This window comes from Delphinapterus leucas, chromosome 7, assembly GCF_059928025.1.
Source record: "Delphinapterus leucas isolate spDelLeu-1000000601 "Yukka" chromosome 7, BTC_Dleu_Yukka2, whole genome shotgun sequence".
NCBI classification, from domain to species: domain Eukaryota; kingdom Metazoa; phylum Chordata; class Mammalia; order Artiodactyla; family Monodontidae; genus Delphinapterus; species Delphinapterus leucas.
In genome coordinates, this window is record NC_143135.1 from 84,781,636 (window position 1) to 84,849,498 (window position 67,863).

A 67,863-nucleotide genomic window follows, 5' to 3' on the forward strand; every position below is an offset into this window, starting at 1 on the left:
GTAAGCACAAGCTGTTGTTTACTTCCTGAAAAGTCCTGCCTGTACTGGGTAGCTTAGTTTTCCATTAACCTTTATCACTGGCTTGGCACATAAGAGGCAACCCAGAGGATACCTTAGATTCCAGAAAAACTCTTTTTTTTTTTTTTTTTGTCTCCTTGTACAGCAGCAACGCGATTTCTCCTTGATGATTGAGATCAATCATTCCAGTAATGTAGTGACGCTTTATTTGCCAATAGTGAACAACTGGATACTGGATTGCTGTTGAAGATAAACCCAGTCTTCACTGCTCATGCCTAACAGCAGAAGAAACAGACATATGGCCTCTACCTCACCTCTACCTCTCAAATCTTGACCACACACATCTTGCAAGAACCAAGCTGTTTTTGATGTTTTGTTAAATGTACTTATCAGTTAGCAATGACTTCTGAAATGTTTACAGGTACAAATATGTGATATCTTAGTTTTTTTTAAAATTTCAACAACAAAAAAAAGTGGAAGGGAATAGGTGAAACAAGACTGGCAAAATGCTGGTAATTGTTGAAGCTGAATGATGGATAGGTATGCATGGTTCACTCTACTAGTCTTTTGTAAATGTTTTAAAATGTCCATACGAAAAGTTTTATTTTAAACACATAGCCACAAAAAAAGCCTGAGAAATCTAATGTTTACCTTTCCAGCCTTTGCAAACCAGGAAGATACACTGGGAGGAAATCAAGTGTTAGGAAGGATGGAGATCAAGTGCTAAGCCATGCATGATGTTACCACATAAGTGAAACAAAAAAGAGTTGATACATAAATTAGAAAGCCCTTGTCCCACAATAGATTCCATCTGTCCAGTAACTGGAGGAATTATATCTGTGAAATAAATACAATGTCTCTCTACCTTGGATAGTGCTTAAGGTTATAACTTTTCCAGCACTAGCACAGTGTTTATTAGTAATAAACACAGGTGGTATCCATTGCAGGAGTTAAATTAAGCATTGATTCTTCTTGGTTTTGCTTTCAAAACCAATAAACTTTGGGAATGCCTTACTGTAGCCCTCTTTATATTAACCTCACTCTCATTGAGGAATAATAAGGAGTCTGTATTGAAAATGTCAAAAGGAAAAAATTAAGGGGAAAATTGCATAAGGAAGCTAGGTTTATTACCTACAGTTGTTCCATGTAAAATCTACATTGTAGATTATTGCATTACTGTTCAAATACTGAAGTGCTTTTGAAAATTCTCCAAGCAGAAGTAAAAACAGAAGAGGTTGAACATTTAGGATGTAATGGACATCATTTAAAAGTGCTGTTGCTAAAAAGTAAGTAGATAAGTTCTTGAGAAATTTGGGCATATAGCATTGAGTGAATATAAAGATGATATTCTAAGCTCAAGAATGAATTAAAAGTCTCACTGAACTGCTGACAGTTTTGAAAAATATTGAAAAACTGTAGTAGCACAAAGACTTAAAAAGACAATTGATACAGTATCATCCTGTATCACACTGCATAAGCACTGTACCCTAATGTTTCTTACAACTATCCTCAGAGGCTCAACCCACTCGTCAGCAAAAATTAAATGGCAGAGTTATGGTGATATTATTACTGCTGCCTAGTTTTACAAAACACTCTTCAAGACATTTACTAATGCACTACCATGTGCTTTTATAAATAATTAAAAATCAAATAAATTCAGAACAGCTAAATAATTTAAACACTTGTCAAAATAAATCAGCTAAGAATATTCTGAGGTTTAATATATTTGATTTTCATACTTTGATTTATTTGTGTTCTCACTAAATCAGATAAAATAAAATAAAAAACAGTTAAACTTTCCATTCATATGTGCCAAATAACATTGCCTTTACTGTCCTGCAAAATGTATTTTTTGGAAAACCAATTTAAATGCATCAACAAAAAGGACTTTTAAAATTTGAAATTTGGGTGTATTTTCCATAAGTCCTGAGTGCCCCAAATTCAAATAGCAGCCCTATCTCTCCATTAGTACTGTCACATTTTCACAGACCGTATGTCCTAATTTTGTCCTTGGAATCAAGATGTTAATATATGTATTAATACATATATGTATCCTTGGCATCAAGAAATTTGCAATTTATTGGAAAAACAAAGCATGCACATTAAAAGTTAAGCTCCAGGCTCAATCAGAAAAGACTTCCTGAAAAAAAAAAACCTCTTTTTCTGAGCTTTAAATTATGGTTAGGACTTTGGATAGGTGATGAGTAAGAGAGCATTTGGAATCAAGGTAAAAAATGGAGTATTATGTATAATCATGGAAGAATAAGCAGAAGGCCTTGCTGAAAGAGGGGATTTCATGATAAGGAACAGGATAAGAAAAGGAAAAAAAAGGTATGTTGGGACCAAACTGTGAAGGGCCTTGAATTTAAGTGAAGTAGTTTCAGTTTCATTCTATAGACAGTTATTAAGAGGCTTTTTGAGCAGTAGGTTACCAAGAAGACTGCTCATGTAAGAATCCATTAGAAAGAAAGAAAGGATTCTGAATGTAGCAGAGCCATTAGAAGGTAATTATTGTAGCACCACATTCAGTAACAAGCTCCACTTGAGTAGTGGTGGAAAGAATACAAAAGAAGGAACCAAAACAAGGCTCATGTCTAAAGAATCTATAGAACTTGGTGATTGCTTAGCAAGGAAGAGGAAGAGATAAAAGATGACCAGAAGGTTCTGAGAATGACTGAGAGAATGATGGTACTATTGACAGAGAAAGAGAAATCTGGACAAGTCAGTTTGTGAAGTAGACAATGAGTTTGATTTTCAAGCATGTTGTACTTCAAGGAACAGCTAAGCTTCCAGGGAGTCATATCTAGGCTGTTTAAGATACACAGAAAAGACAATACTAGAGAAATATTCTTATGCCTAGAAGTGGTAGCTGAAACAATTAAGCTAAATGAAATTCCCTGAAGATGACAATGTATATAGAGAAAAACAGAACTAACCTAGCAAATGTCCTCACTTAGGGGATGGAAAGAGGGAGAGAGGTCATTTGTGGAGACCATTTGTGACATTTAATGGATGTCAGTGCAGGAAACCAAAATATGTAACATAAATGAGGATAATGATTAGTATTTTGGAAGTTCATCTCTCAGTATTATTCAAGCAAATATAAGATATTGAAAATGTACTAAAGAATAATGAAAAGGCAAGAATGACACCAAAGCTCATTTTCATAAACTTTGCCAATAGAAATTATATCGAGACAAATATTGCAATGTTTTCAAATTAAATGTATATTGCTTATTTAAGTGAGGTGAAGGCTAATAACGTATTTGTATACAAATATTGAATAAATAAAATAATGAATACAAAATTTCTAGAAAGGAAAAGATGAAATTACCCATAGTAATGACATATTGATGTTTAGGAAATAAATCACCTGTACTAGCTACTTGAGTCAATTAACTAATTGGGTTTTTTAAAAAATAAATTGACCAAGTTGATTGAATTCATATATTTGGCTAATTGTTTTAGAATCATGTGGTCCGGAGGTGGAGTCAAGGTGGCGGTGTAGGAAGACATGGATTTAACGTCTCCCCACAACTAGGGCACCTGCTGGGCACTGGTGGGGGACTCTGATGCCCAAGGGGACGGGAGGAACCCCAAAGTGAACCAGTAGGATGTAGGGGGACTGAGGGGGGCGGAGAAGTGGAAGCCAGACAGGATTGGCGCCCCTGAGGCCGGGGAGATCAGGAGCAACAGGCGGGAGGGACTCTCTGGGAAGAGCAGGCAAGGAGCCGAGAACAATCGCCTGGCCCAATTGGGCTGGGAAGACTGCTGAACTCCCAAGCCAGTTACTCCCCTCCAAAGCCCCATCCAGGCCACATGGGTCCTGGGGGCATAGGAGGGAGGTTGGAGAGATTGGGAGAGGCAGGCAGGAGGAGCCATGCAGGAGGAGCAGGAGAGGAGAGGAGGGATCCCAGGTGAGGCGCCCTGCTCAATGAGACCAGGGGTAGGGGGCACACCTGGGTCACTTCTGTTCCTTGAGCCTAAGTCCCACCCCCCACAACCCCCAGGACCCTTTCAAGAACTGTGGGTCCTGAGCATTGGCCCCACCCACCACCCAAACCTCACCCTCGCTTAAGCCCCGTCCTCCACAGCCAAGGCCTCCGCCCCCCTTTTTTTACTATTGCTATACTAATGTACATTCCGGTTGTGGGTTCGTCTATATTTTTATTTTTATATTCTTCCTAACATATCTGTTAGTTTCTTAGTCTAATTTTATTTTTTACTGTGTTATTGTTCTTTTTTTTTTTTTTTTTCTTTTTTTGCCACCATAGGCAGTTTGTGGGATCTTGGTTCATGAGCCAGGGGTCAGGCAGAAGCTCCTGCAGTGGGAGCTCACAGTCCGAACCACTGGACTAACAGAGAACCTCAGACCCCAGGGAATATTCATCAGAGTAGGATCTCACAGAGTTCCTCATCTCAGCACCAAGACCCAACTCTACCCAGTAGCCTACAAACTCCAGTGTTAGAAGCCTCAGACCAAACAACCAGTAAGACAGAAACACAATGCCACTCATAAAAATAAAAAGAGAAATGGGATACACCATATTAACAACCTGAAGGAGAAAAACCATATGATCATCTCAATAGATGCAGAGAAAGCTTTCGACAAAATTCAATACCCATTTACCATAAAAACCCTGCAGAAAGTAGGCATAGAGGAAACTTTCCACAACGTAATAAAGACCATATATGACAAACCCACAGCCAACATCGTCCTCAATGGTGAAAAACTAAAAGCATTTCCACTAAGATCAGGAACAAGACAAGGCTGCCCACTGTCACCACTCTTATTCAACATAGTTTTGGAAGTTTTAGCCACAGCAATCAGAGAAGGAAAGGAAATAAAAGGAATCCAAATCGGAAAAGAAGAAGTAAAGCTGTCACTGTTTGCAGATGACATGATACTATACATAGAGAATCCTAAAGATGCTACCAGAAAACTACTAGAGCTAATCAATGAATTTGGTAAAGTGGCAGGATACAAAATTAATGCACAGAAATCTCTGGCATTCCTATACACTAATGATGAAAAATCTGAAAGTGAAATCAAGAAAACACTCCCATTTACCACTGCAACAAAAAGAATAAAATATCTAGGAATAAACCTACCTAAGGAGACAAAAGACCTGTATGCAGAAAATTATAAGACACTGATGAAAGAAATTAAAGATGATACAAATAGATGGAGAGATATACCATGTTCTTGGATTGGAAGAATCAACATTGTGAAAATGACTCTACTACACAAAGCAATCTACAGATTCAATGCAATCCCTATCAAACTACCACTGGCATTTTTCATAGAACTAGAACAAAAAATTTCACAATTTGTATGGAAACACAAAAGACCCTGAATCGCCAAAGCAATCTTGAGAATGAAAAACGGAGCTGGAGGAATCAGGCTCCCTGACTTCAGACTATACTACAAAGCTACAGTAATCAAGACAGTATAGTACTGGCACAATAACAGAAAGATAGATCAATGGAACAGGATAGAAAGCCCAGAGATAAAACCACGCACATATGGTCACCTTATCTTTGATAAAGGTGGCAGGAATGTACAGTGGAGAAAGGACAGCCTCTTCAATAAGTGGTGCTGGGAAAACTGGACAGATACATGTAAAAGTATGAGATTAGATCACTCCCTAACACCAGACACAAAAATAGGCTCAAAGTGGATTAAAGACCTAAATGTAAGGCCAGAAACTATCAAACTCTTAGAGGAAAACATAGGCAGAACACTCTGTGACATAAATCACAGCAAGATCCTTTTTGACCCACCTCCTAGAGAAATGGAAATAAAACCAAAAATAAACAAATGGGACCTAATGAAACTTCAAAGCTTTTGCACAGCAAAGGAAACCATAAATAAGACCCAAAGACAACTCTCAGAATGGGAGAAAATATTTGCCAATGAAGCAACTGACAAAGGATTAATCTCCAAAATTTATAAGCAGCTCATGCAGCTCAATACCAAAAAATCAAACAACCCAATCCAAAAATGGGCAGAAGACCTAAATAGACATTTCTCCAAAGAAGATATACAGACTGCCAACAAACACATGAAAAATGCTCAACATCATTAATCATTAGAGAAATGCAAATCAAAACTACAATGAGATATCATCTCACACCAGTCAGAATGGCTATCATCAAAAAATCTAGAAACAATAAATGCTGGAGAGGGTGTGGAGACAACCCTCAGAATGGAAGAAAATATTTGCAAATGAAACAACAGACAAAGGATTATACTCCAAAATATACAAACAGCCCATGGAGCTCAATATCAAAAAAACAAGCAATCCAGTTAAAAAATGGGCATAAGGCCTAAATAGACATTTCACCAAGGAAGACATACAGATGGCCAAGAGGCACATGAAAAGATGCTCAACATCACTAATTATTAGAGAAATGCAAATCAAAACTAAAATGAAGTATCACCTCACAGTTGCAGAATGGCCGTTACCAAAAAATCTAGAAACAATAAATGCTGGAAAGGGTGTGGTGAAAAGTGAACCCCCTTGCACTCTTGGTGGGAATGTAAATTGTTACAAGCACTATGGAAAACAGTATGGAGGTTCCTTAAAAAACTAAAAATAGAACTAACCATATGACTCAGCAAACCCACTATTGGGCATATACCCTGAGAAAACCATAATTCAAGAAGAGACATGTACTACAGTGTTCATTGCAGCACTATTTAGAATAGCCAGGACATGGAACCAACCTAAATGTCCATCGACAGATGAATGGATAAAGAAGATGTGGCACATATATACAATGGAATATTACTCAGCCATAAAAAGAAACGAAATTGAGTTATTTGTAGTGAGTTGGATGGACCTAGAGTCTGTCATACAGAGTGAAGTAAGTCAGAAAGAGAAGAACAAATACTGTATGCTAATGGATATATATAGAATCTAAAAAACAAAGAAAAAAATGGTACTGATGAACCTAGTTGCAGGGCAGGAATAAAGAGGTAAACATAGAAAATGGACTTGAGGACATGGGGTGTGAGGGCAAAGCTAGGGCGAAGTGAGAATAGCATTGACATATATACACTACCAAATGTAAAATAATTGGCCGGTGGGAAGCAGCAGCATAGCACAGGGAGATCAGCTTGGTGCTTTGTGACCACTTAGAGGTGTGGGATAGACAGGATGGAAGGGAGGCTCAAGAAGGAGAGGTTATGGGCACATGTGTATGCATATGGCTGATTCACTTTGTTATGCAACAGAAACTAACCCAGTATTGTGAAGAAATTATACTCCAATAAAAATCTATTAAAAAAAAAAAAAGAATCATGAGGTCCTGTGGACAAAGTCAAATATATTCAAATAAATGCTTAAATCCTAATTATTCACTGACACTTTAGAGATAATCCTCAAACCTACTCAGCTGTGGGTCCCTGAATTCCAACTGGGTTGATCTTATTTATACTTTATGTCAAGCAATAAAGTAATGTTAAGAAATAATTACCTTGTAAAAGCATAAGACTATTGTTGATAAATTTTTATGGAAGCACCAAATTATTGGAAGAATTTAGAGAGGTTGATATTAAAACCAGGAAGCAGTTTGGCAAAATTGTATGAATTTAGGAGTCAGGCAAACTTAGATCCAGACAGAGTATTTGGAGGATTATGTGAATAGGTATACTTACATTAAAAGTGCTTAGTGTTGTTACTGAACTCAGGTCCAGCTGCTCACCACTCAAAAATCAATACTTGAGAGGCAAGTGTTCGTAGAAACAGAAAACATTGCTTTTAATCAGAAAGCCAACAATCTGGGGAGAAGGTAGACTTGTGCCCCAAACCAACTCCGAAGATTCTGCTCGGCTATGTAAGTTTTTAAAGGGGAAAGAGGAAGTAATCTCAGTTAATCACTGAGATAGTGAATCAGACTGGTCACTATCTCCCACTGTGTGCAGGCTTGCCAACTCTTTGTGATCTTTCTTAGATGCTGTCTTGTTCACACAGTTTGTTCACAAGATTATTGAAGGGGAAGCTGGGGAAGAGATCTAGTCAAATGCTAATTACTTATTCTTCATTTCTATTTCTTTGATCTAAGGAAAGAAACAACAGGTTAGGTAAGGTATTATGTGATCAAAAGATCTGAGAGGTATGCTTAGGCCGGAGATGAGTAGTGCGTGGCAGTGCCTGATTTAAGGTTACTTACAATACAGCTTTGTTAAAGTGACAAGACAAAAGGGGCATCCTGCAGAGAGCTCTTTCCTGCAAAGAGCTCTTTCCTACCAAAAGCTGCTTACATTATTGAATGATCAGTTAAGGAAATTCTGACTTCAGATGCTCATAGGCAACAGAAGATACCAGATATATAAATCACCAATTAAAATAAAGTAAAATAAGTGATTACCATGTGTCAGAAACTGAGACCTAGAGAGGTATATAAATTTCCCAGTATCACACAGTTAACAAGTGATACACTCAAACCCAGATTTGCTGACTCCAGAATTTGAGCTCTTAAGGATAGATGTATACAGTCTCAAGATAGACTTGAATGGTGTTATAGAAGTAGAAAGGAAAAGGTTCTCAATGTAGGAAGGCAAGAGACCACACTACGAGGGTGAAAAGGGTTTGGGAATGACATTATTACAAAGAAGCTTTTTAAAAAGTAAGAGTAGTCAAACAAGGAAATGGGGAGGACATTACAGGCAAAAAAAGAAGACAAACTGTGAACACACAAGGTGTGCCTAGCTCATAGAAGGCATGTGGAAACCCCAAGTCAAAAATGTCTAACACCTCTCATCAACCATCAACTTGGAGAAGGGTTTGTCTTCCCCAAAAGCACAATCCTAAATAAGGAGAAATCTAGGAAACAGGTCACCTACATTTTAATTAATTTATTTAATAGTTAAAGACTGAGTGCTTACTCTGTGCCAGGCACTTTCTAGTTATTGCATGTAAACAGCATGGAAGATGGAGTGGGGAAGTGAATAAATAAATAAATTAATTAATTAGTTAATTAATAATACATAGGAAGAATATCAGACAGTTATAAGTGCAAGAGGTAGGAGAGAAGAAATGGGAAAGCAGGAATTGGTAATAACCTTAAACCTGAAATCAGAACTAAGTGTTAGCTTGGCTTTGCCACAGACTTGTGTTTTGTTCTTGGCTATGCTACTCTCTCCTCCGGATATTAGCTCTCATCAAATGAAAGTCATTTTAAAAATAGTGTATTGAACATATATGTTTTTTCTTGTTCTTCTTCAAAACTTCAGTGAGTGATATAGTAAAGAGGTTAACCACAAAAACAATGAAAAAACTTAAACCCACAAAGACAAAGAAAACAGAAGAAAAGACAACAGTAGACAAGGCTGCCAACCAAATATTTCAAGAAAAAAGTATTTCAACAAGTGGTAACTGACTTAACAGAATTCAGGAAGCTGCAAACTCAGTGTGGAAAGTCAGAGACCAAAATAAGTCACCAGGGAAAATAAAATGAAGGCAAAGGAAACAGACTAAGCAGAGACCAAAAGAAAACTTTAAAAATAATAATGTCATCATAAAGATAATGAAATAATACATTCATAAAACAAGAACAGTATGCTGTAAAAAGGAAATAATCAGAAAGCAACAATAGCAAAAACCTCTTGGAAATTGAAGTATGAAAGCAAAATTTTTTAATTCAATAGAAAGACTGAAATATAAAGTTGAAGAAATCTACTAAGATGTAAAACCAAAATACACATCTCTGCAGCTGGCTGATCTCCCTGTTGTACACATTTTCCCTAGGTGCAGTTTCGGGTAATCTTTCCTGGTCATGTTCTCCCTTGTTCTGGGGGCTTCCCCTGAGGGAGTTTTCTCTGAGGATTGGCTTGACCAGCACTGGAGAGTGGGTTTGGTTCCTAAGGTGGTAGTCTCGCTGTGGAAGTCTTTGCTGATAGCTGGTCTAGGTACCATCTGATGTGTCTCAAGGGGGCCTGGTGTATTTCACAGGTATAATGCACAGCACTAGCAAGCAGTAGGGTCACCTGGCCTTCCTGTGGTTCGTGGGTTACTTGCCCTTTTGTGACATTCCTCTTCACCCTCACCACTTCCCCCCTAGATAGACAACCAAATACTTTTGCCTGGGTACTTGTAATAGCCTTCCAATAGCTATTCCTATTTCCATTTTGACTCCTGGTTTAGTCTCAACATAGTATAGCTCTAATAGACTTTAGTTTTTAGAGCACTATTAGATTTACAGAAAAATTAAGTAGAGGGAATTCCCAGTGGTTAGGAATCTGTGCTTCCCTTGCAGAGGCACGGGTTTGATCCCAGGTCAGGGAGCTAGGATCCCACAGGGTGCATGGTGTGGCCAAAAAACAAAAAAGCAAATCCACAAAATACAAAGAGATAGAAAATGGGAGATAAAAAATAAGAAATTCAGAAGATATATCCAAAAGATCTTACATCCAACCTATATGCATTTCAGGAAGAGAACAAAGAAATGGAGTAAAGGAAATTCTCAAAGAAAAAACAATTACAAAAAAAAATCCTACCATTGAAAAGTGAGTATTCATAATGAAAGAGCCCACAGTGAAAGAAAAAGTCACATCACTGTAAAGTTTTATGAAATCAGACATAAAGAAAGGATCTGAAAACCTTCAGACAGGAAAAAAGCAAGTAGTTTCAAGACAAACAGTTAGGAATGAAAAGGGCTTTAGACTTCTCAACTACAACTCTGGAATCTAGGAGACGATGCAAAAGTGTTTTCAAAATTCTGATGGAAAATTATTTCCAGCCATAAAGCACAATATCCAGGCAAACTATTAAGTAAATGTGAGGGTAAAATAAAAGCATTTTTAGACTTGAAAGTTCTCAAAAATTTTTCTGGCTTTGCATCCTTTTTTGGGAAGCTGTTGGAGATTGTGATCCACCAAATCAAAAAGTTTATCAAGAAAGAAATAGAGAGACTTCCCTGGTGGCCCAGTCGTTAAGACTCTCCACTCCCAATGCAAGCGGCCCGGGTTCAATCCCTGGCCAGGGAAATAAATCCCACATGCCACAACTAAGAGCCCCCCTGCCGCAGCCAAAAGAGCCCACACGCTGCAACGAAGATCCCGTCTGCCACAACTAAGACCTGGCACAGCCAAATAAATAAATAAATATAAAACAAACAAATAAGTAAACAATAGCATCACAGCCAATAAGAATTTAAAGAAAAATAGCAGCTCTCAGTTGCCTTAAAAAGAAAAAACAAAAGAGAAAGAAAGAGAGATATGGTATGGCTGACACAGTCGATTGGCTCACTAAATAACTTTTATAACCTCTTCCTAGTGTGCCTCTCTGGTTATATAGAAGTTGGAAAGCTAAAAATTACATTTACCCAATTCTCTTATAGCTAAGACTTCGGTTTTGTTCATCAGATGTATGCACAAAAGACTTGAATTTAGATCTGAGGGGAGAATAAGTATATAATATGTATGGCATCTGTTTTTGCTCGTGTGGATGTAGCAAGAGAGACAAGACTCTGAAGCCAACAGTTGTGGTGGCAGCAGCATCCTGATTCCTGGGTCGAAGCTAAGAATGTATGTTCCTGGGGACAACAGTTGTAGCCTGGCTTTCTGATTCCCCAGCATCTTGATTAGGACAGAATTGGCAGCACTCCAGTAGCCATCTTGTTCTGTGAGTCATCCCTTGGAAGCCCCACCTAGAGCTTGCTCCTCTAGCCCTCCGGGCAATTATTTTCACCCCTGAATTCCTGCATTAAATCATTTTCTGCTTAAAATAGCTGAGTGATTTCCATTACCTACCTGTACCCAAAAATACTGTAGGCAATAGACATTCAAGGATAGGAATCTGGGATCATATGACCTGAATTTATTTGAAAGGAGTTGGGGATGTGTTACAATTTGAAGATAGGATACTGAAAATCCAATCAGTGGCATGTTACTTAAATGATCACCTGTTGAACTGAAAGGAAGTATTTTTTGTAAGCACAGCTTTGGTGGAATGAGTCGCAAAAGCTATAACACAGTGTGATGTACATAATGAATACAAGAACTGAGAGGTTCAGGTTATTTTTGCTTCCCTGGGTCCCTTTAAATCCACTCTGTGGCACTAATTTTTGCCCCCGCAACTCTAGGTAAAACTCAGGCCAGTGCTTGGACTTTTCAGGCCATTCTTAGGTAATAAGAAGTCATTTTAGTCCCTTCAAGTCATACAACAACACTCAATTCAATAATAAAAATCTCCTGTCCCATGATTCAAAATTGTGACTTCTCCCCTACCCCCACCTCTGGCCTGTTGCCGTGAGAAGCCTGCAACTAGGGAAGAGAGAAAGGTAGTTTCTTCTCTCTACCTTACCTAGTGTTTCTCCTCTTCTCTCATCTTGCCAAGCCTGGTTTTGGGTCACTCTAGGGTCTGAGGAAGAGGAATGGGAAACAGAAAAATTCATACCATTCTGTCATGGTGATGTGTTGTCACACTCCTTGGTCTCAGAGAAGGTCTTAAACCAACTCTTTTCTTCCCGGCACTTTGGTAGATTTTGGGGGTTCTTCATAAATCCCATATCACTAGAAAACTCACTTACAAGCCTTGTCATGGCTGCATGCACCTGTATTCTGACTGGTTGTTTGCTATTCCTTCTGTAGTCCACAGGCATCCAGTGGTACACATCCAAGGAGTCCTCTTGGATGGAATCTAAGACACTTCCATGCTGACCCTCACATATGCATGATTTCCTTCTTCTGGTCCATAGATAATTCATCCTTTTCCCCAGTGAAGTAGAGAAATGCAGGTTAGTCCCAACATATGAGCAACCTCTCCTTCACTCCTTCATTGGAACAGATAGCCAGCAAGGCCTTCACTCTTTAGATTTCTCATGTGGAGTTAAACATCTCCCTAAACTGTCAGGGGCACATACTGAACTCTATGAGTGGTCCTGCTCAGGCTCTTTCACTTGAGATGAGAGGCAGGCCTCCTTGGGGAGGGAAGAAGGAACTCACAGAATACTACCAGCTGTCCCCAAAATTCTGCTCTCAACTCCAGCAACCTATGACTTTTTGTGTTCTCTCTATAAGCAGAGGTTTATGAGTTGAACAACCAGTTTTGGGGGGTCTCTCAATTGAAAGTTTTGTATTTTGGTCTGATGACTTACTTTGGAATATGTTCTCTGTTATACAGGGAACTCATTTGAAACTTCCATCGTATCTTGTAATACTTTGGCAAAAATAAAAATTTAAATGATGGGCTTTCACTAGACTAGATAATTCTTAAGGTCTCTTTTGGCTCTAAAAACTGTATTTGTGTGGGTGGTGGGAGGAATATTTGAAGAGAAGAAGGAAATGCTAATGGGGATGGCACTGAGAAGAGGGGGAAAAGTGTGGTGTGATGTGGTCAGAGATGGGTGTAGCAACAGTATTTCCTGTTGACTCTCTCTGGAAGCCTTGGAGGACGAGGCTGAAAGGATGACCACATAAGAACAGTAGTTCAAAGAACTACTGGCCAGACACCATCAACTGAAGGGACCTGAAGAAGATGGTTTAGAAAGAGAAAAACCTTTCTTCTCCATTTTGAGATCCGTACAATGTTACGGAAATACCGCTCAATATATTTTACTCTAGAGAGGATTATAATAGTGACTTTTTAATAATATACCAGATTTCTCTATCTTTAATAAAACTAAATGAGCACTCTTTTGCAGTAATTCCATGAGTGTATTATTGAAGAATGCAGGCTACATTCAGGTTGCCTATTCCTAATGAAATATTGCTTGATAGAAAATGTAGTAAAAGCTATATAATGTATTAAGGAATAATCAAAGCCCAAGCATTTAGCTCTGATGAGGTGAATAGATCCTGAACACTCTTTGGTAGACTTCCAATCAGAAATAACTGACATCTGAAAAGGCTTAGACTTGGAAGAGAGCCAATTATTTCTCCTTCTTCTCCCTCAATAATATCGAGTTCTGAGCATCGTAAAGCAAAATTTTCTAAATGCTTTAGGCTTGGGATTAGAAGAAAACATACGTCTATTTCCACAGTTCAGAAGTTCCAATCAAATTTCTTTCTTTAATGATCTTGAAATTCTTTGTGATGATTTATACCCTGATCTTTGGGTCATTTAATTTCCAGTGATGGGAAAAGTGAGGCAAGGTAAAACTAGAGTGATCAATCATCAAGTTAGTCACTCTCAGCAAAATTGTCAATTTGAAGTTAAAATTGCATATCATTAATTTATTTTTTTAAATTATTTATTTATTTATTTTTGGCTGCTTTGGGTCTCTGTTGCTGCGTGCGGGCCGTCTCTAGTTGCTGAGAGCGGGGGATAGTCTTTGTTGCAGTGCACGGGCTTCTCATTGCAGTAGCTTCTTTTGAGGTGGAGCACAGGCTCTAGGTGCATGGGCTTCGGTAGTTGTGGAACATGGGCTCAGTAGTTGTGGCACACAGGCTTAGTTGTTCTGCAGCGTGTGGGATCTTCCCAGATGAGGGCTCGAACCCGTGTCCCCTGCATTGGCAGGCGAATTCTTAACCACTGCACCACCAGGGAAGTCCGCATATCATTGATTTAATTTGCAACTCTTTGACTGCGAGTGAGGTTGGGTATTTTTTCAGTGCTTAACAGCCATTTATGTCTCTTCATTTTTGAATTACCCATTCATTGGTAGAACTGGTCTTTTGATAAATCAGATAACAATTTCCAGTAGACAGCTATGTTCCTGTCCCTCTCTTTTTTTAATTTGTACTTTAATGATATACTGCTCTTGGATGAATAGATTATAGGCCCCTAGCCGTAAAACAAAACAAAAAGCTAACCTTCATCTTAAATGTGAATCACTTTTAGCTGTTTCTGATGTAACTGTTCTCTCTATTTTCAGACAAGAAATTCTTCTAAAAAGTCAACTGTTGTAAAAATATATTCTTACCTTTAAAAGACAGATGCCAGTGTTTTACTTGCTTATCAATTATAAACTTATACAAGTTAACTCATTGGATTGCCTCCATGTATATTCACTTTGAAAGGCTGAGAGAGGCGTTTAGTTTCATTTGATTTAAAATTTTTTTCAGGTTAAGTTCCTAAAGTCATGCTCCATTATACTGAACTTTGGGGCCTTGAAGGCCCTGCCATCTATGTGCTAGAGTGAATTCCGAACTACTTCCTGAGGAGAATCTAGGCTCTATCCAAGAGTATTCCCCTGGTTTACCTCCATGCCTTCTAAGACTTTTCTGCTTTCAAAAGAGGTTGTCAATCCTATTTCCAGCCCAGTTGACTGTTAATATTTATGGCTCTAACTTTAACTACACTTTAGGTACCTGGTATTGAGAATAACACTGAATTCACAATACTTTTCCAAAGTGAGACAAATAATATTTATGGAAGATTGACTGAATTGTCTATTCCTCTAGCTTATGCTAAGATCTACCCCTAGGAAAGACCAAACTAGAAGAGAGCTGGATCTCAGCCTCTCATCATCTGTTCTTGCTGAATTAAGCTCAGACATGATGTCATTGGCCTACACCGAGAGTATTTATATAAAATAATCAAACTCACTGGCCTCTCAGTTCCTTGACCTCCTCATCTCCATTGACATTTTTCATCCACACCATCACCTGAGGTACCACTTTCCAAAGTCACATCCCAGATGTCATCACAAGAAACTGTACCACTTCCAAATTCACAAATTGAACATCTCAACCTCTTTGCTGTCCACCTAGCTCCTTTACTCAAGTAGCACACCACCACACTTCTCATCTCCTTAAGAGCACTTATCCATTGACACCACCACCACCACCACCATTTTCAATCTATCAAGGTTTTCTTGTCTTCACTTTCTTCCTTATGCACCTTAGGTACCATGGCCTAGGTTTATAATCACTCATGTAATTTAAAAACACAAGGGTACATCTTTCTTTAGCTATAGCTTGATGCTGGAGATCAAACAATGACAAAAGAACTGTGTCCTTTCTGGGTTTAAGAGTCTCTGCTTCCTCCAGGTTTGTTCTACTCTCAGGCAGGCTCTCTACTCATGATGGCAAGGAGGCTGTACTCATTAGCTTCAAAACTCCAAATTTAACTGAAAAAGAGATTCTCTTTATTAATAGCTTTCACTAAAGTCCTGGGATTCACTAAGATTCACTCAGAGGATGCACATTCCACCCCTCCCTCTTCTGGCTTGCTACAATTTGGATATGATGGCTGGTGCTTAAGCCATTTTGGAGGTTAAAGCCAAATGTAGAGCATGGCAGTATAGCAACATAGACAGAATCTGGGTCCTTACTTTTGTAAAGCTGCCCTAATAGTCCTGGACAGCCCAACTATATACTTCTTTTACACAAAAGAGAAATAAATTTCCACCATATTTAAGTCATTGTTATTTTGTTATTTTTCTTTTTTATGTCACTCACAGACTAATCTAATCCTCATCCATGCAAAGTGTATGGTGTTGAAATAGACCATGGCATTTTAGGAGCCACATATAGTATAATAATGTAAGAGCAAATACCAAGAAGTAGGAAGTGAAGGACAATCCAATGGTGATCAAAGTATGTATTTTATATCATTCAAATAAATTTTAAATTTATTCTTTAAACTGTGTGTGTGTGTGTGTGTGTACATACAGAGGGGATATGAAATAGTTTGAGCTAGGCATAATATGATTAGATTATTGTATATGTTAGAAAGATTCTTTAAGTGATATGATGGACATTTTGGACATGGGCAAGATCAGAGGAATAGAACTTGTAGCAACTCTAGTGAGAGATAAGGATCAAACTTGGGGTAACAACACTGAGGATGGCAAAGAGGAGACAGATTTGAAAAATATATACAAGGCAGAATTGACCAAATTTGGTCAACCTGAATGACTTCTGAAGCATTAAAGGCAAATAAGCACTATTATAAGACTACAACCAGCTGATATAAGAGGTTCAAAATGAGCATTCCAGAGACATGGCATGAAAAAAAGCAGCTCTTCATGTAGATTTTTCATTCGCCTCTCATGTATTTACTACTCACAAAAGTCCTGAGATTCACCTGCATGTTGTGTCTGAATGAATGTGCCTAGTTTATTGAAGTGCACACATATTTAAATCGCTATTACATGTCAGTTATTATTTGGATCAGTTCTTCCTCTTTTAGCAGACAAGATGCCTTCAGTCTACTGCCTCAGGCATGCAAATGAACGATAACTTTGTCTTTCTACAACTCAACTTAGTCTTTATCTTGAGCTCCCATTCCACCTAATAGCTTAATGTAGTTATTTAGGATTTTTTTCCCCAGCCATTACAGATTTAAACTCTTGTCAATTCAGGACTTTTTTCTCCCTCCCCATTTTAGTTGAGGTCATTTAAACTCCTGGAGGTTTATATGAGCTCTTTGTATTGTAGGTGGGGATTGGAATTGGTCATTGGTCTAACTGAGAGACAACAAAGGTCTTCGCTAATGCAATGACTGTAGTCTGATCTTTTAAGTATAAAGTAGTACATACAGGAAATTCTACCACTCGGATGCCCTTCACTGCAAATATAACAAAATTAAAATAATGCCAAAAGCTAGAAAATTATTATTTTCTAAAAGTTAGAAAATTATAATTACATTTTAAAAGTGTAAATTGACTTCTGATTCACTTTATTTATTATTTATTTATTTTTGGCTGCGTTGAGTCTTCGTTGCTGCGCGGTGGCTTTCTCTAGCTGCGGCCAGCGGAGGCTACTCTTCATTGCGGTGCCTGGGCTTCTCATTGCAGTGGCTTCTCTTGTTGCAGAGCACGGGTTCTAGGCATGGGGGCTTCAGTAGTTGTGGCTTGCGGGCTCTAGGGCGCGGGCTCAGTAGTTGTGGTGCACGGGCTTAGTTGTTCGGCAGCACATGGGATCTTCCCAGCCCAGGGCTCGAACCCGTGTCACCTGCATTGGCAGGCGGATTCTTAACCACTGCGCCACCAGGGAAGCCCCCTAATTCACTTTAGATGGGCTGTCTTATTCAGAAAATAATTGTAAAGACAAAATAATTTTTTTTAAGTGTTGAGAATGGCAGGAACATATTTTCCAAGGTGACTTCTAATTTTATGCAATTATTCCTATCCACTCTATTCATATTCTAGAAAAGCTCTATTTGACTCAAGCAGTCTCTTTAGATAGTTAAAGGAGAGTTAAATGAGACTAGTTAACCAGTTCAAATCAGAACTTTAGTTCCAGTTTAATCAGTCCCTGATTGTGAGGATCAGGATATTGAGGATACTGAAGATCTTAATCACTTCATATGTACTCCTCAGTAGTCTATCTCATGACTTCCTAGTGGAACCACTAGGAAAATATCAAGTTTTGACATCAAATTTAATCATTTATCAAATTAATCCTTGGTAGGAAAAGATTATGAAACATTCAATTCATAAATACAAAATTGTAACTGGTAACACTCTGTCTCTACTCTCCATACCTAGAACTTTTGTCTTTAATTCCCATCCAAAGCCTTCTATCTTCATGTCTGAAATCAAATATCATTGTCTATTTAAAGGTCCTTTTCAGTTATCCTGATTTTGTCATTTTGAAACCTTAAATTTATTAACAGGTATTTATCAACTGTCTACACTATATTCATGGTACTGTGCCAGGTACTGGGATACTGCTGTGAATAAAACAACCCCCACCCCCAAAATCCCCATACTCATGGAGCTTGCATTCTTTTGTGAGAGGCAGACAAGATAAATAATTCCATATTATGTTACAAGGTGATAAGTACTATGGAGAAAAATAAAGCAGACAGGTAGTTTTACATATTGGAGGGAAGGAAAGCTTCATGGAAATATTTTAGTGAAAATTGAATGAAGTAAAGGAGCAAGCCATTCAAGGCAAAGGCGAAGAGCTGTTCCAGAGGGAATAGCAAGTGCAAAGGCTCTGAGGTGGCAGCCTGCCTTGCATGTTTGAGAAATACCAAGGAAGCCAGTATGTTTGTTGTGGAGGTATTAAAAGGATGGTAGAAGATAAGGGCTAAGAGGTAAGGAAAGACCAGGACTTCGACGTTTGCTGTGAGTTAAGAAGCCATTTAGAGGTTCTTGAGCAAAGAAATTACATGATCTGACTTAAATTTTTACAAGATCATTCTAGCTGCTAGGTTGAAAATAGCCATGGCAAGGCCTAGTTAGACACTATTATAACAATCCAGACAAGATATAATGGTAGTTTGGATCATGGTGGCAGAAGTGGAGGTGGTGAGAGATGGTTAGAATCTGAATATATTTTGAATATACAGCCTATCGAATTTGCTAGTGGAATACCTATGGGGGAAATAAGAAAGAGTGGAATCAGACTGAGATTTTTGAACTGAGCAACTAAAAGAATGATGCTTCCATTTACTTAGGTGGTGAAGACTGAGGGAGGAACAAAATTTTTGTTGTTGTTTTCTCACCTGTAAATCATAGCACCCATATATAGGTTTAATGTAGCAAACACAAAGACTGCATAGAGAATTTCTGAGCATTTTAAGAGAACCTTGAAGCCAGAAGATGATTAAAGATCACCTAGCTTTTGAAATTTTTTACTTTGATCCAAAAGAAATAAATTTTACATCTTGACCCAGCACACACAAGTATGAACACACACACACACACACACACACACACACATCACTGAAAGTAAATTTCATGAAACAAACATCCTTAATATGTATGATGTACTCTGGTGTTTTGTTTTGTTTTGAATTCTGGTAGTTTCCCACCAAATTGATTTTACAACCCCTAGTTTGAAAAACACTGATGCAGCTCAACCCTTCTAGTGTCCAGATGAGGAAACAGAGACCCAGAGAGAGTAAGTGATTTATAAAAAGTCCCCCAAAATTAGTGGCAACACTGGGACCAGAACACAGGTCTCTTGACTCCTGGTTAATAAGCAACAGAGTGCCTCCTTTCCAGCACTTCCCATATTCTCTCTTTAAAAAAATATATATATAAGCAGAATGTCCTGAGTAGCAACTTAAGTAGCTTTCTTAAACTAAATGTGCCCTACCTACCTGCCTTATTTTCTAAGCTTAAACTTCTACAAATACAAACATAACAAAGTATTAAATTATTTGTATTCAGCTTACATAATTCAAATATACTTGAAATTAAAGTTATTCAGGGATTATTCAAAGGCAAATTTAGTAATGATAAAATTAATCAATTCTAGTTCATCATGAAGCTCATCAGATTGTGTGCACACTACATATGTATAGAAGTTCAAGTTCATGAGAATTATGGTTAACAATTAATTTTCACTCAATGAGCATTTATAGAGTACTACTATGTGCTAGTTGTGTGGGTGCTGGGGAAATAACAATGAATTAATAAGTCCCTCTTGTCTTAAGGAACTTACAATCTAGCAAGAAATAGTCAAACCAATAGCCATAATTCAATGAGATATTTTATAGAAGATATGAGATATCATACAAGTACAGAGTATGCTTTGTGTACCTGCTTTAGGAACACAGATGAGAAAGAAGCTGATTCTCTTGAAGGCATAAAAGGTTTAGAAAGACTACAAAGGTGCCTTGCTCTGGGCCTTGGAAGATAAATAGAAATTTGCTGACCATAATTTCATGTAGTGAAAAAAGATATAAGGAGAGGAGAGAATAGCATGAAAAAAAAACAACTAGTATAACATGAATAGCATGTCATGTAGAGATTATGATTGTTCATACATGACATGATTAGGTATTTAGACTTTATCCTAGGATGAATGAGTCATCGAAGGTGTTTAATACAGTAATTTTGGAAGCAATGTAGACACAAAATAGGAGACTGCTGTGGGTTGAATTGTATCCCCCCCCAAAAGATAAGTTGTGAAGTCCTAACTTCCAGTACTTTAGAAGTGCCTTATTTGAAAGCAGTCTTTGCAGATGATCAAATTAAGATGAGGCCATTCAGGTGTGCTCTAATTCAATATGACTAGTGTCCTCATAAAAAAGGAGAAATTTGGACACAGGCACAGACATGTACAGAGGGAAGACTATGTGAAGAGACACAGGAAAAATGCCATGTGAAGGTGGAGAACTGGAGTGATACATCTATAGTCCAAGTAACTCCAAGGATTGCCAGTAAACCACCAGAATCTAAGAAAGAAGCATGGAACACAGTCTTGCTCACAGACCTCAGAAGGAACCAACCCTACTGATACCTTGATTTTGGACTTCTAGCCTCCAGAATTATAAGCCAATAAATTTCTGTTATTTTAGGCCACTCCTTTTGTGGTACATTTTTACAGCAGGCCTAGGAAACTAATACAGAGGCTATTGAGTAGTATAGTCTAAAGTGATAAGAGAATGAACAAAGACAGTGATAGTGGGAAGTTCAGAAATGTCATAAATCTACAAGATATTGTTGAAGTAAAAGCCACAAGATTTAATGATTGGCAGAATACGCCAAAGGGGAAGGAAGAGTCCAAGCTGGATGAAGCTTTTATTGGGTCTTTTTTTAAAAATTTATTTATTTAATTTATTTATTTTTGGCTGCGTTGGGTCTTCGTTGCTGCGCACAGGCTTTCTCTAGTTGCAGCGAGCGGGGGCTACTGTTTGTTGTGGTGCGCAGGCTTCTCATTGCGGTGGCTTCTCTTGTTGCAGAGCATGGGCTCTAGGTGCACAGGCTTCAGTAGTTGTGGCTCACAGGCTCTAGAGCCCAGGCTCAGTAGTTGTGGCACACGGGCTTAGTTGCTCCGCGGCATGTGGGATCTTCCCGGACCAGGGTTCGAACCCATGTCCCCGGCATTGGCAGGCAGATTCTTAACCACTGCGCCACCAGGGAATCCCTTTTATTGGGTCTTAATCAACTGAATGTAGTGTCTAAACTTCCTTAGTGTCCTCATTAGATCTCTCCTGAGGTCAGGGACCTTATAAAAAGTCCCATGCCTTTTCCCTTGGCTAATGATATCTAACCAAGCCTTACTTCTGACCTCTCATTCACATCTTTCTTTGGGATGGATTCCGCAGTTTTCATTCTGTTACCTTATAGCTATATCTGCTCCTCTACTCATTTCTTTTAAGAGGCTTCAGTTGACCTTCCTAAGTTCTTTTCCATTTTAGTTTTGCTCTGGATACTATCTCTTAGATTATCATTAGTTCTCTATTCTGCCATCTTTAGACCAATTCCACCTCTCCCCTTTATACAACACAAACCCCCAGCCTCCAGATTCAGCACCACAAGCTTTCACATGTCTAAGGAACTGTGATAGATACTAATGCCATTAACCAAACTATAAAACACAGGGAAAGAAAATGGCAAGAAAGCCACTGAGTTCACCTCTACTCAGTACTCTGTAATGCCCTATATGGGAAAAGAATCCAAAAAAGAGTGGATATGTGTATATGTATAACTGACTCACTTTGCTATACACCTGAAACTAACAGCATTGTAAATCAACTATACTCCAATAAAAAATTTTTTTTAATTAAAAAAAAAAGCCACTGAGGGACTTCCCTGGCAGTCCAGTGGTTAAGACTTCACTTTCCAGTGCAGGGGTTGCAGGTTCAATCCCTGGCCAGGGAGCTAAGATCCCACATGCCTCATCGCCAAAAAACCAAAACATAAAACAGAAGCAATATTGTAACAAATTCAATAAAGACTTTAAAAATGGTCCACATCAAAAAAAAAAAAAGCCACTGAGTTCATTATTGGACATTATAAAGAATATATTTTTGACACAAAGGGAAGCCATTGACCCATCTTTTCTCCAGGACTGCTAATATCCCACATGCCCCATCCAAAACGATTGACCTGCTGCATGTTCCTGTTCCCCTGGCCATATGTCTTTGGTATGAACACCTTTTCTGAACTGGGTCAAATAAATTGTTGTCTACAGAAAAATGGAAATTGGTTTCCATATGTGTCTAGATATCTAACTTGGAAACTGAAGCAACTATAGTCTTCCATATGGACTAAGCAGCAGGGAAAGCTGGTTTGCAGAGAGAAAATGACTAAGCAGATGTCAGAAAGAAATAAATATGAGAGAGACAGAGACACATGCTGCCTGGGTTCCTTAGAGCTTTCCCTTTCCCGGTTCCAGCTGATACCAGCTGCATCCCAGCCTGTGGATTCTGTGAAAATACCTCTGTATCCTTATGATAAGTGCACTCATCTTTTACATCACCCTAACTAAAGCTTTTTTCAAAGAATCCTAACCAACACAGTTGTGTCGAGTCTGAAATGTGTATCTAACACCTAAGAGGAGAGGTAGTTGGAAATATGAGTTTGAATACAGAGCAAACTCAAATTTACCCAAATTTACCCAAATCATATGGATGGAGGACATATGATTTGGGTAAGGGAGTAACTGGAGTAGACAAGGTCATGAGAAACAGCTCAAAGTGAAGGAAAAGAAGGGGAGAGTTACGGATCTCTTAAGAACTTTAATTATAAGATATGGATCACAGGAAGAGAAGTCAGTGAAGAAAGTTAAAAAGAACAGGAAAATAGGAGAGAATGCTTTTGTAGAAACCAAGAAATAAAAGTATTTAGGTTATACTTATAGAAAATTCCATCACCAGTGACTTAAGCAGGTACTGATTTACTTGCCTCAAACAACAAGATGTCCAGAGCTGGTACCACAGATCAAGTCCATCAGGGACTCGGGTTGTTCCTCTCTCTCCTATCACCATCTTTAGCATCTAGTCTTCACCTCTATGGTCACAAGATGGCTGTTACACCATCCAGGTAGGAAGGAAAAAGAAAGGAGACAAGGTGACGGGCAATAAGAGAGCCGGTCACTCATCAGAAAAACAGAAGCTTTACTAGAAGCACTACTTCTAGTAATGCTTCTGACCAACTCTAGTAGAGTTGGTGAGAAGTCTGTCATTTGGCCGTTCCTAACTGGAGGAGGACTGGAAGAAAGAGGACTGTGGTTTTAAGAGTTGGGTCAGCTAATCAGCTTTCATCCAAAGAGTTTAATCAACAAAAGCTACTGAGAGGTCAAGAAGAATAACTAAAGATAGATGATGGGGTAGGGGAGGAGCAGATTTGGTAGTTAGAAAGTCCCTAGCAACATTATCAAAAGCAATGTCAGGGGTGTATTAGGCATGGAGAGGGCTGAAGACTAACTGGTGGGTTAGAAATGAGAATAGAGGGTTCTTTTTTAATGTTTGAAAAGGAAAATAATGGAAAAAGCAAAAATCTAAAGGAGAGGCATAATGGAGAGATGTTTTGCTTAGTTTCAGGATTGTGGATACTCGAGTATGTCCATTGGTTGAGCAGTACAAACTACTAGCAAGGAGGAGATTTGAGGTATGAATGGTATGAAATAAAGATCACTGTTAGAAAAAAGTTTTAAAAAGATGGGTGTCAGGGGATTAAACACATCCTTCAAAACAATACCTCTTCCTCCAAAACAAGAAAGGAAGTAAGGATGAATAACAAAAGTGTAAGTTTGCATGTGGGCATGAAAAAAAGTGGAATTGTTAAAATTCCACTTTGGCAAAAACACACTTTAGAACTGTTTAACTTTTTTTTTTTTTTTTTTTTTTTTGCGGTACGCGAGCCTCTCACTGTTGTGGCCTTTCCCGTTGTAGAGCACAGGCTCCGAACGCGCAAGCTCAGCGGCCATGGCTCACGGGCCCAGCCGCTCCGCGGCATGTAGGATCTTTCCGGACCGGGGCACGAACCCATGTCCCCTGCATTGGCAGGCGGACTCTCAACCACTGCGCCACCAGAGAAGCCCAAAACTGTTTAACTTTTAAAAGACAAATCTTGAACTCACTATTAACCAGTCAGAAGAGAGGCATGAGAAAGGAGTCGATCTCGCCAGAATTCAACTGTGCTTTATTCAGATCCCTGACCAGGCATAAACTAAGGAGAGACCACTTCAGGATTTTTCCGGCATGTATAACGGAGACGGAAGCTCCCATTCTTCCGAGAAGAAAGGGAGGTTTTATGAACATCTCAACATTTCATTTCCTTTCCTCTCCTTCCCCTCGCTGAAGGGCCCTAGAGACAATGGCGGCGATTGGCATTTTTCTCACTCTTCCGTAGTACTGAAAGCTGTGAGGAAGAAATGGTGGTGGCAGGAGCAATGGCCAAAGCCCTTGCTAGAAGCATCCAGAACTTTCTCTGCAAATTTATTTCGATTCTGCTCTCAACTCCTTCACATTAGAACGCCTTGGAGGTGGCAATCAACAAGGCTAGAGAGCAGAAAGCCGCCAACAGAAATCTGGTTAAATAACGGTGGTCACAGAACTGGTCAAATCGATAAAAGAGGAAACCACAATAGTGACCCAGGTTACGGCCCCCGCGTTTTCCAAAATTAGAGCCGGAATCGGACAAGCCCACCCTGACGCCCGTAAGAAAATGATTCTCACTTTTCATTGGCTGACCCTCCAAGAGTTGAGACCTTGCTTCACTTTCATTGGTTGCTGCTGCTGTCACGTCCTTTCACCACACCCACTTTCCCGTCGGCGCCCAGTGAGCTTTGGGGGAAAGTGATTTACAGAGGTCGGGGGCGGGAGTCCGCAAGCAACTAGACTATTTCCCCCCACCCCTCACCACGGCCCCTGCTCCGCCCACTGGCCCGAGGGCCCGCCCCTGGCCCTGCCGGGCCCCGCCTCTCCCTCCAGAGAGGGCGGGGTCCAGGCGGCGGCCGAAGCCGCAGGAATATGCTGGAAGCCGGCAGGCGAGCGCCCGGGAGGTGCTGAAGGGACAGTTCCCGCCGCCTTACTTGCCCCGCAGCGGGTGGGTGGGTGGGTGGGTGGGGCGGCCCTAGAGCCAGCTGGGCACGTGAGCGATGGAGACCATCTGGATCTACCAGTTCCGCCTCATCGTGATCGGGGACTCCACAGTGGGCAAGTCGTGCCTCCTGCACCGCTTCACTCAGGGCCGCTTTCCCGGGCTGCGCTCCCCAGCCTGCGACCCCACCGTCGGCGTGGACTTCTTCTCCCGCCTGCTGGAGATCGAGCCGGGCAAGAGGATCAAGCTGCAGCTCTGGGACACGGCGGGACAGGAGCGGTTCAGGTAGGGCCGCCGGCGCCGGGACCCCAGGGACCGCGCCGCCCCCTCCATCCGCCTGGGGCACCTTCCCCAAGCGTCGGCCGCACAGGCCAGTGTCGGGAGAAGCTCTGGCCCTTCCCTCTCGAAAGTGCAAACACTCGATTCTCGCTTCCCCTTTGCCCCTCCTCTTCCAGGGACGACTTCCTCCTCCGCAGTTTCTCACTTCTTTCTTTGGCTCCCATTTCCTGCGACCCCTTTCTGTCTTTCCTTTTCCCGCCTGAGCCCAGGTCACCCTCACCAGCCCCCTCTTCCGCAGCTCTCTACCCCTGCTAGTATTTTTATCCCCAACTCTTCGGCTCCCCTGCTGCCTTCTCCCCAAACTCAGTGTCCCTCGCTGTACACACCCTGACCTGACCACCCTCCTCCAAGCTCCCGTTTTCCTCCCCTGACGGAGCAGCTTCCCATCTACGCGGCCCAGGAGAACTGCATAGAAGCGTTCCCAGATTCGTGATTGATCCATTTAGCTTCACAGCAAGCAGTGCTCCAACCCCGATTACTGCATGAGCTCATTGGGCATCGTTCAGAGGGAGATGATGAATGCGGTAATGGTCTGAACACCTCACAGCACCGAATGTGGTCATCAGAAATACTGGGCCAGGACCCGTGGGAATGTGTCTTGTACAGCAACTAGATGTAACATCAGGGACACAGGCACAGCAGAGGAGTTTTTTGTTGTTTTTAAGGGTTGAGTTGTCTTTAGAAGTTTGTCATCATTGGTGCTTTGGTGAAGAAAAGAGAGATGTACATACTGAGATTTGTTAGGAACTTTTCCTTTATTTTATTTATAATAGGTACTTAACGTTCCAGAGTGATAATAGATCAGAAAATACTTTTCTGCATAGAGAAGGAGGGATCCAAAACTAAACGTAAATTGTATGCATTTCCTAGATATTTAAGATTTAACCAGATATGAAGCACATTTTAAATTTCTAGGATTCAAGGAATTTAGAGGAAAGTAGGGACCTGATATATTGTAGTGTTTGGGGCTTTTTTAAGGTTGCATTATCAACTGGAACTCATTAAAGCAAGCATTTTGTAGTCTTCAGCAAGTAGTCTGTTTGTGAAATAGAGTACTTATTGACCGGATTTCCCAAACATGGCTTCCCCTCACCCCAGCCAGCATCCATTCTGAATGAGATGAGTCTACTTCTGTGAGAATGTTCCAACACTTTAAAGTTTCGGCTTCCATTCCCAGCTATGACACTGATTCATAGAAATAAGTGAACTGCTTAGCTTGCTTATACCATAGTTTTACAATGTGTAAAGTGGAAAGATAGTAAGGCCAGCCCTTTAGAGAAGTGTTAAAGGTTATTGATTTGAATTGTACAATACCTAGAATTCCATGAAGATTTTTTTTCAAGAAGTCTCCTTTAAAATAATTTTTCAGGGCTTCCCTGGTGGCGCAGTGGTTGAGAGTCCTCCTGCCGATGCAGGGGACACGGGTTCGTGCCCCGGTCCGGGAGGATCCCACATGCCGCGGAGCGGCTGCGCCCGTGAGCCATGGCCGCTGACCCTGCACGTCAGGAGCCTGTGCTCCGCAACGGGAGAGGCCACAACAGTGAGAGGCCCACGTACCAAAAAAAAAAAAAAAAATTTTTTTTCAAACTCTGATTCCTCATCTGTAAAATGGAGTCATTATGATCTCTAAGATTCGTTGCAGTTTTACCATTATAAGGTAGACTGCAAATTCATTCACTTGTGATCTCAATCAGAGATGAACTTTAAGATATTTCATGGTCAGAAAAAAACATTTACTAATAGCTCTTGCTCTACCCTCTAAAGTGAAAATAATAAAAACGTGTTCTTTATACCTTAAACTTCTAGCAACTACTGATAATTGCAGCTACAAGAAACATAGGTAGTAAAATCTTCTTGTGTCTAAAATTCTTTCCTTAAAAACTTATTGACAAGAAAGTAAGGATGATTAATTTGTTAGATTTTAAAGACCTTTTCTGTTAAATACATCATTTTTTATTGCCTTTAAGAAGAATGTAAATTGATTTTATATACACTATTAAAACCAGACAGTAACTCTCTCAATAATACAAGGACATTTAGGGAATGTTTACTGACAATGAGTCATACTTTATTTTGCTTGGCTCTTTACCAAAGATGTATTCCTAAATACATACATATTTCAGTAGCTGCCTCCAAATACTTGCTTTTCTCTCATTTAGCAGAATGTTTCTCCATAAAATTGCATTTAAAACAATTAATGTTAAATCATTCTGTACCTTCCTCTAAGAAAATACAGATACTTATTTTGAGTAAGCACATTTGTTTCATAGAAAGGTACTATATAGTTCATGAATATATAGTTCTGTCATTAGTTATAATTATACCATTAGGAATTTGAGGAAAACATTCTATTTGGAGGTTTATTGGTGATTAGATATAAACTAACAAAAAGAAACCTACTTTAGACAGTTCAGGATATAGCTTAAAAGCATAAACAAATATGTTACAGAACAACAAAATAGTGAGCTGATGATTATGACCATAAGTAGCCTTAGTTATCTTTTTTTTATCCAGCTTTATTGAGGTATAATTAACAAAAAAAGCCTTAATTTTCAAAGTTCAGATAATACATGCTAGTAGTCAATAACTACTTACAAAAAATAAAAAGGAACAAAATCAAAGTGAAGAAGGTTTAGAAAAATGATGAATATGTGAGCATCTGTAAATTGTAACTTAACACTCAATTGTTAAGTTTTTATCATTAACACTATGTTTTAGTCAGGATAAATGTTAAATTGCTGTATTAAGGATACTTAAAATTACAGTGCCTTCATTAACAATAGTTTATTTCTCTCTTGTGTAACAGTCTCAAGGTAAGTAGTCCAAGTTGTTGGAGTGGCCTGCTCCAGGCCATCATTCAAGTACCTTCTCTCTTAGTTTTCTGCCATCCCTAGGACATTATCTTCTTCTGTGTGAACAAAGCTGGGTTGCAGGCACACTGTGTGCCACTTCCAGGGGAGGGGAAAGTAAAGATCTAAATCAAGTAATGTTTCTTCTAAGCAAGTGAGGCCAGTGTGGTGCAGATCACTTCAGCTCTCAATTCAGTGAAGAGAAATTAGTTACAAGGCCACACTTACACGGGGCTACCATGTGCCTAGGAAAAAGGGAAGATGGATTTAGCACTGGGCATTGGGGGGAAACTAGCAGTCACCACTTTTATTTTTTAATCATCATAGTGGAAGAAGTTTAGCAGGAAAGGAAACAAGAATATTGCTTAACAGCATTAATAAGATAAATAAGTGCAAATAAGGCTAGAAGTATAGAGAGCAAATGTAAGAATGTAAGAATATAAATTTTGAATTTTTTCCCATGAAAAGCACTTAAAGCAATATGAAGATAAAATGAGATAAAGAAAAAGCAACATTAGCTATAGGGATAGAAAACCTGAAGCTTCGAGCCAGATTTGGCCTTTTATTTCGTGTTGTCTGGCCTTGGGGATATTAGTTACAGCCACTGGTTGTGAAGTTCAGAGAATAATGTCCTCCTAGTGTAGTTCTTCTCAAAGCGTGTTCTGCAGAACACTCATACCTTCTGATTCTTTTTAAAGGATGGGTTCTGTAATCAAATAAGCTTGGAAATCCCTATATTCCATTTCTCTCTTAGAAATTCATATCAAAGACTCCAAGAAGTATTGAGCAAAGAAACCTGTTTAACTTTGATTAAACTAGCATTTCCACCATTTATTTGAGGGGCTATTCTTAAAACATGAAAATCTATGATAACTAGTGTTCTTAGTAGTATAATTTGGGGAAAGCTCCCTTGATGAGTTGCTTTAGTCACATTCTTTGAGCAGAACCAACTAAACTTTTGAAGTTTGGAGCAATGGAAAACGTGCAGACATTAGTTAACCAGCTAATGGGCTGGTTACAGCTAAAGGGCTGTAAGCAGTAATTGCTATAAAAGGGACAGTCTCCCCTGCCCCCCTAAAAATCTGAAGGTGACCTGTAACTAATAGCACTTAACATCCTGGGCCTCTCCCTAACTCTCTGCCTGCCTCTTCATCTCTTTTCCTCTAGCTCCTCTTCTACTGTGTATCTTTCTCTTCCTTATGTGTCTTACCCTTCCTTAAACTTCTTTATATTTTTCCTTTATCCCTTTCATCTATCAGTCCCTACTCATAGTTTCCTCCCACCTTCTGTCTTTTCCTCTACTTCCTTTTTTTTTTTTTTTTTTTTTTGCGGTACGCGGGCCTCTCACTGTTGTGGCCTCTCTCATTGCGCAGCACAGGCTCCGGACTCGCAGACTCAGCGGCCATGGCTCACGGGCCCAGCCGCTCCGCGGCATGTGGGATCCTCCCGGACCGGGGCACGAACCCGTGTCCCCTAGCATCGGAAGGTGGACTCTCAACGACTGCACCACCAGAGAAGCCCCTCTCCTTCCTTTTTATTTTAATGTGTCTTGTATGCTCTCATTTCTTTTTAACTTATTCTCCTTATTTACCCTCTGCCTCCCTTTTGTCTCTGTTTTCTTCTCTTCCCCTTCAAAACATTCATATGAAGTAAATGTTTAAAACTGGTTTAATTTATGTTCTCCGTTCATAATTTTAGAAGTAAGCAACATGAACATTTCATATTTCTCCTTAAGGTATCTTTTAAGATTCCTAAACTAAATAGGTTTTGTTTTTTGTTTTTTTTTTAAAGGACCCTTACTTGATCCCCACTCTCCTTACTGTGGTTCATGATCTTCAATAGAAAAAGATTTGCTGATAGTGGATTGGTGGGTTCATATTGCATAGGTAACAGAGCAGAGATTGTCCACAACTAAGTCCCATAATCATTGCAGTCTACTGTAGTTCCAAGTTATTAGAAACAATAGAAAGCTAGACTATATTTGTATTGAGTAATCTGATAATATACTGTCTTGGTTAAAATTATTTGTGTTTTAAGTAACAGAAATATAACCAAATTAGTCTGGATATAAGGCATAAATTATAAATGATACAGGTCTCATGAGAGACAAAAATCTCACTGAACATACAAGTGTCTGAAAATATGGAAGCTCTAATAACAAGAGTTTGTGGATTTTCTCTCTAGTCTATTTCCATTATCCAATGCTGTCAGCTCCCAACTGTCTCAGTCTCTGAGCCTCTTATTCAAATTCTTGAAAGAAAAAATCTCATTGGCTATTTGATTGGCCAGTGAATCAGCTCCCCCAGGGTCCAGTTATTAAGATAATATATACATAAAACACAAAGGGATTATAATGCAAATATCCCAGGTATGCATTATGGGTCATCCAATGCAAATGAATCCATAAGGGTCTACTTTTTGGGAAAGAGAAATTCACAGAAGAAGGAAGTGAGCAGTCACCCCAAAAAGTGTCTACTTTATGGAGTTTCAGAGTAAAACTATATGTAAGAAGGAGCCAGCATCATTTCTAACAAGTGTAGCAGAATGTGGAAAAATGACCTGTGTAGCCAAATGTATTTTTATATGATAAAAGTTATTTTCACTGTCTACTCAGAGCATTCAGACCATTTTGAGTGATTGTATAGTCAGTACAGTTAAGAAGCTAGCCAGTAATTTCAAAAACCTGTGACTATTTTTCTTAATTTCTTTTTTCTTCAATGAATCAATTGATTTCGCATGTATAACCACAGCCTCAATGACATATTGCTATATGAAGGTGATTATACATTCTGACTATTTAGTAACTAAATACTGTAAATATAGTAGACTAAATATTGTACTCCAATGTTTGAAGGCCCTAGGCCAGCAGCAGGCAAAATTGTAAAGTAGGTAAAACTCATTCTTGGGGACTTTGGGGCTTTCCTACTTTTCTTTCCTTCTGTTTTTGGATAGTAGGACCTTGACCTATCCTTCACTTCTATTTTCCCTCACATCTCAGTTGAAAAGCCATCCCTTACTACTCCACCTTAGCTTCAGAGAGAGAAGTAGCTAGATGACCAAGAGACACAAAATTATTAAAACTTAATAAGGGTTCTGACAGGAGTATTTCTATTCTAAAAGAGGATGACCACCTAGGAGGTAACACCTCATCTTGAAGTAACATTTCCCTGTTGGCAGAGTTATGGATCTATAGCTGATGGGTGTCGGAGTTTCCTCTCATCATGCTGCATTGATGACCACCTATTCTGACACATTGGCTCCACATTTAGCTTTCAAAGAAAGGGCTAGAAAAAAAAAATTAGAGATAATGTTGCTAGTACATGAATCACTCAGTAAAGTTTTCACATGAAGAAAAGTGCTTTGCTCAGTCTGAGAGAAAGAGAGAGAGAAGAAATTTCTAGCCATTGTCAGTCAGTTTGGTTAGCATACAAAGATTTCTTAACAACTTAGCCTCCATAGCCATGTTAAAGTTTAAAGAGCAACTTCTTGGAATGATCTGAGAATGTTTATCTTGGTGTTTTAAGAGCCAGTTATTCTTATCCTAGCTGAGTTAGAAGGGAATCTGCATTCTATCAGTCTGCTGTGTCAAGCAGTGAAAAAGAAAGGTGGGGCTTCCCTGGTGGCGCAGTGGTTGAGAGTCCGCCTGCCGATGCAGAACCCCGGTCCGGGAAGATCCCACATGCCGCGGAGCGGCTGGGCCCGTGAGCCATGGCCACTGAGCCTGCGCGTCCGGAGCCTGTGCTCCGCAATGGGAGAGGCCACAACAGTGAGAGGCCCGCGTTCCGCAAAAAAAAAAAGAAAGGTGAACCACTCAACTAATACTGAGGTATTTAAGATATTTTCATTCTTTCTAAAGTGAAATACCTACAAAGCCTGTACTTTATGATACTAATATATCTGCCTCCAAATGTCAGTAACTTTTAATCAATTCTGACAATATATAATTCAGGGAAATTCATTTAAAAATTATTACCCCACACAATCTACCTAGCTTATCAAGAAACAAATATTATTAAAACCCATTGTTTTCTGGAAAGAATCACTTTGTGTAATGAAGTACTGTTCTGACCTGTAGGAGTTCCAGAACAGAGGTCCAATATGTTTTAAATTGAAAAGTACATTTTTAGTTTAAGCTGTGAAAGAGTTTCAAAATACAGATAGTAGTTCTGTATACAAGCATGACTGAGTAAATGTCGATGGCTCGCTGGCATATTATTTTATTTTGGTTTAGAATCTTAGTGTTCTTTTAAACATTCTTAAAACGTACTGAAGTTTTTTTCTATTTCCTTCCTATGGTGATAATTCATTTTTCATTTAGGAACAATATGCTAAATAAAATTATTTTATTACTGGTAGTAAGTCCTTAAGACCATCCACTGATATCAATAGCTAGGATATAAAGAAACCATCAAAAATATCTCAAATGCCAAAAAAATGTTGAGGTAAGGGAACAGAGACTTCTCTCATAGGTTTATTTCTACTTCACTGGTATAGTTAGTGCATCAGAGTCACCTGAGAAAGGTCTTTATCAAGCCATGACCCAAAATTCATCAGTGACTTTTCTTGGCAAAATGTTATCCTTCTCTATGCCTATTCTTTCCTCTGCTTTTTGTATAATTGGTCAAAATCTCTGCTTAAATTATCTTCCTGTACTAGGAATGTTAAAAGTGGTTTTTCTTCTGATTCTTTAGGCTTTCCAAATGTATTTCCATCTCGTAGGACTTAGTGTGATATGGCTTCAAATGGATAAGGCTGAAGAACAGCCTTAATCACAGACTCCTGCCTCAGAAATACAAAAGAATAGTGTGTGGCCCAAACTGAACCCTCTTCTCTAAGAAGAGATCAAGAGAGAATACTGCAAATGGGAGTTAGATACTAAGAACTTCCTGGCTATAACAGAAGGCATTATAAAGAAAGATTATAGATTCTCAAATTCTAGGCATTGCCCATCATTTTTCTTCAAAGTAGCATTTTTCAAAGTAATAGGTGTAATTTGAGTAAAAGTTTCCTTGATCAAATAGTTTTGGAAGTGCTGGGTTGTTGCCAGATTTCTCAGAGCTTTTAATATACTAATATCCTAATATACTTTGTAAACACCCAAGACAGATATGGTATTTCCCAACCGAGAGTCCTTTTACATAGAGTGTTTTAGGAACCAACAGATGGAAAGATTAGAGCACTTTAGAAGCCAATACTTCAAAGAAAAATTGTAGGCAATTCCTTAAATTTTAGGAGTATTTTTTTGAACCTCTCATGGTTTCTTCTCTCATATGATTCTCTGTCTCTTTTGCTGGTGCTTCTGAATGACTCCGTCAGGTCTCCCTTTTAAAACACTTGGTTACTATATTTTAGGGCAAGATCTAATCATATCAATAAGACTCTAGAGAATCCCTTGGTTTTTGTCCCCTCATTCAAAATTAAAAGGTTTCTCCTCTTGCCTGACTTCTAGGCACTTGTCACAGTTTTACACAGATCATGCAATATCATTAGTACTTGTTTTAAGGGCTACAGAAAGGCTATGGGATTAGGAAATCAAAAGTTAATGAAGCAAATATGAGGTGAAATTTAAGACATATATGATAGGACAGATGGACAGACTCTAAAAAGAGAATTAAAAGTGGAAGAGAAGGTATAACTAATTGTATAGGAGAGGACTATTGGAGATGAGGAAAATTAGTGAGAGATGAATTGAAAACAGAATCCAAGAAAGCGAGGGGGGAGAAGACACATGAAAGAAGCTACAGAGATCAACATTCTGGCCATTTTGGTACAACCATAGGACTGGGAAGAAACAGATGGATGGATCTGGTACAACAGTCCCCCTTTTTTTAAAAAAAAAAAAATTATTTATTTATTTATTTACTTTGGCTGCACTGGGTCTTAGTTGCGGCACACAGGATCTTCGTTGGGGCATGTGGGCTTCTTAGTTTCGGCATGCGGACTCCTATTTGCGGGATGCGGACTTCTTAGTTGTAGTGTGCGGGCTTCTTAGTTGTGGCATGTGGACTTCTTAGTTACAGCATGTGGACTTCTTAGTTGCAGCATGCGGACTTCTTAGTTGCAGCATGTGGATCTTAGTTGTCGCATGCAGACTTCTTAGTTGCAGCATGCAAACTCTTAGTTGCAGCATGCGAATTCTTAGTTGCGGCATGCATGCAGGATCTAGTTCCCCGACCAGAGATTGAACCCCAGCCCCCTGCATTGGGAGCATGGAGTCTTTTTTTTTTAAATAAATTTATTTATTTGTTTTATATTTGGCTGTGCTGGGTCTTCATTGCTGCATGTGAGCTTTCTCTAGTTGCGGTGATGGGGGCTATTCTTTGTTGTGGTGTGCGGGCTTCTTATTGCAGTGGCTTCTCTTGTTGCAGAGCACAGGCTCTAGGCACAAGGGCTTCAGTAGTTGTGGCACGCAGGCTCAGTAGTTGCGGCTCACGCGCTCTAGAGCGCAGGCTCTATAGTTGTGGCGCACAGGCTTAGTTACTCCGCAGCATGTGGGATCTTCCCGGACCAGGGCTTGAACTTGTATCCCCTACATTGGCAGGCAGATTCTTAACCACTGTGCCGCCAGGGAAGTCCGGGAGCTTGCAGTCTTACCCACTGGACCACCAGGGAAGTCCCAACAGTCTCATTTGTAAAATGATAGAATTAATGTCCAGAGAGTCTTTGACTTGCCCCAGGCCTTATCATTTGTTAGTGGTTTGCATAAGAGCCTAATTCTCTTAACTCCTGTTCAGTGCTCTTTCTGCTGCATCAGGCCTCCTGGCATGGTTGAAAAGAGTTTTACTGGCACATTGTGTAGTTTCTATCCTGAAAAATATTCTGTTTGCATACAACCCCACCCCCACTCCCATCTCTGTAGATCCAAATTAATTACTGTGTCTGCTCAAACCATTATTTTTCGGCTATATTCAGAAACAAAAGGAGAAATAGCTTTACACAATAGAAGCGGTACTGATAACTGACAGCAAACACTTGTGGCTGCAATGACAATCAATTCTCCCCTCCATGCAGTACTCAGTGACTGCACTGCTACACTTAGTAACAGGAATGAACCCAGCCCACTGCAGTGGAGAAATTTATATGAAGTCTTTTGCCTTGTTAGACAAGGAGAGATGTTGGGTATTAGGCAAAGCTACAAGCAAATACTGCCTATGGTGTCGTAAAGTTACAAAAGAACTGTGAAGTAGTTTTCCTTTTTTTTCTAGAGAAACTGAAATCAATCAGGATTATGATTTATGTGTGGAAATCTATGCATTTGTTTAGATTAACTGTATACCAGGCACTAGATGCAAAAATAGATATAAAAATAAATATGATATAGTCTCACATTCAAGGTCCATGCTGTCTCTATACTGGGTAGAGTACAGACTATATTGCTATAACAGAGACTGACCAAATATATTACCTTAAATAATACAGAACTTTGTTTCTCTCTCCCCATGTTAATAGTCCAGAGTGAGCAGTTCTGGACTATCCAGGTGGCTGTGCCTCAACATCAGTTTCCAGGGTTTTCTAGTCATTGCCATTTCCTAACAAGCAAGAAGGAGAAAGAGGAAGCCTAGGGCAAATGGCGTCTTCAAGCAGATGAACGTCAGACTGCACACATAACTTATCATGTCCCATCGATCCAAACTTAGTGATATGCCAAAACTAACTGTAAGAAAGCTGGGGAATATAGTTTCTATATGAGTTGCTATGTACAAGCTAAAACTCATGGAGTTCTATTACTAAAGGAAGACAGGGAGAATAGACACTGGGGGACAATTAGAGATCTTTCTCACAGACTCACAGCAAAGAAAGATAATAAATAATTGGAATAAAGGCTAGTAAGTACTAAAATAAGTTCTGGTGGCAGAACAAATGGAGGAATTGTCATCTGTGTGTAGGGTTAGGGCTAGTTTCAGAGGATGTATCAGAAAGAACGTGGTCCTTGATGCTGGGACATGAAGGATATGTCAGTAGTAAGAGAAATAACAATAGGAAATAATAACAATTAAAAAAGAAGTAACTTCCAGTAATGATAGCAGATTGAACACCTATGCCTATTTTAGCTTTTTTTCCTGAAACCTCACTAAAGTGACAATAGTTTTGTTTTTTAACCATAAATCCTAGCAAGGAGAATAGGTAAGGAGACAACAGGAAAAAAATTTTGGAAGTAAGAAAGCAGATGGAGGAATGGTAAATGAATTAGCAGATTAAAGAAAATGGGCTTCTAAGCTAGGGGTGGAAAAAGCTAAAGACCAAACCAGTATATATCATTGAATCCCCTAAAGATTCAGGAAATGGTGACACCAGATACTTCTGAAGTGGGAATGCTAAAATAAGGATCATTGATTGTCAGTCTGTTTAAGAAAGACTGGATCCTCACATCCCCTCCACCATTCCACACATCAGGTGACTTCCTCTCCCCCCACATTAGCAAAAAACTAGAAATTTATTCTTTGAAAAGAGTTAAACAGAGTCTCTTACTGGAAGCATCAGGCATAATTGAGGTTGGGGTCCCTTATTAAAAGTAAGGGCTTTAAGTGAATGTATGCATGTTGTATGCTAAGACTGTCTAGCCCTCTTCCCCATCTTAGCTCCCAGAATGCTAGTAGTCAGACCTTCACCCTTCAAACAGGACATTGGTGAAATCATTTCTGACAAATCTGACCAGGCCAAGAAGAAAGACTTCAGAGGCCAACATTAGAGTTTCCTCAACTAAATGATCCAGCCTGATCATCTTATGAGTGAGGCTTTTAGTCTCAATGAAAGATTACAAGAAATACTAGGAAATCTGTAACATGAAACCTAGAGACCAAAATAAACAGAAACCAAAAGCAACCAGAAAAACAAAGTTAATAAGGGAGAAGGGAATGTTTAAAAAAACAACCCCCCCCCCAAAAAAACCCTGTCCTTAATCTTCTCAGAGGGATAGTGGGCAAGTATTTAAATCATAAAAGAAGAACAAGATACTATTTTTTCAAAAGAATATTCTGAGAACAAAAGAGCTTTTGGAAACACAATAGAAAAAAATAAAACAATATAAAGTTGGGGAAATCTCTCAAAAAGTAGGACAAAAAGACAAAGACTTAGAAAATAGGAAATATATATATTTTTTTAAATTAGAGGACTAGTCCAAAAGGTTCAATAAAAAAGTAACAGGCATTCCAGAAAAATGAAGCAGAAAAAACAGAGGGGAGAAATCATCAGTGAAGCAATTCAAAAAAATTTCCTAGATGTAGGGAGGGACCTGAGTTTTCAGATTGGAAGGGTCCAGCACAATAGATGAAAGTAGACACATTCTAAGGGACATCATCGTGGAATTCTAAACACTGGGGCCACAGAGAAGTTCCTACAAACTTCTGGGGTGGGGTGGGGGAGGGACATGTATAAAAGGTCACATAAAAAAGATCTGGAATCAGATTGACTTCAGCCTTCCTTAAAACAACAGTTGAAGCTAGAAGGCAATGGAGAGACTTCAAAATTCTGAAAGAATTTTGTATCTGACCAAACTGTCATTCAACTGTGAAAGCAGAATAAAAACATGCAAGACTTCAAAATATTACCTCATGCATCTTTTTTTTCCCCTCATGAATCTTTTTTAGGAAGCTACTTGAGGATGTGCTCTATATACACACACACAGACACAGACAAACACATAATGTGCATAAAAGAATAAACCAAGAATGAAGACATGGGCTCTGAGGAACAGGAGATTTACCCCTGAAGAAAAGCAAAGGAAATGCCCAAGAAAATGGTGAAGGGGGATCATAGGATGCTCCCTCTGCCACAGATACCAAGGGCAACCAGGCCCGATTGGAGCAGGGCAGAAGATTGTAAGAGAGACCTCCTCAGGAAGATGAAATTGACAGAAAAGCTAACACGAATGAACTTTTTAAAAAATGGCAACTGGCAGAGTTTGGGGTTAGGTTATTAAGGACTACTTGGAAAATTTAGCAAAAAGAAAAAGAAAGGAATAAAAAGATGTGGTAGAGAGTGCTAACTCATATCTGATGCTTCTTTTCTTCTGGACACACGGGAGGAATATATTTCCCTTCCCTCTTGCACTTAGAATCATTTGACTAATTCTAACTAGTGAATTTGAGCAGAACTCACATGTGGTAGTTTTAAAATACAGCCCAGGTTTTTTAACATTCTTCCTATCAAGAGGTGGGTTGTTTCTTACTATAGCATGGCCTGGCCTATCTTGATTAATATGCAAGATAATTATTAACTCTAAGGAAAAGAAATCAGTTTATTCCAGGGCTCAGCATTGAAAAGTATACATGGTCAGAATAACACAAATGCCAAGAAATGATCTTCCTAAAATTATGATATAACAGTACAGTTTTGGCAAGTTTGGGGAATGGGAAAAATAAGAATGTGTGGTAAGTGCACAGGTAACTTTGATGAAAACACAAACTTAGAAAAAGAATGAAAAAGAAGGACAGTCTATTCAAATGACTTGAAAATAAAAGCTGCATAATTTCAGACATAGAATGAAATGAGAAAAGGATAAACACCAGTATAAATTATAAATGTGGAGAGATATACAAATCACATGAAATGAAGCAATATTGAGAAAGTTGTATGGAAACAGAAGTCACAAAAATGGTAGGAGGATTATAACCCAAGAAAAAATGTTCTTTAATTATGTTAAATCACATAATGTATTATGTTGTATGGAAAATAAAATAATCATGAGAAGCTGGTCATCATCTCACTTTTGTTCTGCAAAAGGATGCCAGAAAGTGTCAGAATAAGTGCTAAAATCTTTTATACATTTTCTGGTACCATACCAAATAGCAAATAAGCATCCTTCATTATCACCTTACAGACAAATAGTGAAGCTAGAAACATTTCTCATTAATTTCTAAATTATTTGGATTTTCACATTAACTTGTTCTGCCTTCCAGCATCCACTACAAAATACAATTTGAATTACTACCAATTTAAATACAGTAGTTCTTTAGAAAAAGTGGATGGTTTCACCTTTATATTTACAGTGTGCACTGTTATTCAGCCCACTTCTCTTTTTGTTATTTAGCCCATTTCATGAATCCCTACTATAAATATCCAAAGGAGATAAGCTTTTTTGTCTTTCCCTCTTATTCTCCCATTTGCTTAGCATTTGCATGCTGCCTGGGTACAGTCTTACAGAGTCTGAACTTATTAATTCGGTTGTTTATTTATTTACAACTCTCAGTAGGCCTCATGCATGCCCAATTCTGTTTTAGACACTAGGGATACAGCGTTCTGAAAAAAGTGACAAAAATTCTTGCTCTCATGGAGCTTATCTTCTAATGGGGGGAGATGGGCTATAACCAAATAAGTTGGAAAAATTATATAGGACGTTAGAATGTGTTAACTATAGAGGAAAATAGAAGATAAAAGGTGAATAGAGCATGCTGGGGGTGATAACAAGGCCTCACTATCATAAAATGATGACCTGTGGTAAAAGAAAAATAAAAGATGGTCACAGGGGAATTGATTCACGTATTCAAAGACAGAATACGGCCATTAGGTCCTGTCAGTATTACATATAGCCTCCACAACCACAGACTTGATTTTTGATGGAAAGACCCTGGAATTACACATAGAGAATTTTAATGTTTGTATGTATGAAAAAAGATATTCTAAGTTATAAGCCCCAAGTTTCAGAAGGCAAAGGCAGGGACTGTTAGAGTCAGTAATAATACAAGGAGCGGGGAGACTTGTGTTTTAGTTTCTCGAAAGCAGTTCTAAGGGCCTGGATTACAAGGCAAGTGAAGCAGGTAAATAAAGCATCAACACAGTGACGACTATTCCCAGAAGGGCAGTAGGAATGTAATGTCATGGTGAAAAAAGGCACTCATAAGGCTAATGCATTCATAGGCTGCTTGCTGCCAGCAGCCTTTGTCATCAAAGTACTTCCATCTTCTAAATACCTATTTGGCAATTGGCAAAGCCACAAGAAGGGCATTTCCAGTGGACCATCTGGCTCATTTTACCCAGGTAAGTCAGCAAGTGCTCTATGTTTTGTTGCTTTTTTAAGAGACCAGTGCACATCCTATAAAGTTCATAATAATAACATCTAAGATCTCATTCACATTTTTTGGTTGCATTGCCCATATATTAAGTAATTCTTTATAAAATGTAAGCCAATTCAGTGCTCTCAATTTCACTTGTCTATATATTATTTCAGAAAAAAAAATTAGAAAAATTAAACAGTTTAAAATGTTTACATAAACAAGGCAACCATTTTTCTTTTCTATTCTAAAGCGAATATACATGTAAGAATAAACTTTGAGATGAATGGATAAAGAAAATGTGTTATATACATACAGTTGAAAATTATTCAGCCATAAAAAAGGAAGGAAATCCTGTCATATGCTACAACATGGATGAATCTTGGGGATGTTATGCTAAGTGAAATTGAGACAGGAGGGAAGTGGGCACACACTTTAAAGATCACAACCTTTAAAAGAATGACATTGACTATACAACATAAACTGGCTAGATCCAACCTAGGCCCAAGATGGCAGAAGATTTGACTTCCAGTAGACCTTGAGCCTCATTATATGCTCATTGTAATGCCTTAGCATGCTAAACAGCACACCCACAGGTGCCATGACAGTTCCGAGGCTGACCATAAAAGGCCAAAAAGTGGGCAGTGGTCCAATTCTTGGAAATCCCTGCCGCTTCCCCAAAAGAGTTGGAATAATCCTCCCACTCGTTAGGCTATGCAATTACCCAACCCATAAAAACTAACCACTCCATATTTCAGGGCCTTGTGCCTTTTGAGATGGCCCACACTCTGCCTATATAGTGTGTATCTCCCAGAATAAACTTGCTTTCACTTTACTATGGCTCGCTCTTGAATTCTTTCCTGCACAAAGCCAAGGACCCTTACTTGGTGGCCTGTCCCAGGGACTCACCTGAGACCTGGGACAGGACTGTCCTCTCGCTCCCCATTTTCCTGCAACAAAATAAGCCGATCACAGAGGGACAAATACTGCATGATTTCACTTATATGAGGTAACTACAGTAGTCAGACTCAGAAGCAGAAAGTAGAATGGTGGCTGCTTGGGGCTGGGGGGAGGGTAGGAAATGAGTTGCTGATCAATGGGAATGGGAGTATCAGTCATGCAGAAGGAAAAAGTTCTAGAGATCTGTGGTACAACATTGTGCTTATAGTTAATAATACTGTATACTTAAACATTGTTCAGAGGGTAAATCTCATCTGTTTTTTACCACAATTTTTTTAAATGAAGGAATTTTGGCTTCATAAAGCTATGTTGAAATTTATAAAATGTTTGCGACTTTGTTTTGTATCATTCTTTTCCTACAAAATATCTGTAGCCTCTATCAATCAGGTCTTTGGTTGCCAGCAACAAAACCAACTTGAGGACATTAATCAAAAACGAAAGTTACTGGAAGCATGTCTGCGTGCCAGAGACTTGACAGGATAGCTGGAGGGACCAGGCATGAAATGAACCAAAAGATCCCAGAAGTTCTGGGCAGCAAGGACTGCAGGAGGCCAGTGTGGTCCCCATTGATACTGTTGCCCCTTTTTTGCCTGTTCACCCACTGCCATAAGAAGCCCCAAATGGACAATTGGCAGTCTCAGCTACTAATTCAATAGAAGCATCACGAGGTTCTCTAGTGAAAGCATTTCTCCCTTGGATACTAAAACCTTTATATCAGCAGAGTTCAGAGTCACAGGAATTAGAAGCAACAAAAAATTTTAGTGACTCATTAAGTGTAATTGCAAGAGGTACCATCACCCCACTTTTACCCTTTGTTTCCCATACCAGAGCATCTATTCATGGGGAAAAAAACACCACCTACTGTATTACTCACTAGCTTAGAACGTATACATCCTGAAGAATCATGCTAAAATCTTACAGGGTGTCAACTCCTGGACATGAGCATAACTAAATCTTTTTTTTTTAATTGAAGTATAGTTGATTTACAATGTTGTTAGTTTCAGGAGTACAGCAAGGTGATTCAGTTTTATATATATGTATATATTCTTTTTCAGATTCTTTTCCATTAGAGGTTATTGTAATACATATTGAATATAGTTCCCTGTGCTATACAGTAGGTCCTTGTTGTTTATATATTATATATATATGTGTATGTGTGTGTATCTGTTAACATAACTGAATCTTAATAACCCATTCCACAGTTTTATAGGTATATGCCTCTAGGTGATAGTGACATAAGATCAACAAATCCTATGGCATCAGCCCATTTCTTCCTCTGTTAACTGAAACCTTTGGTCTATAGCAAAGTGTGGGATACCATGACTTTGTATAAGGTATTCCATAAGTTCATGGATGGTGGTGCTAGCATGGCTTGAGTCCACGTTAAATGTCTATTACAGTGAGGACATATCAGTGTCTCCTCTGTGATGGTTTTCCCAGAGTAAGGTACCATATCCAAGGTGTCAGTAACTGCTGGAAAATTGGGTATTAAGCAGTGACGGTTGAGGCAAGAGAAAGTCTCTGCTCAGCCCAGTCCCAGCCTCCTACCATGATTACTGTGAGTCCAAACTGGGATAAAAATACTGACTGATGACTATAGAACAGAACATTTTGTTTCACCAATTATTAGGAACTCTTTCAAAGAGGGGGCTTTTGGTGAGTATTCACATAGGATACAGTATTTGCATACTCAAGACCCACCCACACATGCCAAACCTCCTTAGTATCAGTCTTCTGATTTTGTTTTTTCCAACATGCCAAACCCTTAGCCTCTGCTCGTGTATTGGTGTAGATCCTTAACCTTCATCTCGCCATCTCTTCCTCTGGAAAAAGTACCACTAAAAGTTCCACAAATGGAAGGATTTCTCTTTTCCACTATTGAGTGGAGTAGACTGATGCCAGCATATTATTTAGAGCCATCTGTAAGGCAGACTTGAATTATTTTTCCCCTTTAACTATAGGGAAATCCACATAAGGCCATAGGTTGTGAGGGTGCTGCAGAAGTAGACATGCTGGGTGTGTGAGCCTTGTTACTCTGGGTCCCCTCAGGTCCCACCCCTATTCCTGCCTATATATATGACTTCTGCTTGATGACAAAGTTCCCGCCTGGTGAATCAGAGAACATATTTCTTGATGAGCACTCAGATTGCACAGTCATCTGATGTTCAGGTGTCTAGTCTCAAAGCCAGGTTTTAAGCCAAGAACCATTTCTCAAAAGTGTAATAGCTCATGACAAAGAGGACATGTCTGTATTCTAAAATGTCACACCTGTAATTGTCCAGTGGAACTTTTCCCAGGCTTTCTTTAAATCATTTATTCATTCAGTGAGACTTTCAAAGCCCAGAAGGAAATAGATATAAAATAACATGCAAAAGATGTTGTTGCTTATAAAGAATTGTTACTCATCATTCTTTACAACTCTTGGATTCTTTACAGGGAGGCCTATCTACCTTGTTCTTTTAGGGTCTGTTCCCTGCCTCCTTAAAATACCTTCAAGACCTTCTGAAGACCTAAGTGTCTCGACCCAAGAGAGGAAGTTCCAGAGAAAGATAGATGTTCCCTCATCATCTCTGTAAGACCTGCCTTTCAAGTTCCATTTTTCAGTCTTGAAGGCCTGTCTCTTCCCCTAAATAACTGACAGCAGGGATGCCCAGTTGTTTTAGGGGAAACCCTGCCTTTTAGGACAACTAATTATGAATCTGAAGGCTAACCATTATCAGAATTCTAAATCTAATATCCAGACACAAACTGGAGATCAAATTATTATATAGAAAAAGGCAGATGTCCTATTAAGACCTTTTATTCTGATTAATTATTAATAAGGGCTGTTTTATAGAATATGTTACATATACTTTGCTATAATTTTATTCTATAGAATGATTTGGCAACTGTGTTCCAAATATGTTTTCAAAATTAAATACAAAGTGCTAGAAAATATGGTATTTCCTACATGCCTCTGCCTAATAGACAAACATTTCAATGTTGAATTTTTAAACACAAAAGCATGTTGTTTTAAATTATACTAATGGTAAATTAATTGCAGGGGGTGGGTGGTAATGCAGACTTGGTGCTGAGTAAATGAAAGCTTTCAGTCTAATAACAGCCTTAATTAGGTTTCTCTTAAGACACTGCACATCTGTCTAAATTCACACATATATAGATGAGTAGCAAAACAATAACAAATTAATTATCCCTCAAAATTAAAAAAACAGCAACAACTTAAATGAACTGCATTATTTGTAGCCTACCAGTGATAGTGGGAGATTTTTTCTTACTGTCAACAACTGTACGGTACAGTAGTCCTTGAGAGAGGTTGTTTTTTTAAGTAGTCACTTGAGAACCTCTCTACCATGAATTCTGAGGAGAAGGGGAAGCAGGAGATATGGAAACTTTCTTCAACAAGTAGTACTTGTGGTATCAGGTCACTGAACTGAGCTGTGATTTCAGCAATAAGGATAAAGAAGGTATGTAAAAGTTGGAGAGTACCAAATAACACGCTGGCCCTCCACAAAGATCTTTGGTGCCTCAGGTAAGTAACAGATGAACTTGCTTAAGGATGATCTCAATGCTTAAGATCACTGACAACTTGGGATAATTCCCTGGCGGTCCACTGGTTAGGACTCTGCAATTCCACTGCAGGGGGCCCCGGGTTTGATCCCTGGTCAGGGAACTAAGACCCCGCAAGCCACGCGGCGCGACCAAAAAAAACAAGATCACTGACAACTTGGAAGCTGAGACACATATGTGATTTCTGGCTAATACAACATTTAACACTTTCCCTCTCTGATAAGATTAATTAATCCAATATAGCAAATATTAAATTATATCCATCACTTGCCAGGAAGTTCTTAGATACATAGAATATGTTTAACCCTCAAGGAGCTTTGAATTGAGTAGGAGGCATACCAACAAACCCAATCAGCACATTATGAAAATTGATATAATGGCGGTATGCCAAAGGTTCAATGGAATTATAAGAGAGAGAAGTGCCTAAGAGAGGTAGAGGGGGAGAAGACAGTGACAGGGAAGGCTTCTTATATGACAGGATTTTTGAACTGACTCAAAGAAGAAATAGGAGTTTGCTGGCAAAAAAAAAGGGTAGAAGACATTCTAGGTAGAGAAGACAACATATGTAAAGGCAAAAATATAAAACAGTATAGCCTTGGCCCCTTGCCTCATGATTCAGTCAGGAAACAAATGGCACACTTGAAAGGTTAACTGAAAAGAGTTTAATGAAGTGGCTTTCCAGAAATGCAGGCAAGGTCAAGGGCACCAACAAAGAATGGTGATGCATTCAGTAATAGCAACAGTGGGAAGACATTAACGACCTGGCCAGAAGGGGCAAGGAAAGGAAATGAGATTGCCAGAACCTGGTGAAAGCCATAGCCATGCGAGAGGGGCTACCCAACAGGAACCTTGATCAGAAAAGCCTAGATCGGTAGAGGCAAACAATCATAAGTACGCACATCTCAGATTCATATCCCACGTCTGAACAATTTCCTGTTTCTTGAATAGGTATAGCCCAGGACGAAACCTGTAACTGACATAACAAGTTTGCCCTTGTTTCTTCTTCCTTAACTGACATAAAGAGGAGCCTGTTGATTTAAATGATAGGGAGAGATTCTTAAGATCTGGTCTGCTGTGTAACCTCTGCCCCACACCAAATCTTTTTGTGTGCCTACTTTTAACCACAGTAATGTAATAATTATTCTATCAGATATTTTAAAATAAAAACAAGTAATTCTGAGTATGAGATGACATGTAAGTGCTTATTTGTCTATTTTTAAATATCTAATGTCAGTGGATGAAACTGGCTTGCATATTAGTTTCATAGAATTTTTTTGTTCACTTTGACACTTCATATTTGACTTATAAACTCTAGTTAAATCACATTAATTACAACCTTTTTTTCTATTTTTCAGATCAATAACTCGATCTTATTACCGCAACTCGGTTGGTGGATTTTTAGTATTTGACATTACTAACCGACGATCTTTTGAACATGTGAAAGATTGGCTAGAAGAAGCAAAAATGCATGTACAGCCATTTCAGATTGTATTTCTGCTAGTGGGACATAAATGTGATTTAGCTTCACAACGTCAAGTTACAAGGGAAGAAGCTGAAAGACTGTCAGCAGACTGTGGTATGAAGTATATAGAAACCTCAGCAAAAGATGCTACAAATGTTGAGGAATCCTTCACTATCTTGACAAGAGACATATATGAGCTTATTAAAAGGGGAGAAATTTGTATTCAGGATGGCTGGGAAGGGGTTAGAAGTGGTTTCGTTCCAAATACTGTGCATTCTTCTGAGGAAGCAGTAAAACCCAGGAAAGAGTGCTTCTGCTGACTTCATACATGCCAAAGAACTAACAACAGATTGGGTGTCATTTCAGGATAAATACCAACATTAACAACAGAATGATGTGATGAAAGCATTTTTAAAAGTTATAAACCCATGCTAACACTATTTTGTAAGGTATTTGATTCAGAGCAATATGGTTACTTGTTAAACTACCAGATTGGTATTTTGCTAAATTATCAAGCAAAGCAGAAGACTTTTTCTGGAAACTGGAGTATCTACATAATTGCCTCCATTATCACTTTGTTAGCATATAACTGACCATAATATCCAAATATGTCAATATTACTCATTTTTCTTGACAGTTTGAAATGGATGTTTTGTGCATATATAATCTGATTGAAAAGATTTTACCAGGAATTACATTCTCTAGTGTTAATTAATTAATATTAAATAGTAAAGTGGATTTAAAAGTGCACTGTTTACTTACAAAGTAAACAATCACAGAGTTATTAACTAGGCCTAAAATAACAATTCCTTGTTTAAGGTACCAGGTTTTTAACCATTCTCTGAAATATTTATTCTCCCTTAATTTTGCCTGAACATGAGAAGATAAGTTTTATATTAATTTTTGTTCTCTGATTTATTGCTCCTGAAAATTTTATGTTTTATAATGATATCTAAGGATCCAAGCAAAAGGTTTTATTGCAAATATTTGTAAAAATAAAAATGAAGGATCACTATCAGCAAATGTTTTGTTGTTATAGTATACTGTCCTTATTTAGACAAGAAAAACTTAGTCATTTTGTCCAGATTTTCAAATGTGTTGGTATAAAGCTAGCATAGTATTCTTTTGTAATTAAAAAAAAATTCTCTCTGTTTTATAGCTAGTCCCATCTCTATCATATTTGCCAAATATTGCTTATTTTACTGGTCTTTCTAAAAGAACGTTTTGGTTTTATTTGTCAAGTTTACTGCTTTTCTCCTCTATTTTTGAGTTTTCTCTTGATTAATTTTGTCCTTCCACTCTTTTGGATTTACCTTGTTCTTTTTCTATGTCTACTGTCCATTTCCTGTAGCTTCAAGAGCCATTTTCAACAATTCAACGAGCTCTGCTGGTTGTGTCATGGTCACTTCATCATATGCCGTTAAAACTTAATCTCATACACTGGGTGAAGACTCAGCAGTCTTATTTTGCTTTCAAAATTGTTCTATGGCCTTAGATCCTTCTTCTTCTCCTAAATTACCACTATCATCAGGGAAAATTCTACTGGGCCTCACGCTGCTTATAAGGCTTGCTTTCCTGCAGTTTCATAATAAAAGAAAAAACATTTCCACCCTTTTTTTTGATGTTGATCGAAAATTTAGCGACACTTCTTTGCACTGTATTCAAATCCCGAAATATAAGCAAGCCTTCATGCATACGGGCCCACTGAAATGTCATAATCTTAAACTATGTATGACCTTGAACAATGTCCTTTCCAAATACTCTATGCTCCCCCTTTCTTCCTAGGTGTTCAGACTTTTTCATTCCTACAACATCTTTTACACATGGTCAATTTGTGTCATAAGCTCTTCCTCCCTTCCACTTCTGAGTATATATCCAAAGGAAACATCATCATTATTTGAAGAGATATCTGTACTCCCATGTTCATTGTAGCATTATTCACAAGAGCCAAGGTATGGAAACAATCTAAGTGTCCATAGTAGATTATTGGATAAGGGAAATATGGTATATATATGCAATGGAATATTCTTCAACCTTAAAAAAGAAGAAAATCCTATCATTTAAGACAACATGGATAAAACTGGAGGACAGTATGCTAAGTGAAATAAGACAAAGACAAATAGTGCATGAAGTCACTTATATGTGGACTCTAAAAAAATAACTAAATAAATCAACTCTTCTTCCCTGGACATTTTCCTCAGCAGAAGCTAGCAGCCTCTACTATAAGTCTCATCTTTTTTTTATTGTTTGTACCAGATCACAACCCCAGGGAACCTATGTATTTACGGATGTATATCTAGATTATAGTGTACTGTTGTTCGTTTTCTTTGCAATTCATTCCTTCCACTTTTGGCATCAGAACCTCATTTTTCCTTTGGAGAAGTCCTTGTGATTCAGGTAGGCGGTGTGTCTCCTCCCAAGGCTGTGTGACTTGGGCCTGGCTAGACACAGTGTTTTACATATACTCCATATGTCTTATGTACTTATTTCTCTGTTTTCCATGCTTTTCCCTCGAAATTTTAGTGTAGTTATTTTTTAATTGACATTTGTAATACTTTCTTTTGTTTGACTAAGGTACTGTTAAACTGATCTTCTGAGTGCTTAATTTCAGCTTTTTTAATTCTAGAATTTTCCTTTGGTTGCATTTCACAGATAATTTTTGCTTAAACTGCATATGTTGTCCTTTTTGAATACATTAATCATAATTTTAAATAATAGTTTCATTGAGATATAATTTACTTTCCATATTATTTAAAGTGTACAATTTAATGTGTTATGCATCTACCACCACAATCAATTGTAAAACTTTCATCCACCCCCCCAAAGAAAAAGAATCTATTATAAGTCACTCACTCCCCCACTTCTCCAAACCCTAGGCAGCCCCTAATATACTTTGTCTCTACAGATTTGCCTAATCTGGACATTGCATACAAATGGAATCATACAATTACTTAGCATGTTTTCAAGGTTCATCCATGTTGTAGCATGTATCAGTACTTGATTTCTTTTTATGGCTGAATAATATTCCATGGTGTGGATATTACTGTGTTTCATTTATCCATTCACAGTAAATGGCCATTTGGGTTAGTTCCACTTTGGGGCTCTTAAGAATAATGCTGCTGTGGTTGGATTTACGTGCAAGTTTTGTATGCAGGTCTAGATTTGTTTTTTAAATTTACAGACTATTTTGGAGCAGTTTCTGGTTTACAGAAAAATTAAGAAGAAAGGAGAGAGTTCTCATACCTCCTTACCTCTCTACCCAGTTTCCCCTATTACTAACATCTTAAATTAGCTTAATATATTTGTTATAGTTAATGAACCAATATTGATACATTATTACTAACTAATGTGCATGCTTTACTTTAGACTTCACTCTTTGTTTTGTACATTATATGATTTTTGACAAATGTTCAATAACCTGTATCTACCATTACAGAACCATACACAGGAATTTCTCTGCCATTAAAATTCTGGGCTTCACCCATCCTTTTCTCCCTCCCCACAACCTCTGGCAACCACTGATCTTTTGATTGTCTCCACACTTTGCCTTTTCCTAAATTTCAAATAGCTGCAGTCATATAATATGCATGTAGCCTTTGCAGATTGGCTTTTTTTCACTTAGCAATATGCATTTAAGCTTCTTCCATGTCTTTTCATGGCTTCATAGCCTTTTCTTTTTATTGCTGAATGCTATTCCTTTGTACGGATATACCATAGTTTGTTTATCCATTCACCTACTGAAAAACATCTTGGTTGATTTCAAGTTTTGGCAATTATGCAAGAAACTGTTATAAACATCCATGTGCAAGTTTTTATGTGGACATAACTTTTCAGTTCCTATGGGTAAATACCAAAGAGCATGATTACTAGATCACTGTATGGTAAAAGTACGTTTAGTTTTGTAAGAAAGTGCCAAGTATCCCGCTAGCTACAAATGAGAATTCCAATTGTTCTGCATCATCACCAACTTCGATATTTCAGTTTTCGGATTTTAGCCATTTGAATAGGTGTGTAGTGGTATCTCATTATTGTTCTAATTTAAAATTCACTGATGACATGGAATGTGTAGCATCTTTTCATACGCTTATTTGCCATGTGTATATTTTCTTTGTTTAATCATAGTTGTTTTGTTGTTTTTTAGTTTTGTTTTGTTTTTTGTTTTTTTGTGATACTCGGGCCTCTCACTGTGGCCTCTCCCATTGCGCAGCGCAGGCTCAGCGGCCATGGCTCACGGGCCTAGCCACTCCGCGGCATGTGGGATCTTCCTGGATCGGGGCACGAACCCGTGTCCCCTGCATCGGCAGGCAGACTCTCAACCACTGTGCCACCAGGGAAGCCCTTGTTGTTTTTTTAACCAAGGCCTGCTAACTCTTGTCCTCCTGTGTCTATTTATATTGTCTTTTTTTCTTTCTTTCTTTCTTTTTTTTTGAGCTTTTGATCATTTCGTCTTTTTCCTGGTATGTCAAATTATTTTTTATATTAAAATTGGATTCAACTTATTTTAGGAAACTATAAAGATACCTCCACATTCTGGATGTTGTTATCTTTCTCTTGAAAAGATTTACTTTTGCCCATGGCAGACAGTTACTATAGGGACTGGTAACCTTAGTCCATTCTCAGTTTGAGCTCTTTCAAAGCTGTTTTTCAGTCTGTGTGAAGGTTGGTCTATTTCTGTCTTGTCCTTCCTCTACGGGTGTTGCCCTTTGGGATTACCATGTGAACGTTTGGATTCTCCCTATTCCCAACTACCCTTGTATTTGTTAGGCTTTAAATATAATGGTTCCTGCAGCCCTTTGAGACTAAAGATACACTTAGCTTGTCATTCCATTAGTTGTTGCCTTTAGCTTGAGCTCTTGCCGTTTGGCTTCTGTGGTTAGAGTCTTTCGATCTCCTTGGCTTTTCAGCTCCTAGGCTGTAAGATTTGAATCAGCAAATGCCCCAAGGAGAAAAGCTGCACCAAATGTCTAGCTTGCGTTTTTGTTTCCCTTCTCTCCAGAACTTGGCCCACATGTCTTGGTGTCTCTCTAACATTCTGATGCCAGTGAACAGGTGTTTTCTTACTTTATCCAGGTTTTCTAAAATTTCTTTAGACTTCAAATTTCTTTAGACTTCTTTAGATAGTTATTACTGAACTATCATCTCAATTACCCCTAGGAAGAAAATTTACAATTTTATGTTTTATTCTTTTATTTTCTATATTACCTCAGTTTCTGTAGAGACCTTTTACCTGATTGTTCAGTCTAGTTCTTATGTTACCAGTAAGATGGAGATAAGGTGGAGGCTAAGAATATTGGCAACAAATCACTGATAAATGGTATGTCTCGTCCTTTTTGTTTTTCCTCTCCTTATTTACTTTGGCAGCCTACATTTGCCTTTCTTCATTTGACCCAGTTGCCCAAATAAGGAACCCACTCTGGCAAAGACCTGACTTTACTCTCATAAATGTCTGCATATTAGGATTAGCTAGATGATGAACACCATGCCAAAGTTCTTTGTGTGAGACTTTTGCAAACTTTTGTTAGCCCTTTAGTTTGCCTCTTGCCAACACTGCTCAGATTATTAAGGTTTTCTAAGTTTCTGTAGGTCAAACCTCTCTACCTGCATACCAGATGAGCCCTTCTCTCTTTCCTGAGCTCATTTGTGGGAGGTTAGCCCTCGGTTTTTCTTTTTCCCCATCCAATCATAATTGTTCATTAATTCCAAAAAGCCCTCAAAGTACCTGTCGTCCCTTTCTCTCTTCTCTTTTTCATCAACACTGTTAAGTATTAACCATATATTTGCATACCTCTTTCTTACTTACAATGGAATATTGGAAGGCTCGATCATTAAGTGTGAGCCCCACCAAACTAGGACTCATACAACACTCTCCTCCAGGCCTAAACTTATGATATCCACTGTTTTTTTTATATAATATCTTATATGTATCTAAATTTGTAATGATTTAGTTAATTCCTGAGTTATGTGACAATAAGGAATCAGTCAAATTAGCGTGACAGAAGTGCAGCTTAGCTCTAGGGACCAGAATCAAGGACCACAAAAACCTGTTAACCAATAAGTTTCACTTACACTTTATGTTTAACAAGTGCTGAGGGTGAATGGGAAGTGAGGGAAAAGGAGTTTAACTCCATATCACAGAAACTTGCACTAAAATGAAGAGGAAAATGACCGAGTTCCTGGTTCAAGTCACTATAATGAGCTTAAATAAACAATAACAGCACATAAGAAAAACAAACACTATATGATAGGAACAATGGATAATTAATTACCAGATCAGGGAGGACAGATTACACTTGCTATGGGATTTCATTAAAGAAGGATTCCAAAAAGTACTGGCTTCTTCTGAGAAGACTTCTTAGAACAGGTAGCATTTAAACTGAGTCTTGAACAAGTATATAGGAAGGAGAGCAGAGGGTAGGGAACAGGCCTTCTGGGCAGCGAACAGGCACAGTGTCAGGAATGGCACAGAGGGCTTATGGAATAGGGAACAAAACTGGCTGAAGCACAAGAGTGCTACGTGTTGGGGAATATGGGGGAAAGACTGGCTGAGGTGGGTTAAATGAAACATAATTAGACAGAAGAGAAAGTAGGTGGAAAGACACATGGAAGAATGTGGAAAGCCCCTGAAGATGGAGGTCAGCATAATAATATTAAGAAATCAGTGGTTCTTTGACACTATATGAATGTCTAGGTTTAAAAAATCAGGGAAACACAATAAAAGAATAAACTACTGATATAATGATATGTGCCCAAATGCCAGATACCAAAGAATACACACTGTGTGTTTCCATGTATGTCATATATGGTGATAGAGGTCAGTTTAGGTGTTGCCCTGGGGGAGTATGGAACAGAAAGAAGTAACAGAGAACATTGTAGGGTGTTAGAAATATTTTATAATATCTTGACCTGGTGTTGGATACATGGGTGCATAGAGATGTAAAAATTCAGTTATTAGCAATGCAATTGGTGTTTATTGTTTGTATGCATACATTAAAAAAAACCTCCAGTACGTTAATTAGGCTGTCAGTTTTATGAAGTAAATTTTGGTCAAGGAATAGCCAAGGTAGTAATGCAGTAATAAGTTATAAACGTGCTCACTGTGCTCTAGAATGTCACGATTGGAATACAAGAAATATGTGTAGGAAAAAAGACAAATATTCAATATTGATGGTTGAATGAGCTGAATAAATTAGATGACTCGCCTTTCAGTTTAAGAAGTTTGCCAGTGTTTGGATACCTTTGAACAAAGAAAAAATGGAAATAAAAATTTTATTAAGCATATGCTATGTATCAATTCCTGACTTATATTTTGACACATATAAACATGGGAAATATTGCACCTTGTAACTGAGACAATGAAGATGAGCGAGGTACCTGGTTTTGACACTAGAGGCTGAGAAAACAATCAGCTCATAATCGTAAGAAGTTTGAAGTCAGAGGAAAAGAATCAAGAGGAAATAGTGGTAAGTGCCAGGAGCTCCTGGAAACTACATAAGAGATGAAGACCCCAGAATTGTTGAGCTTTCTAAGAGGCCCAATGACTCAAGTAAAAACAGAAGGCTTAAAACTGAAACCTGGGGATATATGTATACATATAGCTGATTCACTTTGTTATACAGCAGAAACTAACACAACACTGTAAAGCAATTATACTCCAATAAAGATGTAAAAAAGAAAAACAAAAACTGAATCCTGCAAAGTAACAATTGTTAGGACAAATGGTAAAGAATTATAAGAAAAATAATCACATGCCTGTCCCAACACAGAAATATCCTAAGCTCCATCTGAGCATTTCTCCGATTAGCCTTTCACAAAATATAGTCCCATCAGCTGAATATAGGTTTGTCAAGTAAGTGTGACTAAGACTGAATTTAAAAAATTAAATCAATTCCTTCCTCCAAAACTTTTCAGAGTATATAATGTAACAAAGTGAAACTTCAATTTCATGTCGGGATATAGAGTACGGCTCTTCCCAAATGCTTTTGTCTTGTAACTACATTAACATCATCTAAAACCAGTGTTCCTCAGGACAGAGATTGTGAAACTCTGCTCTCATCATGTAAGATAACAAGTCTTTCTCAAAATCCATTCTTCCTTCTGCCCTTTCTCATGTTGTCCCTGCCACCTGGAAGGTCCTCCTAAGCTCCACCTGCCAAAACCCTACCCATCTTTTAGGATCCAAGAGATAATAAAAGGCTTACATTACTAAAAGGCAGAGAAAGAAATCCCTTCCTAGCGATCTACATTTCCTTCCTAGGGAAAAGAAAAATTGTAAAGTATACCACAGTGACCTTAAATCTATGAATGTAACTGTGCTGTGTTACTTTGAGTTCTGTAAAAGTCAATGTGCTACAATATATATGTATATGAATGTTTGATCTCTTACAAGTAGAACTTGCTGATAACTTTCATCATGAGGGAGGTTAATGATTAAGGGAGCCATCGTGTGTGGCTCAGCCCTTATACACAGGGAATATTAAAATTGGAAAGGTCCCTAGATATTAGCAAATCTATCCATCTCATATTCTAAGTAAGGAAACTGAGACCTTCATAGATTGGATATTTATATTAACAAAGAATAAGGAAATAAGATATTGGCAGATCTATCTTTTAGATTAAGAATTTTGAGATTTTTATAGAAAACTAGGACATTATGTCCACTGATATTGAGACAATGTGTTTCTTAGTCAACATTTTCTATTGCAGTGACCAAGCGAGGTGGTAGTAAGTAGTTGTACAAGGGCAAAAAGAAAACTTTAGAAACTCCCAATTTATATACACAAGGAAATCCATCATTCATGTTATTTAAGCTAACTGGATGCAGTTTATCAGCTACATTGAGGAATGGTGAAGTGAAGTGTCTATACAATTAACATGTTAGTTTGTGTCATGAGCTCCCTGTTGTTCAAGTGAGTTAATGGTTAGCACTCAACTAGGCACTTAGAGTCCATTATAAAAATGGACTAAATGTTTATCTGTGGCATCTTTATTCTTCTTTGGTGCCCTTAGGCAGAATTAGCTCTCTTATGTTTTGATAAATTCAAGTATTAAACACGGCTAAGGTTTCACAAGTTCTTTTGCCTAGACATGGGGGTAAGGAGGACCAATGAGCTGGAGTACTAGATTTAAGAATGGTCAAATTGAGGAAGAAGAGTCTTATGCCAGAGGTGAAAGAAGACTAATTATAATTACCTATTTTTTAAAATTCCAACCCTTTTCAATGTTCTAAAATGATCATGAAGTACATGGGTATGCTAGGAAGTAAGGGAGTCAACCAAGAATATTCTGTAAGAGTTTGTGGATGGCAATAAAGTGGCAAGGAAGATAGAGAACATACTAGAAAAGGTTTCGGCTGGCCATAATAATGAAGTCAGAAGGAGAAGAAGAAGAATAACAGATGCAATGGGAAAGAGAAAGCAAGAATAGAGAAGCAAAAGGGAAAGTAGAAAAATGAGACAAATTTGGAGAAGGAAATGAGGGAGAAAACTGGGTGAAAGAAAGAGGGAAGCACTGATGGTAGACCAGATGACACTCAAAAATTAACACGATGCACATTTAAGATGTGCCAACAATGGCCACGGTCATTACCCTCAAATAATTGACAGTATGTGTTTCAAAGACATTTATAAATAGAAAATGCCATTAAACTAAGTGCCAGTGTAAAAGTATTCATGGAATCGTATGGGAGAATAAAACATCCCCCGTCAAAGAACCAAGGGCAAATCTTGAAGCACCCAGTAAAAGCCAATTCAAACAAAAAAGCTTTTCCACTTAAACTTGAAAAAGTTAAGTTCCCAAGAGACCCCCTACATCAAACACCGAAGCTCATTTGGCAGTAAAAACAATAACATTCACCGAACAACAAGAAATCTAGGGCTTCCCTGGTGGCGCAGTGGTTGAGAGTCCACCTGCTAATGCTAGGGGACATGGGTTCGTGCCCCGGTCCGGGAAGATCCCACATGCCGCGGAGCAGCTAGGCCCGTGAGCCATGGCCACTGAGCCTGCGCGTCCGGAGCCTGTGCTGCACAACGGGAGAGGCCACAACAGTGAGAGGCCCGTGTACCACAAAAAAAAAAAAAAAAGAAATCTAAAACAACAGTTGTTTTACCAAAAAAAAAAAAAAAGCAGCTAAATAGTGTCTTTCCTGTTTGAAAGAAGGGGGTGGGAAGTGGGCAGAAGACCTGATAGGACAGATAAAAAGAAAAGGAAAAGGAAAATAAAAGTTTCCAGTTTGACAATCAAGCTGTCTTCTGCATCCATTTCATCTCAAGACCACCAAGCCAATGTGGAGGCTTTTTCCTCCTTTCCTTTTCTTTTCATGAGACTGATCACAACCAGCACTGCAGTGTCCATAGAGTTAAGGAATGCTGTTGCCTACATGTGTGAATGAGCTGTGAGTAAAGTACTGAAGTAGAGGAGACCTAAATGGAAACGTCCTCATGAATGTCCATGTGGCTGAGCAGGAAGGTAACCTGTCACAGATGTGCTAAAGAATAGTTGGGTTTTATTTTATTTACTTTTCCCTGGACTGTGTTGAATGACTGTCATCTACAAGTTCAGGCTACTTTCTGCTGAGGATTAATGCACTGGGAGAGCTGTGAGAAAAATGAATAATAGAGCTGTCTTTTTCTTGCCCAGTTCACCTTACTTTCCCAAACTCAAAGTTTTTCCCTCTTTCTCCTTTTTATTGTAGTAAAATGAACATAACACAAAATTCACAATTTTGATCATTTTACAACTCACTGTACCATTCAGTGGAATTTAGCACTGTCACAATGTTGTGCAACTATCACCACTGTCCAACTACAAAACATTTTCATCACCCCAAAAGGAAACCTACACCCATTTTAAGCAGTCATTCCCTATTTACCTCTCTTCCAAACCCCTAGCAACCACTAATATATAATATTTTCTGTTTCTATGGATTTGCCACTGCTGGAGATTTCATACAAATGGAACAATACAATATGAGGCCTTTCGTGTCTGACTTCTTTCACTTACTTGCATCCACGATGTAGCATGTATCAGTAATCCATTCACTTTTATGGCTGAATTCCCTGATCCTGTTTTCTTCATACTGTTTGAATACAAACTTAAAAATATGTTGAGAATGAAGCTCTGTTTTAACGGCACATCTATTAGGCCAATTCTTTAAAGAAGGTGAAAATGGAGAGATTGTTGTGAAATGATAGTCGTTGAGAAGCCTCAGCCAATTTGATAATGGAAAGTTTGGGAAATGTTGCAAAAAATTATCTGCTTTATATTAAAAGCCTTTTAAACCAGGATTCAGGAGGTCGTCTTTTTCTTGCAGGTAACGTAAATGAGTCAGAAGAAAATAACTGCCCTTTAAAACAGATTTTGAAAGGATTCTATTTATTCTTAATAGACAAATGGGAGTACAGGTTGTTCATATCCAATATGGACTCCCTGTCCAAACACTGTTTATCATTCTAGCCACCACTATCGAATTATATTTCTTGAGAGTAATGCAGCTTAATTCCTGCATATTACTTTTTAAAATTCATCTATTAAATCCATTAATACAGTATGAACAAGAGAAGTTCATGTTTCAGTGCAGTTCAAATATCAGGTATAAAGAACCCCCCAGTAAGGAAAAGAATCCTATATTTCTTGCCAGAATGCGGTCAGCTCTGGGGTGCTTTGCTAGCTGAAAAACACTTTTATTGTTAAAAGGATAGAACTTGTTTAAGAGGGATGAGAGCCAAAACATTTTAAGTACTTGTATGTGTTTAGAACAGTGCTAGGCTATCTCATACACTGTATCAGTCAAGGCTCACTATTTTACATATCTGAAAAGCGAAGTTAAAAGTGTTGTAGTAACTTACTAAAAGGCACAGAACCAGTAAATTCGAGCAAGAATTCAATCCCCAAACTGTCACACTGAACTTTGAGCTAATACTTGAGATTAATAAAAATAGCACTAAATTAAAAGTTCAGAGATATTTTTTATTTCATACTCTTTCACTAACGCTCTTTGGAAATCAATCATTTCATTTATATGGGCCTTAGTTTTCACAACTATAATAGTTGCAAGCTTGACTAGATGATCTCTACGTAGTCTTCCAGTTCTAAAATGTTCCACTAACTTGGATTCCTAAAATAATTGCCCTTGCAATATATGCATGCTGCCACCAAGTAATGGAAGAGAGTACTAGTTCCCTTTTTATCCCTAGTGGGGAGTGCATTTTGACATCAGACATCCGTCAATCGTACAGCCTGTTAATATAACTATAAAATAACAAAATAATCTGGTATTATTTCCTGTAAAGCAGAAGCTTTACATTGTGTCTGTGAATCGTATCAGAATCACCTGTAGGTTTTTAAACATAGAGGAAATGCAGAACCCATTGAAAGAGAATCTTCAGAGATGGGACTTGGGCATCTGGATTTTGGGGCTCTCATCATTTGTGTATTTTATTTTTTGCCTATGTACTATATTTGTCACATCCTCTTGAATCTTTAACAATTTCTTTTTGTTTTAAAATTTTAGAATATTCCATAATCTTCATGGACATTTCATAAGGCATTATCTGTTATGTTTATTCAATCTTGTGCTTCTCCTGGTTAAGACTTCTTATTTTCTTTCTTTCTTTCTTTCTTTCTTTCTTTTTGGGCCCTGCCTCATGGCTTGCAGCTTCTTAGTTCCTGACCGGGGATTGAACCCCAGGCCCCAAGCAGTGAAAGCGCCGAGTCCTAACCACTGAACCACCAGGGAATTCCCAAGACTTCTTTTTTAAATGACTTTTTTTCCCATTCTAATTCATTCCTGGGATCACTTTCATGTTTGAGCATTAAGCCAACCTTGCATTACTAGAATACAGCCACTTTGATTGTGATATATTACTCTTTTGCATACCATGGATACAGTTTGTGCTTTTGTTTACACATTTTGCATGCATGTTCAAAGGAGAAACTGGCCTGTGATTCTATTCTTGTAATATTCTTTTTAGTTTTCATCTGAAGCTTATGTTGGGCTTATAAAAATTTGGAGCAATATATTCTTTTCTGTTTCCCGGAAGATTTTTATGTAAGATTACCGCTATTTCTTCCCTAAATATTTGGAAGAACTTACTTGGAGAGCCATTTATCCCTGGAAATCATTTTATGTAAAGGTACTTAAGTATACAAACAACTTTCTGAGTAGATATAGATTCTTTAGATATTTTTTCTTCTTGGGTTAGTCTTGTTAGGTTGCATGTTTTAAGAATGTGTAATTTGGGATAAATTTTCAAATTTATAAACAAAATTATAATTTTAACAGCTTTATTGGGATGTAATTTACATACCATAATTTCAACACTTTAATGTATACAATTCAGTGGTTCTTAGTGTAACCACTAAAAGACGTGTGTAACCATCACAACAATCCAATTGTAGATTTTTGTCCCCCAACAAAAAAATCCACTAAACATTAACAAGGTTTTTTCATTCTCCTCAACCCTCTCAGCCCTAGGCAACCACTCATCTCCTTTCTGTCTCTACAGATTTGCTATTCTGGGCATTTCATATAAATGGGACCATATAATATGTGATCTTTTGTGAGTGGCTGCTTTTACTTTACATAATGCTTTGATGGTTCATCCATGTTGTAACATGGATCAATATTTCATTCCTTTTTATAGCTGAATGCTATTCTATTGTACGGGTATTCCACATTTCGTTTATTCATTTGTCAGATTGACATTTGAATTTTTTCCACCTTTTGTTTTTAGAAATATGCTTCTGTGAGCATTCACGTACAAGCCTTTGTGCAGACAGAAGTTTTTATTTCTCTTAGGTATATATTTAGTAGTGAAACTGCTGGGTCATAGGGTAACTCTATGTGTAACACTTGGAGGGACTGTCAAGCTGTTTTGTAAAATGGCCACACCATTTGATATTCCCACCAGCAATGTATGTGGGTTTCAATCTCTTGTCTTATAGCCTAGCATGTCATCTATGCAGGAAAACGTTTCACATGTAGTTGAGAAGGATGAGTATTTTACTGTTCGGTTGAGTGCTCTGTAGACATTTATTAGGTCTTGATAATTCATAGTGTTGTCCAATTCTTCTAAATCCTTATTGATCTTCTGCCTAATTGTTCTATCCATAATTGACCGTGGAGCACTGAAGCCTCTACCTAATGTGGAATTATCTATTTCTTCCTTCAATTCTTCATGTATTTTGGTATTTTCTTCTTCATGTATTTTGGTTTTATCTTATTCAGGGCACATATAATTTTTGTGTCTTCCCTTTTTTATCATAAAATGTCCCTTTTCATATCTAGTAATTTTTTGTTTGTTTTAAAGTCTATTTTTTCTGGTATTAGTAGAGCCACTTCAGCATTCTTATGGTTGCTATTTGCATGATGTATGTTTTTTCATCCTTTTACTTTGTTCACATTAGACCTTTGAATCCAAGGAGTGTCTCCTGTAGAAAACATTTTTTTAAACCCAGTTTGACAATATATGCCTTTTGATTGTATTGTTTAATTCATTACATTTAGTTTTTATTATTGATATGGTAGAATTTATTTACGTCTAACATTTTACCTTTGGTTTTCTACATGTCTCATTTTTTTTTTTACTCTTGTTGTTCCTCCATTTTCCTTTTATATTAAGTGGATATTTTCTACTGTAACATTTAATTCCTTTAATGATTTTTAATCACATTTTCTGAGTAATGGCTGCTCTAGGGATTATGTAATACATCTTCTCACAATCTCTTCAGCTTTATACTAGCTTTATTCCAGTGAGAAACAGAAACTGTACTTTTATAGAGCTGTATTACTTTCCCTCTTTTTTGTTTTTATTACATTTATATATGTTACATACTTAACAAAATATAATTATTACTTCACACAAGCTTATCTTTTAAAGGAGATTAGAGAAGAAAGTAGAGCAAATAAATATTCATAGAGTTTGTTGGGTTAATCTATTTATTTACCATTTATGGCTCTCTTTCTGTCTTTCTGCGGATTCAGGTTATCATGCAGTGTCATTTTTATTCTAATACAGCTTTGTTCTCACTGCCTTCTTTGTGCCATATCATCAAATATATGATATTTCTTTATGTTATATACAGGGCAATCCAAATATAGTCATATTGTTTATGCACTTACTTTTTAAATTAGTTAAGAGGAGAAAGGAGAAGAAATTTGAAATTACATTATCTTTTATAATTCCCTACACAACTGCTCTAGTCAGCATTGTTTTGTTTTTATGGCTTGAGTTACTGCTTGCTATCATTTGAAGAACTTCCACTAGTATTTCTTGTGATGCCCATCTGCTAACAATGAATTCATTCAGTTTCTGTTTCTGTGTTATGGTACAGTATTGATAATAAGTTGTGGACTGGTAGGAAAAACTAAAATGTGATGTACTGTATGATGTATGTTTTACTGAGGTGGCTTTGTCAATTCTAATGATTTATGATAGAAATCACCTAAAGCTAGCATCACAATTCTCCAGGAATGTTCTGTAGAATGCTGATGTTAATGATGAATATGTGAATCCTAAATCTTTCATTTGTATTGACCTTATCATCATTAACTCTTCTCCCAACAATGCCATAACCAGAGTTGACTTCTAAAGTGTACCTTCCTCTTTTCCCATAGAAATTGTCCCACAATTTCAAAAAGTGCTCAAAGGTGAAAAAGTGCACACAACGTTTATCACGTTTGCAAATGCCAATGAAAATGCTAAGGTAACACTGTCCAAAATGCAATATTCTTCTGTGAGAGCACCCAACTTTAAACAAATACACATATTCTAAATACAACTTAGATCTGTGACATGTTTTGACCAATGAAGTCTGAGCAGACATGATGGCCTTAAATGAGCAGCAGAGGGCTTAAATGGGCTTGTGCGGTTGGGCTCACCTCTTATGTTTCACTGCATTTTATGAGAAGACAGGGCCTGGGAGTTGTGGCCTCACAGTTGGGCTCCAGAGGAAGATGTGTGGGACAGACCTCAAACTGACCCAAAACACAGAGCAAAAGCAGCCATCTAGAGGTCTAAAAGAAAGCCACTGCAGCTAGCCCATAGGTCCAAGAAAAACAAATTCTTGTTTATGTAACTGAGTTTTGGGGCAATTTGTTCCAAAGCATTATCACAGCAAGAGCTGACTAATACAACATCCTCCAAAGCTTTGTTATGTACATGGCTGCCACCATGCCTATATGTAAGGCAACTGTGTACTCAAATTTTGAGAATTCTTGAACTGTTGGTGCCTCTCCAACACAATGTACATGGCTAAAGTTTCCCCAAATAACGTCACTAATATACCACAAAGATCTCTCTAAACTTTTATTAAATGTAATGCAAAGTTCTTTCTATTCATTTTCTGCTTCTACATAGTTAAAATGCTTTTTATGAATCTAAAGGGTGGAAAATTCGAACGAAACATCTTTGTGGATAGATGTTATTCACAAAGGAAAATTAAAAGCAAAATAGGCATTTCACTGAGTATAGAGCACTGATGCCCCTAGTGCCTCTAAATGTCAGGTGGACAAAGGCACTTAATAAATATTGAATCCTGCTCTCTCCACTTGAGAGGGAGAGCAAGCTATTCTAAAGTGGTGGGAGGATGCTCTTAGCAGCTATTTGCAACACTCTTTGAGCTTGGACACTGTGTAGCTACGAAGAAACCTTTTGTCTAAGGAAACCAACTAAAGAAACTTGAAAGTGGAAAGAGAAAGAATGAGAGAATAAATACCCTTCTCATGGTGACTCATTCACTTATTCATTCATTTACCAAACATTTACTATGTGTATAATAATATGCTAAGAACTGCACAGAACACAGAGATGTACCCCTGTTCTCAGGGAGGTTAGATACCACAGAGGGAGATAAGATGTAGATGCCTTATGGCAGTTCCACATACGTCTTGTTAAACTGTTACAAGTTAAGGGGAGAGAAGGGATCCATACCTTGCTTGGATTCTCAGTGAAGTTTTCCCAGAGAAAACTGGGAAGATAGATTGACTAGGAAAAAAAAACTAACGTCATAGGTAGATATGAAAGGGAGCAAAGATGCAGAGACAATTAGACCCAGTTATTTCCTAAAAAGTCTAGAAAGTGAAAATAAAGCCAAATTATGGAGGGACTTGAAGGTCAATCTTAAGAGTCTGGCTGTATTGTGATGACAATGGGTGTCATGGATGGTTTGGAAGAGGGCAATGGCATAATCCAAGAACCTTGGGAGGTGTAATAGAGGTTGTAGGGAGGAACATAGGAAGACATGCTATTCTCCGAAGCAATCATCGTAACCCAGGTGTAAAATAATAAATGGTAGAATCGGAGTAATGGCAACACAGATTGAAGGGAGGAGTAAAGAGACACTATAAAGAAAAACTGTCAGGACTTGGTCATTGACTGGATACATTCATTTCTCCATTTAACAAAGGTTATCAGTAACTTTGCTAGCCGCTGGGGATGCAAGAGTAAGCAAAACAGACATGATCTCTTTCTTACGGACCATATGGTAAACACCTATCTAAAACTGAATGTGAAATGTAATGAAGGCTATAAGCGAGAGGTACCTGGTGTTATGTGAGCTATGGTAGGGGGATGTGATGAGTTGAGTTGGTAAGGGGATACTTTTTTGACAAACTGACACAGGAGAAGAGATGAGAAGGATGAGGAGGCATTAATCAGTTGCAAACTAAACAGAAGGACATTTCATGCAGAGGGCCAGCATGGGCAATGTGCCGTTGTAAGTATGCAGGCCTGAAAGGAGGCCACTGTGGGCTGGATGATTGAGAATGAAAGGAAGGAGGTGCAAGACGAGGCTGCAGAGATCATGCTCCATCCTGCCCAGGGGATGCCCTGCCCTGCAGACTAGCGCACCCAGAGTGCCAGTGCACAACAAGATAAGAAGCTTGCTCTAGAATGCAAGTCAACACCCTGCTTCGTTCATCAAGAAAGTCTTGCCTGTTAAACCAAACAGTATATCTAGTGGACATATGATTTACATTGTGAAGCAAGCACCTTATCTTACAGAATGGCAACAGTTCTCCACCAGCAGCCAGGCTGTGACTCCACATTTTAGACCACTGTAAAGAGGTGTGTCTTTATCCTAAGAGCAATGGACAGTCACAGAAGGATTTGAAGAGGAGGTGGTGGTGCCTGCGTCATGGAACATGGATTGGAAGGCAGCCAGAGTCAGCAGAAAGATGACGAGGAAGTGTGTGTCTGAACCCTTACTTTCCTAGTGAAAGAAGTGGTATCCTCTTCAGGTGAGAGAGCAAGGACACAGAACAGAGTCTAGTGGGACATGAAAAGAGTGGAGAGAGTCATTGTTAACAGCCATAAGTAAGGGAGTAGAAAAAAGAAATGGGCACCACATGTCAGTTAAAATAAGACAGCCTATGTTGTTGACATAGCTCTGTGACTGCATCTAACAAAACGCATTGCTCTGAAAGCAGGTCCAGAGAAGACGAATGTTAGAGATGAGCAAAAAACATCTCCACTGAGGTTCCATGGGAAGGTAAAATGGCTTGGCAGTCTAGGTATAATGTTGTCATGATGGACCAGCAGTCAAGTACAGGGAATCAGAGGTAAAATGATAAACTGTATTCTAGTCAAACTTACACTCACCAGAGCCTGGAAGGAGGAGAGCCCGTGTCTTGTACTGCCATGTCCCTCCCAGGTCAGGTACCTGCAGTGAAGCCCAGGCATCTTGTCTTGGGCCAGGCATGCACCTGGCTTGTCAGAGGGTCCCAGAGGTGCTGTGGGGAGGCAGCTTTTGCTCACTATGTTCAGGGAAGCTAGAACACACCAGATAATGAAAGGAGAACCAAAGCCACTATTAAGACATAATTCAATGTAAGGAGGGAAGAGATGATCAGGCAAGCCTTGAGTGCCAGATAGAAAATAGGGAAGCTCGAGGAAAGCACATTTTATGTTAATCTGTTACATGATTAATTAATATGATAAAGCTTCCCTGAGCTTCATCTGTGGGCAGTAGCCACAAGGTGCTAGTAATGACTTATATGGAGAATAGACGAGAAAGTTCCAGGAGTCATTAATCAGCACTTCCTCTGTACCAACACTGTGCTAGGCATAGGGAATATAAGGATGAATGAGACACGGTGCCTGCCTTCAAAAGGCTTAGAGTCTATGGAAGGAAAACTATCTAAAAGGATGCTTATCATTGGAGACACTAAGTATTATGATACAGGGATGTCAGGGAGCAGAGTAGCGAGGCACTAAAGAAGCAGTAGAGGGGCTTCCCTGGTGGCGCAGTGGTTGAGAGTCCGCCTGCCGATGCAGGGGACACGGGTTCGTGCCCCGGTCCGGGAAGATCCCACATGCCGCGGAGCAGCTGGGCCCATGAGCCATGGCCGCTGAGCCTGCACATCCGGAGCCTGTGCTCCGGGAGAGGCCACAACAGTGAGAGGCCCACGTACCTCAAAAAAAAAAAAAAGAAGCAGGGGAGGAGAGATGAGGGTTAGGGAAAGAAGGGCTCCTAGGGAAGCTGGCCCCCAACCTGAGACTGGGAAAGAAGCAGATGTCAGCTTACTGAAGAGCAAGCAGAAGAGGAGGGTCTTAAGTAAAGAAGCAGCATCTGTAAAGGCCCAGGCAGCAATGATAGAACATCAAAAACTACAAGCTGGTCCACATGTCTAGAGAAGACATTCAGGAAGGAATGCAGCCAGAAGGCAGACAAAAGAGGTAGTCCAATCGTGAAGGAGCTCATATGCCAAGCTGAGGAACACAGATCCGAGGACAATGAGAAATATGCAGCTTTCCAGGAGGCAGTTTGATATATGGAGACAGCTATCTTTTTTAGAAGACATCACCCTGGAGGCGGGAAGTTAAGCCTGAACAGGAAATAAGATCACCCAGAGAAACTGTGAAATGTCCGAAGGGGTGGACACTGAGGATGGGAAACTAAAGAACATCTACATTGAAACTGGGTAAGCAAGAGACACCCAAGAGTGAGACTGAGAAGGAGGAAGTAGAGAGGGATAAAAACAATAACTTACTTGATGGAAAACACAGAAGAGGGAGCTTTAAGAAGACAGGAGACAACTACATTAAGTGATGCTGGAGACTAAAACAAATGGATACAGCAACACAGAAATTATACTCAGAAGGATTACCACTCTCACCACTTACATTCAACATAGTTTTGGAGGTCCTAGCTGCAGCAATCAGAGAAGAAAAAGAAATAAAAGGAATCCAAATTGGAAAGGAAGAAGTAAAACTGTCCCTATTTGCAGATGACATGATACTACTCAAAGAAAATCCCAAAGAGCCACCAGAAAACTACTAGAGCTCATCAATGAATTTGGTAAAGTTGCAGAATACAAAATTAATACTTAGAAATCTGTTGAATTTCTATACACTAACAATGAACTATCAGAAAGAGAAATTAAGGAAACAATCCCACTTACCATTGCATCAAAAACAATAAAACACCTAGGAATAAACCTACCTAAGGAGGCAAAAGACCTGAACTCCAAAAACTATAAGACACTAATAAAAGAAATTGAAGGTAACACAAACAGATGGAAAGATATTCCATGTTCTTGGATTGGAAGAATCAATATTGTTAACATGACCATACTTCCCAAGGCAATCTATAGATTCAATGCAATCCTTATCAAAATGCCAATGGCATTTTTCACAGAACTACAACGAAAAATTTTTTGAATTTGTATGGAAGCACCAAAGACCCCGAATAGCCAAAACAATCTTGAGAAAGAAGAACAGAGCTGGAGGAACCATGCTCTGGTTTCAGACTATACTACAAAGTTACAGTTATCAAAACAGTATGGTCCTGGCACAAAAACAGACATATAGATCAATGGAACAGGATAGAAAGCCCAGAAATAAACCCACACACTTATGCCAATATATGACAAAGAGGGCAAAATTATGCAATGAAGAAAAGACAGTCTCTTCAATAAGTGGTGCTGGGAAAACTGGACAGCTACACGTACAAGAATGAAATTAGAACATTCTCTAACACCATATACAAAAATAAACTCAAAATGGATTAAAGAGCTAAACGTAGGACTGGGTATGATAAAACTCCTAGAAGATAACAT

General features: G+C 38.5%; 1 protein-coding gene across 1 annotated transcript; it reads left to right on the forward strand.

The window, feature by feature from the left end:
• The first annotated feature begins 25,649 nt into the window (after positions 1-25,649).
• On the forward strand, positions 25,650-57,948 carry RAB39A (RAB39A, member RAS oncogene family). Its single transcript, XM_022566353.2, has 2 exons — positions 25,650-25,926; positions 46,702-57,948. The coding sequence occupies exons 1-2, from the start codon at positions 25,700-25,702 to the stop codon at positions 47,126-47,128; spliced, it is 654 nt and encodes a 217-aa protein (XP_022422061.1). The 5' UTR covers positions 25,650-25,699; the 3' UTR covers positions 47,129-57,948.
• Positions 57,949-67,863: the final 9,915 nt, after the last annotated feature.

Coding starts and splice junctions, on each gene's coding strand:
- RAB39A (XM_022566353.2), top strand. CDS start 25,700: ATGGAGACCATCTGGATCTACCAGTTCCGCCTCATCGTGATCGGGGAC. Junction 25,927..46,701: donor GCGGGACAGGAGCGGTTCAG/GTAGGGCCGCCG, acceptor TCTATTTTTCAG/ATCAATAACTCGATCTTATT.